Raw genomic sequence first — 71690 nt, 5'->3', positions numbered from 1 at the left:
AAAGGGAGAGGTTTCCAAGCTGAGCCATGCTGACTCAGGAATTCTGGGAGTTGAAGTCCATGAGTCATAAAAGAGCCGAGGTTGCCTACTCCTGACCTATACCATCTCAGACAGGTGATTGTCTAGTCCAGGGGTCGGCAACCTCGGCTCTTTTATGACTCGTGGACTTCAACTCCCAGAATTCCTGAGCCAGCTATGCTGGCTCAGGAATTCTGGGAGTTGAAGTCCACGAGTCATAACAGAGCCGAGGTTGCCGACCCCTGGTCTAGTCCATAGCATAGCTGACTCAGGAATTCTGGGAGTTGAAGTCCATGAGTCATAAAAGAGCTGAGGTTGCCTACCCCTGATCTAAGGGAACACCTGCTGCCGGCATCAACTTCCCATCGTCCTGTGCGCTCCCATAGGGAGGGCCTCCTTAGGGTGCCGCCGGTCAGGGAATGCCGGCGGGTGATCCCCAGAGGGAGGGCATTCTCTGTGGGCGCGCCTGCCCTTTGGAATGATTTACCTGTGGAACTCCGGACTGCCCCCGACCTGCGCTCGTTTCGCCGGGACCTGAAAACCTGGCTTTTCGATCTATCCGGCCTGGACTGAGGGGGTTTTTAGTTTTAAGTTTTAACATTGTTTTATTGTTGGGCTATTATTAATTTAATTCTTTTTTAATTCTATTTTTATCTTCATTTATATTGTCTTTTAAATATTGCCCTGTAAACCACCCTGAGTCCTTCGGGAATAGGGCGGTATAGAAAACTAAATAAATAAATAAATAAATAAATAAATAATAAATAAGAAGTTGATCAGGAGGAAAGGTGTACAGAACACTGAGAAGTGAAGGAGTAACTATCTAAGTATGATGGTTGTTTTTGTTTTCATTTTCTTTTTTAGAAAGTCTCTATGGACAAGGCATTTATTTTTCTGTGGCTGCTGGCCGTGCTGTGTACTATGCCAAACCAGATCCCCAAGGGCTCCGGTACATGTTTCAAGCTCGAGTTCTTACAGGGGAATATGGTTGCGGGAAAGAAAATATGGTATTGCCTCCAGTGAAACAAGAGGGAAACGGCCGCTATGATAGTTTGGTGGACGTCCTTTCCAAGCCGAATATTTTCGTGGTGTTTTTTGACGATCACGCTTACCCTGAGTACTTGATCACCTTCTGAGGCATGACATCTTCACAGCAGTTCTGAGGGACCGGAAACGACCTCAATGGAACACAAGTGGAAGCACAGAGATTTTCTGATGGGGACAAAGAAGAAATAATTTCTTTCAGGGTGTATATAGTGTATCGCTGGAGGGGAGATTGTCAGAGAATTATGAAAACGTGCAATTCAATTTCATTTGGAGGTCTTATCCTCTGGAAATGGTTTGTGGAACATCCTCATGTCAGGACAAGGAGGCTGTGTGAACATACGAATGAATTGTACCATTCCTAACTTATCCTCCTAAACCCACCCAAGTTTATACGTGTGACACAGCTCTACCTACTTTGCAATTCTCAGCCTCTCTGAGATTAAGTATAAATTTTGAATGAAATAAATATTAAGGGTAGTTCTGGTCATCAAAAGGTAACCTGGGCTTGTTACATTCAGTCTATCTTTCCAAAATCACTCACATAACAGAAAAAATGGAGGGGACATCATTACAGAATGACAATTTAGTTTCCAAATCTTTCCCCGCACGGTCAAATATCCATTTTTCCAGCTATTGCTCATTTCTGCTTCCAGTACATCGGCTTTTCTAAAACCCATGTGTAAACAATAAACCTTGTGCAGTATAATTACTGTTTTGTTTTTTCTGTCCACAAGAGTAATGTAAAGTTATAGATGGTTTTGAGAGAGAGTTGGGGTATACCGTGTTTGCAAGAAGAAATAATTTTGGGGCAGTTCTGCTTTAATCCTTGGCATATTATCAGTCAGTTAGGCCAAAAGTATAGTGTGTGATGTAAAACATTGTCTTCTGTGGGACTTCAGTACTGCAGAATCCTAGGATATAATTCTTTAGGTGGATGGATAGACATCAGGACCACAAAGGTAAAGATTTCTCGTCTGGTCGTGTCAGACTCTGGGAGTGAGGCTCATCTCTGTTTCTTACCTGAGGGAGCCAGCATTGTCTGAAGACAAATTCCATGTTCATGTGGCCAGCATGACTATAGGCCGAGATGCATGGAACGCTGCTACCTTCCCACTGAAGTGGTACCTATTTATCTACTTGCATTTTCATGCTTTCAAATTGAATACGGTGCAAACGATAGACCAAAATATATTTGAATGTGCCATTGGATTATAAATCTTCACTGGCAAAACAACAACAACAACAACAATAATGATTTGGAAGGGACCTTGAAAGTCATCTAGTCTAACCCTCTGCTCAGGCAGGAAACCCTATACCATTTCAGACAAATGGCTGTCCAGTTTCTTATTAAAAACGTCCAGTGTTGGAGCATTCACAACTTCTGGAGGCAGGTTGTTCAACTGATTAATTGTTCTAACTGTCAGGAAATTTCTCCTTAGTTCTAGGTTGCTTCTCTCCTTGATTAGTTTCCATCCATTGCTTCTTGTCCTGCCTTCAGGCACTTTGGAGAATAGCTTGACTCTCTCTTCTTTGTGGCAATCCCTGAGATATTGGAACACTGCTATCATGTCACTCCTAGTGCTTCTCTTCATTAAACTAGACATACCCAATTCCGCAACAGTTCCTTATATGTTTTAGCCTCCAGTCCCCTAATCATATTTGTTGCTCTTTTACATCGTGGTGACCAAAACTGGATGCGGTATTCCAAGTGTGACTTTACCAAGGCATTGTAAAATGGTATTAATACTTCACGTGATCTTGATTCTATCCCTCTGTTAATGCAGCCTAGCACTGTGTTGCTTTTTTGGCAGCTGCAGCACACTGCTGGCTCATATTTAAGTGATTGTCCACCAGAAGTCTGAGATCCCTCTCACAGTTACTACTATTGAGCAAGGTACCACCTATACTATACCTGTACATTTGGTTTTTCTTGCCTAAATGGAGAACCTTACTTTTTCAACATTGAATTTCATTTTGTTAAATAATGCCCAATGCTCAAGTCTTTCAAGATCCTTCTGTATCTTAAACCTATCTTGTGGAATGTTGGCTTGCCAGCTTGGTGTCGTCTGCAAATTTGATGAGTTCCCCATCTATCCCCTCATCCAAATCGTTGATGAAGATGTTGAAGAGCACTGGGCCCAGAACAGAGCCCTAGGGCACCCCACTACATGCTTCCCTCCTGTTCTGAACCAGCCAACTACCGGCCTTGTAATAAGGCAAACCCCTGTTCAAGCAGTAGAGACTGGAGAGCGTCTGAGGTTGCAAAGCGTCTGCCAAGTTTAATTCACAAGCAAAACAACAGAACAAGAAACACAGGAACTTGAATCCTCAAGCGGAAGGGTTGCTTTCAGCAACCAGCCCCTCCCCAAACACTCCTTTTATTTAGAGTTCAGGGCGTGGTCTCCCTGTGCCTCCTCCCGAGGAGTCCCACAGCCTTTCTTTGTTTGTTCCTGCTCGACTGCCTCCTGCGTCGGGCGTCCTTGAACAGGGCCAGCTGTGGGTCATCATCCTCCGCACTATCGGGCTCACGCAGCTGAGAAGAGGGCCCCGGCTGAGGGCTCTGCGAAGCCTCCAAGCCATCATCAGCCGGTTCGTCTTCCACACCCTCCTCCTCCCCCTCATCTGAGTCATCCGATACATCTGAACCGGCTGCCGGACCCACCGGCTGGCCCTGAGTCATAACACCTCCAATGAGATGCAGTTCCATTGAGGACCACATGCTGAGTATGGCCATTCAGCCAGCTACGAATCCATCTGGTGGCGACGCTGTCTAACCCACATTTTTCTATCTTATCAAGTAGTAGATTGTGATCTACTTTATCAAATGCCAAGTAAATTATATCCACAGTACTCCTCTGGTCCACTAATTTTGTCACCTGGTCAAAGAATGCAATAAGATTTGTCTGGCGTGATGTTTTTGACAAACCCATGTTGGCTTTTGGTAATGAGTTTGTTTGCCTCTAGGTGTTCACTGATTCGTTGCTTGATTATCTTTTCCAGAATCTCCCCAGGTATTAAGATCAGATTGGTAGGTCTAGTTTCCTGGATCCATTTTTTTTCTCTTTTTTGAAGATGGGAACTACATCAGCTCTTTTCCACTCCTCTAGTAGTTACCCAGTGCCCCAGGATCTTTGAAAAATATAGTTCAGTGGTTCTGAGATCACGTCTGCCAGTTCCTTGAGAACCTTGGGGTGTAATCCATCTGGTCCTGGTAATTCGAACCCATCTAGGATGGACAGGTGCTCACTTACCATTTTCGTGCCTATCTTAAATTGTGTTTCTAATCTGCTTTTTATGGTACTGTTTTTGATAGGTTGGACTGTTTTTTCCCTTAACAACCGTGTTACTAACTTAACAAATGCAATGATTCATTTAGTAACGGAGGCAAGGAAAATAAAATAGGGCAAAACTCACTTAACAAACATTTCACTTAGCAACAGAAATTTTGAGCTCAATTGTGGTCGTAAGTGGAGGACTACCTATATTACATGAGTGTCATTAAATGAAGAACATTTATAAAAATTATGGTTTGTTTACATTATGTATTTTTAGTAATTTTTTTCGAAACATTGAATTTTCTTTTAATATCCAAGCCACAAACATTTTCTTATAAATTAGAATAAAAATTATAAAATATTTTTTTAAATAAAAATTTATAAAAATTATGCTTGCTTACATTATGTATTTCTGTTGGTATAGAAAATACCTTAACCATTTGCAATGTAAAATATGCAAATGGTTAAGATCTTTTCTATACCAAAAGAAACGATCCATTTAGCAGGAATTCTGTGGGAAGCGAGTGCTGTTTCTTGGAGAATGAAAATAACACTCCCCTTTGGCATTACTTCAAAGCATTCCAACTTTACAATGCGATTTGTGAGTAGAGAACGTAAAATCGTCTGATTTTTTTCCCTTAGTATTTTCAGTTGGCTCTCAGGACTGGATCCAAAATGAAATAAGGTACAAAAACCAAGGGCATCTGCTCATCCTCAGATTGAAATAATAATAATAATAATAATAATAATAATAATAATAATAATAATAATAATAATAATAATAATAATAATAATAATAATAATAATAATAATAATAATAATTTGGAAGGGACCTTGGAGGTCATCTAGTCCAACCCCCTGCTCAGGCAGGAAACCCTATACCAGGGGTCAGGAACCTGAAACAGTGAAAGAGCCACTCGGAACCGGTTCCCTCACAAAAGGAAAAACTGGGAGCCGCAAAAAAATGTGTGCGCATGTGCGTACATGCGCACATGTGCAGAACAGGGTTTGACTGAAGAGTGGAGCCAAGGCGAGATATGCACCTACCCTGCATATTTGAATTGATTGGTTGAACTTTTTTAGTCCCACTTTGTTTTGTTTTTTGGACTGCACATGGCAGAGGACTGGGAGCCGCAGGAGACGGCTGAAAGAGCCACATGCGGCTCCGGAGCCGCAGGTTGCAGACCTGTGCCCTATACCATTTCAGGCAAATGGCTATCCAGTCTCTTCTTAAAAACTTCACAGCTTCTGGAGGCAGGTTGTTCCACTGGTTAATTGTTCTAACTGTCAGGAATTTTCTCCTTAGTTCTAGGTTGCTTCTGTCCTTGACTAGTTTCCATCCATTGCTTCTTGTCCTGCTTTCAGGTGCTTTGGAGAATAGCTTGACTTTCTCTTCTTTGTGGCAGCCCCTGAGATATTGGAACACTGCTATCACGTCACCTCTCACCCTTCTCTTCATTAAACTAGACATACCCAATTCCAGCAACCGTTCCCTATATGTTTTAGCCTCCAGTCCCCCAATCATCTTTGTTGCTCTTCTCTGTACCCTTTCTAGAGTCTAATATTCAGACTGAATATTATCTCTCTAAAATTATTCTAGAAAGAGAAGAATTGTGGCTTGGATATTAAAAGAAAATTTAATGTTTCAAAAAATTTGCCAAAAACATATCATGTAAAGAAATGGCACTCATGTAATACAGCTAGTCCTCGACTTACAACCACAATTGTGCTCAAAATTCATATTGCTGAGACATTTGTTAACTGAGTTTTGCCCCATTTTACAACCTCTCACTGCAGTTGTTAAGTGAATCACTACAGTTGTTAAATTAGTAACATGGCTGTTAAGTGAATCAGTTTTCCCCATTGACGTTGCTTGTCAGGTCGCAAAAGGTGATCACATGACCCCAGGACACTGCAACCATCATAAATATGAGTCAGTTGCTGAGCACCTGAATTTTGATCATATGACCCTGGGATGCTGCAATGCTTGTAACTGAATAATGGTCATAAGTTATTTTTTCCCAGTGCTGTTTTGACTTTGAACAGTCGCTAAATGAACTGTTGTAAATCAAGGACTATAGAGTTCACAATGCCAACACAAGATTTTGCCAAATCAAACTAAAAGAATTAGAATAACCATATTATGCATAACTCTGTAGTATAAGTACAGATGTAATTTAGGTGCTGTTTATTATTTATCCAGTTTTTATCCTCTGCTGAGGTTGTGCATCTGTGCATGAAGAGACTAACATGCAATATGAATGATTTTTTCCCCTTGGATTTAATTTATACTTCCCTACAAAACCCTCAGTTTAATCCCTAATTGTAGTTGTTCTCTTATTTAGTATTAGGGTAATCAATTTGATGCTTTGAAATTCCACAAAACAGAAACAAACTATTATGCCAAGTCTTTCTAGCTTTCCTATGACATATTGCATATTAAAAGGGTGGCAAAAGAACATCCAAAGAAGTAGAATTATTTGTAAATAAGTTTTAGTAACTCTCTTGCAACACACAACATTCACTATCTAGGCATTCATGCATTCACTCCAGTCACTTTCAGAATCATTCTCTCAACTCATTATCTGAACCATAAAAAAACTCCCAAACAACTTTGGGTTATTGAAGCTAATTTTTGTTTGCCTTCTGCACTATTTCTTTAACCTAATCTCAGCTATGGATTATATCTCTGATTCTGAAACCTTTTATAAGCATCATCTGCTCTCTCAGTGTACTGGAATGCTGTATTTTGAAATCTGCCCAAATTCCAGAGTGATGAAGTAAAACATCTTGATATAATGTGGAATCTTTTAAATCAGACATCCAAGCCTTCACATACGTGTGCTCTAAGTGCCACTTCTGACAATGGCTGTTATTAGACCAAGGCATACTTGATAATGTTTTGCACACTTGCAGACTCATTGCCTAATATTATATCAGTGATTTAAATACAAACAGCTATTGGAAGTGATATAGCAAAACAAATATACAAAATCAATTGAAAAGCCTGCAAAGTGCTATACTGACGATGAGATACTATATACAAAGGATTCAAATCATATTTAGAAGTTTATGAAATATTAAAGGATGCATTTAATCTCATAAAAATTGAAATATTTATTATTTGTTTCTACCCTGATTGTTCTCCAAGAGGCAACAGTACCATCGCTTAAGTATCTTTCTCTGCATAATAACCCTTTGAGATAGCTTGAGTCAACAAATAGACCCAAAATATATAACTCTATCATTATTGGATTAGTGGACAATCACTTAAATATGAGCCAGCAGTGTGCTGCAGCTGCCAAAAAAGCCAACACAGTTCTAGGCTGCATTAACAGAGAGATAAAATCAAGATTACGTGGTGTTAATAACACTTTATAATGCCTTGGTAAGGCTAATCAAGGAGAGAAGCAACCTAGAACTAAGGAGAAATTTCCTGACAGTTAGAACAATTCATTAGTGGAACCACTTGCCTCCAGAAATTGTGAATGCTCCAACACTGAAAGTTTTTAATAAGAAACTGGACAACCATTTATCTGAAATGGTTTAGGGGGTTGGACTAGAAGACCTCCAAGGTCCCTTCCACATTCTATTCTATTCTATTCTATTCTATTCTATTCTATTCTATTCTATTCTATTCTATTCTATTCTATTCTATTCTATTCTATTCTATTCTATTCTATTCTATTCTATTCTATTCTTCAAATCAAATAGAGTTTCTTCTCCTTTCAGTACCATCACCACCACCTGGTTATTTCTGAAACATACAGGTAGTTTTCAGTTCACAATCATTAGTTTAGTGATTGTTTGAACTTACAACGGGCCTGAATAAAGTGACTTGTGATCAGTCCTTACCCTTATGACCATTGTGGCTTCCCTACTGGACATGATCAAAATTCAGGCTCTTGTCAAAGGGCATATATTTACATCAGCTGTAGGGTCCTGGGGTCATGTAATCACCACATGTGACCTTCCCAGCCTGCTTCCAGCAAGCGAGGTCAACGGGGAAGCTGGATTCAATTAACAATTATGTGATTCACTTAACAACTGTGCCAAAAATGTCATAAAATTGGGTGTGACTCACTTAAGCAACTGCTTTGCTTAGCAATGGAAATTCTGGACCCAATTGTGGTCATAAGTCAAAGTAGTCCTTGACTTGAGACCATAATTAAGCCCACAATTTCTGTTTCTAAACAAGACAGCTGTTAAGTGAGTTTTGCTCCATTTTGCAACCTTTCTTGCTAAAGTGAATCACTGCAGTTGTTAAGTTAGTAACCCAGTTGCTAAGTGAATCTGGTGTCCCCATTGATTTTGCGTGTCAGAAGGTTGCAAAAAATGATTGCATGACTCTGGGACAATCATCAAAAGTATGAGCCAGATGCCAAGCAGCCAAATTTTGACCCTATGACCACAGGGAAGCTGCAAAGGTCATAAGTGTGAAAAATGACCATAAATCGCTTTCTTTCAGTGCTGTTATAACTTTGTACGGTCACTAAACAAAAGATTGTAGGTCAAGGACTACCTGTATCTATATTGAGTCTATTATTGCACATCTGCAACACAGCTAACAAACTATAGATGGCTTCTCTATAGTTGTTTTTTTTAAAAAAAACTCTGTTGGATCAAGCATTATCTGATATCAACAAACAAGAGAAAATAAACAAAATCTATGCTTGTCTGGGTTGTTCATCTCTATTCTATTTACCAAACACAGAGAAGTAGTTGTGCTATTATGCTTTTTCATGATTAATAATCTATAAAATTTATAACCAGGACCATAATCTGTCAGGTTTATAGTTGCAGACCAAATTTCCCTATTCTTTAAGGCCCATGAAGCAAAAATCATTGAGAGGGCCAATGATTGGCTCTCAGGGTGGAGGGAGAGGCGGGGCTTGAGCACTGCCACTTCCTGCTCTCCTTTTCCCGCCTTTTCCCACATATTGCTGCTCTTTTCTAGGAAGACACCCCCTCCAATGCTCCAGTCTCCATGGCAACCTAATTCGGCCTGCAGAAACACATACAAAAAACCGACTGCCTGGCCATCAAATGTGGCTCCTCTCTGGCCTGCAAGGATAGGGCCATTTTGCAAGATGGCTGCGGGTTAAAAAGGGCTTCTGGTGTGGGCAGTCCTCTGCCTTAAGCACCGCTGGGCCAGTCTGGAGGATCTCAGGGGGAACCTTGTCCATTTCTGGCAGAGCTGTGCCTTTTTGATTGCTCTTGCAGAAATTTGCCATCCTTCTTGCCCTCCTAATTAAGAAAGAAGGCCTGGGTAGCCCTCACTTCTTTTCCCCACTTCAAGACTGCTCATAAAAAATTATAAGGAGCTAGTCTAAACCCTGCACTTTTCAGGCATTAAGCGGGTAAAATAAAACAGAGGCTTTTGAAACTTTGGGTTTTTTAAAACAACCCTTAAAAATGAGGGTTGACGTGGGGGAAAATATGGAGAGGGGTATATGTGTTGGGTTTCTGAAGGGAAGGCTGGATTTACATCTATGAAAAGGGACATATGCTTCAACTTGGCACATAAGAATGGTGCACTTTATAGAGGGAATCCTGGCTTGGTTGGTCTTTGGGTTGCTACACAAATGACAAACATGTCAAGCATTTTCAAGTGTTTTTAAAGCAAAGTGCATTGTTCAGATGACGAAAAGGAGAAATGACTGTTAATACCTATGGAGATTCTCAATCATCCAGATCATGGTTATCTCAAAGATGCTTTTTTTTTTTTTTGCAAAAGGCAACTGAAGCTTCATGGTTCTTTTCTTTCTCTGAAAACATAGAACATAGAATAATAGAGTTGAAAGGGACCTCGGAGGTCGAATAGAACAGAATGGAACAAAAGAGAATAGAGCTGGAAGGGACATTGGAGGTCTTCTAGTCCAGCCCCCTGCTCAAGCAGGAGAACCTATACCAGGTGTAGGCAACCTCGGCTCTTTTATGACTCATGGACTTCAACTCCCAGAATTCCTGTCAGCATATGCTGACTCAGGAATTCTGGGAGTTGAAGTCCATGAGTCATAAAAGAGCCGAGGTTGCCTACCCCTGACCTATACCATCTCAGACAAGTGACTGTCTGGCCTCTTCTTAAAAATCTCCAGTGATGAACTTCAGAAGCCTTCAGAAGCCCACAACTTCTGAAGGCAAGCTGTTCCACTGGTTAATTGTCCTGTTAGGAAGTTTTTTTCTTAATTCCAGGTTGCTTCTCTGTTTGGTCAGTTTCCAACCATTGTTTCTTGTCCTGCCCTCTGGTGCTTTGGAGAATAATTTGACCACTTCATCTTTCTGGCAGCCCCTCAAATACTGGAATACTGCTATCGTGTCATCCTGTTTCTTCATTTCTTTAGACTAGCCAAACCCAAGTCACGCAGCCATTCTTCATATGTTTTAGTCTGCAGGCCTTTGATCATTTTAATTGCTTTTCTCTGAACTGTTTTTTCAAAGTCTCAACATCTTTTGTATAGTATGGTGACCAAACCTGGTTGCAGTATTCCAGGTGTGGTCTTACTAGGGTTTTATTTTTCTAGTTCAACCCCCTGCTTGAGCAGGACACCTGATATCATTTCAGACGAATGGTTGTCCAGTCTCTTTTTGAAAGCCTTCAGTGATGGAGCACTCACAACTTCAGAAGGCAAGCTATTCCATTGGTTGATTACTCTCACCATTAGGAAAATTCTCCTTATTTCTAGGTTGCTTCTCTCCTTGGTCAGTTTCCAACCATTGTTTCTTGTCTTGCCTATTGGTACTTTGGAAAATAGTTTGACCACTTTGTCTTCGTAGGAGTCCCTCAAATATTGCAAAAGTGCTATCATGTTCCCCTCATCCGAGAAGCTTCTTCAATTCTTAGAAATGCTTTCAAATAGGGGAAAAAAATCCTAAGCAAATCCAGCTGCCTTTTGGGGAAAAAGCACTGTTAATAATATAATTTGATTTTTTTAAGCTGACCTGTAAATAAGTCATTATAATTTTCTATAATCACTCAGATCTCCCCGTTCTATGTCTGGGAGTTTAGAGAAAATGCATAAAGCCATGGTTTATGATATTGATTACCCCAGGGCGTTATTTACTTAGGCATAGCAGCAATCACTGGTTTTGAGGGCTTTTAAGAAGGATAGGGCAAAATAATAAATGAGGGGCTCAATTTTTCTAAGGTGGTAAGCTGTGACAATCGAATGGATCTTCCATGTTCAGAAGCAATATGCTACTAGTGCCTGAAAATAACTGTAGTGAGGATACTGCTTCTGTTTTGCTGCTTGTGTAGCCTTGAAGGAATTATCCAGGGTGACAGACTTTAGCCCTTTAATTAATAATGTGCTGGAGGATGGTGGTGATGGAGGTAGTGAGTTGGGGAATTAAAGAGATGAAATTGGCACCTTAAAACTCTGCAAAGTTTGAGACATGCATTTTGCCCCTCACTCCAAATACTGAAAGACCCCATAACAAAGAGAGGTGGAGGTGGGGGACACAAGGTTCATATCTACTAGGCCATACTTTGAAACATCTGGATTCCAAAATATCTTGTAAGGTCCCAGTCCCTTACTTAAACGTGAGATACCATATCAATCTAATTAGATAACCCAGGTGGAGACTTCTTGATCAAGCAGCACTTTATTTGATCAAATTAAGCAGCTGGGTGGCCTACAATCTGGAACACTGGCAGAGTTACGTCCAGAAGTGCCATACATTAGAAAGTTGGTAGCATTGCTTTATAAACTATGTTAGCCAATGAAAATCAAACAACAGAGCCATTACATCATAAAGAAGGCATCAATCATTCCTGTACACTCCCTTCAGTATATCCCATCCATGTTCCCACACTTGCATGAAATTTCTCTGGTGCAAAAGCTGATTACAAAAAGCAAGAAAGCAACAGTTAGACTAAACAATTTCCCTTTGTTCCAGAACCCTTAAATCTCTTTGTTATTCCCACTTTCACCAAATTCATGTCTTTCAGATGTATTGGACCAGCTCTTATGGCCAAACTGGTTCGGAATGACAAAAAAGTACTTCAACCGAATTTGGAAGGCAACAATTTGAGGCAGGTTGTTTTCGCTTCATTTATTTTCTTTGATCCATCATATCAGTTTATTAGTTTCAATTGTAATTCCTTGGTTGTTTTGACGTTGCAAATTCATTTAGTATATTTCTTATACTGCCAGAAGGCATGCTGGGAACTGTAGTTCAGGAGCATCACGTGTTCTACACACTTATTGTACTGTACTAGCAAATGTGTTTGCATTTGAAGGGGAAAAAGTGATTTTAAGTCCTTCTGAATACCAGCTCTGAGTCTGATCAAATGACCATATTTTTTTCTAAATTCAGGTCTGTGCTGAGACTAAACAGTACAAAAGATCTAAAAATGTTGACAGTAATATATTTTTTTTGCCCTATAACTGTGATACCGTACAGTGAATGCTACATAACACTTCCACAGGAATCCTTTGTAATACATTTGGCTTGGCTGCAGTAATATGTCTGTCTGTGAGGATATGCTTCTTTGCAATTATCGCAAATGTCGAGTCAAGCTTTCAGGCTATGCGTGGGTCACGGCCTGCTCACATATCTTCTGTGACCAACATGGCAGTGGAGAGTTCAGCCGATCACCAGCAGTTTGTCCAGCATGCACCAGTGCCCTCTCTGGCAAGTTGGATATTGTTCGGACAGAGCTCAGTCCTTCGGAGGAATATAAAGCCATGGTATTAGCTGGATTGCGTCCAGAAATTATTCTGGATATCAGCTCCAGGGCTTTGGCTTTCTGGACATACCAGGTAAATTATATCCAGTAATGGCAGTTAGAGTTAGAAAGAATTCTTTAGTTAAAAACTAGCTAGGTACCTTGCTCCTATGCATATTTAGTCTGAATATTTTTTATCATTCTTATTGCTTTAAAATGTTTTCAGTACCGTATTTTCCGGCGTATAAGACGACTAGGCGTATAAGACGACCCCCCAACTTTTGAGATCATTTTCAAGATTTTTCGTCTTATACGCCGGAAAATCAGCGAGCCCGGGAAGGCACGCCCTCCCCTCTCACTGTGGAGGAAGCAGGGCAGGCTGACGTCTGGCGGGAGCCCACAGGGCAGTCCTGCGCATGCGCGCACTCCCCGGCTGCTCCTTAGCAGCTGGGGAGTGCGCGCGTGTGCAGGACTGCCCTGCCGGCTCCCGCCCGACGCTCTTCCCTCTTGAGGCAGCATCGCTCCCCAGCTCCTAAGGAGTCCTCGGGGATGCTGCCTCAAGAGGGAAGAGCGTCGGACGGGAGCCGGCAGGGAAGTCCTGCGTGCGCGCGCATGTGCAGGACTTCCCTGCCGGCTCCCGTTCGACGCTCTTCCCTCTCGGACTGGAGCCGGCAGGGAAGTCCTGCACACGCGCGCACACGCAGGACTTCTCTGCCGGCTCCCGTCCGATGCTCTTCCCTCTTGAGGCAGCTGCTGCCTCAAGAGGGAAGAGCGTCGGACGGGAGCCGGCTCTTCCCTCTTGAGGCAGCATCCCCGAGGACTCCTTAGGAGCTGGGGAGCGATGCTGCCTCAAGAGGGAAGAGCGTCGGACGGGAGCCGGCAGGGCAGTCCTGCACACGCGCGCACTCCCCAGCTGCTAAGGAGCAGCCGGGGAGTGTGCGCGTGCGCAGGACTGCCCTGCCAGCTCCCGCCAGACGCTGATTTACCGGCGTATAAGACGACTGGGCGTATAAGACGACCCCCCAACTTTTGAGGTGATTTTCATGGGTTAAAAAGTCGTCTTATACACTGGAAAATATGGTAGTTTTAATTAGACACACACTTTTTTTAAACTGTAAGCCACTCAGAGTCATTGAGATAGGCTGCTATAGAAATGGAATAGATAGCTAGATAGATAGATACAGTAGATCAGGGGTGTCAAACTCAATTTCATTGAGGGCCTCATCAGCATTGCGGTTGCCCTCAGCGGGCCAGGTGGGTATGGCCAGGGTGGGCGTGGCCTACTGGGTAGGCGTGGCTAGAGTGCATATGGCCTACTGGGTGGCCATACATCATTTGCATCAAGGGTGCCTATGGGGGCCTGGGCAGGAGTGGGACAGATCTGAGGGTCTCTGGCAGAAGGAGGGTCTCTGGGCCAGGGCCAAGGCAGTGGGGGCCGTTCCCTCATTGTTTCCAAGATGGCTTCGCAGGCCACATGAAACCACTTCACGGGCCGGATCTGGCCCCCAGGCTTTGTGTTTGACATGTCTGCAGTAGATAGATAGATAGATAGATAGATAGATAGATAGATAGATAGATAGATAGATAATCTCCACAGACACATAGAAATAGTGTATTGAGTGACAAAAGTAATTTCATTCAAATCTTCCCAAGACTTACTCCTTGCTACCTATTCTTTATATCCATGTAGGTCCATCAAGAGCGTCTGTATCAAGAATATACTTACAGCAAAGCAGAGGGCCACCTGAAGCAAATGGAGAAAGTCTACACTCAGCAACTCCAGAGCAAAGATATGGAGCTGACATCTATGAAGAGTGAAGTCTCTTCCTTAAAGAAAGTATTGGAGGAATACAAAAAGAAATTCACTGAGCTGTCAGAGAAACTCATGGAGCGTAATCGTCAGTACCAAAAACTGCAGGGCTTGTATGACAGCCTGAGATTACGGAATATTGCTGTGGCCAATCAGGAGGCAGGCCAAGAGCCTGCCATGATGCCTCAGCCTGCTGTCTTTGGTTTCCCTCTGGGTAAGAATGGTGACTTTTAGTATGATACTTCACAAGCACTTCATTGACAGGGTGAATAATGCTTGGATGGAATCTATACACACAGAGCATTATTAAAATGACATAGGGCTGATAAGGACACTGGGCGTTAGACAACTACATGAATGTGGCAACTATGTTATGCTCCCGTTAATAACTTACTGAGCATAACTAGCTTTCCTAGCAATTTAAAGATGTATTATCTCAACATAGTGGTTAACCAGACCTTTTAATTATCCCATTTCACAGGTAAAATAGCATCTGCTTTTTCTGACTGTGAAGTTTTTTTTCAGATTACTTGCATGCATTGCATCGTACCAAACATAGCATGCATCAGTAGACTGCAATGCACAACTTAAAGAAAAGCAGTGTGTTGTCCTGTCTTGGGGTTTGGCAATTGCAACATAAAATGTAAAAATGAATCCCATCCATTTTTAGCTATTATTTTGAATCTAGGTAAAGGTAAAGGTTCCCCCGCACATGCGTGCTAGTTGTTTCCGACTCTAGGGGCCGGTGCTCATCTCCGTTTCAAAGCCGAAGAGCCAGCGCTTGTCCGAGGATGTCTCCGTGGTTATGTGGCCGGCATGACTAGACACCAAAGGCGCCCGGAACGCTGTTACCTTCCCACCGCAGTGGTCCCTATTTTTCTACTTGCATTTTTACGTGCTTTCGAACTGCTAGGTTGGCAGAAGCTGGGACGAGTAACAGGTGCTCACTCCGTTACGTGGCACTCGGGATTCGACCTGCCAAACTGCCGACCTTCTGATCGACAGGCTCAGCATCCTAACCCACTGAGCCACCGCATCCCTATTTTGAATCTAAGCTATCTTTAAACAATCTGAATATTAAGTGCTTTCTGAATAAATATGGTGCCAATCAATATTTGCATGTTTTCTCTTCTGGAGCAAAGAGAGTTTAAATTGGAAAACTGCAAAGAAAGATTTCAGCAACTTCTCCCTAGCATCAGAGTTCTGATTCCCACCTCCTGTGTCTATAATATGGTTTACTTTAAAAATAGAGATTATGATTATGGATCTTCCACCTAAATATAATCTGTCCCTTATTATATGCATGTATCAGTGTTTGGCATCAATGTAGCTAATAAGGCCATTTTTACAGGAGAGGAAATTTAAGCCCTTCTCTAATAAACATGTTTCTCACTCACACGTTCTAGGTAATGCTGCCAGACTGTCTGGGAACTTCACACCTATCCAGGGCCGACATGGTGAGGGGGACTTCCATTTCAAACCTTTCTTTGCCTCCACTCCACCCATGGGTGAGTCTGCCAACGGCTTCTTTTCCTTTGCCTCTCCTGACCGTGATTTGGAACACCACGCAGGAGGCAACAGAGCTTATAAAATTAAGAGAATGTAAATCCTAATGTGCATTTCAGTTTAAGTGCAGGACCTTCTGAAAACCCAGTTCAATATTTACAGGCCCGAGGTTTAAAACTAAACAAAATCTCAACACAAGAAACCAACTTTTCGTTATGTCAGTGAATGTCAAATATTTCCCAAGCCATGTCATATGTTAAAGCAAGAGAGGGACATTTGCAAAGTCAATATTTTTTTGAATGGTTAGATAGTATACTGGTTTACTGTAGTTTACATGTGCATGAGTTTGTTACAGTATTCAGCTTGTCATTTTTCCACTATATAGCAACCTCCTTGCAAACACAACAGTTGTGACACATTTGCAGTGATTTGATTATTGTGCATTATGACAGTTTAATTAGTGCTCAAACACTTAATAATTGCTTATTGTAACGAATGTGTTATAATGTTTTAAACCTCTGATGACTGTTTTCAACTCTCACATCTTAAAATAGCATGTTTTCTTTGATGGGTGTGTAAATATATTTGCAAGGATTTGTTTCTTTGTTTCATTGTTACTTGTAAATAAAAATATGTGGAGGGAAAAATATTACTTGTGTGTATATGTTTCCATTGGTATAAACATCTGTGGATGTCCTTTTTGTCTTTTGTCATTAAGCATTAAATGTTTTTCTGGTCATCAGAAGAAGTAGTCCTCCTCCTCTTCTATACCACTTGGATGTTGAGGGAGAATCATTTTATTAATTTTTTTTAAATGGACCTAAATTATGAGGGCTGTGTTGCTTCAAGCACTTCATCTATTTGATAAATCAGATCATTGGATCACAATCATCCATATGATTTTCTCTGTGTTGTAACATGTAGAATATACCAAATGGGCCTTAAATTAGTAATGATTATTAATTCCATTTATTTAATGGATTTATGGTCATTGCAAGCCTTGATCTCATGGTATTTCACTGTATCACTTTGTAATAAAATCACTCTGATGAAAGGAAGGTTAAGATGGGCAAAATGAGCATGAAAAGTATTTACTGTTTAAAATGAAATCTCACAAGCATGGGATGTACATATGGACATAGAGACATAAGAGAGTGAGGGAATTTATTTATATATTTGTATCCTGGTTTTATTATTTTACAAACCACTCAGAGTGGTGAACATATGTATTTATTTGTATTCTACCTTTGTTAATTTTACAAATAATTCAAGGTAGCAAACATATCCAACACACCTTCCTCCTCCTGTTTTTCCCACAACAACAGCTGTGTGTTGTGTGTTGCGCTGAGAGAAATTGAGTGGCCCAAAGTCTCACCCAGCCAGCGTTCATGAGTAAGACAGGACTAGAAATAACTGTTTCCTTGTGATTCACCCAAAGTCACCCAGCTCACTTTCATGCCTCAGGAGGGATTAGAACTCATGGTCTCCAGCTTTCTCACCTGGTGTCTTAGGAGCTGAATTAAAACATTTGAAAACATTTTCAAATCCTCTAATAGGATTTTATTCTTCATGATACAAACTCACAACATCCTACTGCAGCATGCCACTCCATTCCTTGACCTATTTATTTCTGACTTCTGAAAGCAGTTATTCTGAGGGTACCAATCATAATCAAACCCCAATTTTTACTTCTATGTTTGGAGGAAAAAAAAGGCCCATTGTCTAAATTGTTATGGAATTTTTGCTTTCTTTCTTACTGTTTTTGATGCTTCCATAAAATATAGAAAAGCAATATATAGCTTTTTTGGGCTCGGGGCACATCTAGAATTTTGAGAGGAAATGATGGATAAATGGATGCCAGGGGAGAATTGGTGGTTGTTGTTTTTTTTTTTTTTAAATGGACATACATCATGGAAAGCATGATAACAGAGTTGGAAGGGACCTTGGAGGTCTTCTAGTCCAACCCCCTGCTCAGGCAGGAACCCCTGGCCTGTACCATTTCAGACAAATGGTTGTCCAATCTCTGCATAAAATCCTCCTGGGATGGAATTTTTTCCCCAAAGAATTCTTGAAGTCCACTCAAACTGCCAAGATTGAGAAACACTGATCTAAGCAGGAGCCTTAGTTGGAAATACTCTCCAGAAGTTGTGGGTGCTAGAGGTTTTTAAGAGGAGATTGAACAACCATTTGTCTGACATGGTATAGGGCAGTGATGGCGAACCTTTTAAGAGACCGAGTGCCCAAACTGCAACCCAAAACCCACTTATCGCAAAGTGCCAGGGCCACATCAGCATTGTGGTGCCTTCAAGGGAGGGGCAGGGAAGCGCCTCTGAATGCTGCCGCTGGCATACAAAAGCCGGGGGGGCACGCACGCGCAAAAATGGGCTACCGTGCTGCAAGGCGCAAAAATGGCTGCCGCGGGGTGCAGATACAAGGCGCGGGACCAAGCAAGAATGGGGCAGGGCTAGTATCACGCAGGCACTTGCCCCACCCCATTTGCAGCGTGTGCGTGCTTGCGGTCCCGTGCGTGCAGGTACGTATGTAAAATGCTCCCCCCTCCCTTTTCTTCCAGTCCACCAATCGACAATGGTTGGTGACCTCTGCTCTATCACTTCTACTCAAGTTTGCTAGTGGTCCGCTCCGCCTCCTTTGTGCTGGGCGGGGCTCCTGTGGCGGTGGTGGCCTGATGGACCTGCTGCTGGCAGCGGTGGCACGTGTGCCAACAGAGAGGGCTCTGAGTGCCGCCTCTGGCACGCGTGCCATAGGTTCGCCACCATTGGTATAGGGCAGGGGTAGGCAACCTTGGCTTTTTTATGACTCGTGGACTTCAACTCCCAGAATTCCTGAGCCAGCCATGCTGGCTCAGGAATTCTGGGAGTTGAAGTCCACGAGTCATAAAAGAGCCAAGGTTGCCTACCCCTGGTAAAGGGTTTCCTGCCTGAGCAGGGGGTTGGACTAGAAGACCTCCAAGGTCCCTTCCAACTCTGTTATTCTTCTTATGAAAATAGAAAAACCCCAAAGTTACTGTTGCCCTGCAAGGCAGCAGCCCCAAAAGCTAATACAACAATCCTTGGCTGTATAAACAGAGGCATAGAATCAAAATCACATGAAGTATTAGTACCTCTTTATAAAGCCTTAGTAAAGACCACACCTGGAATGCTGCATCCAGTTTTGGTCACCACATTACAAAAAAGATGCTGAGACTTTGGAAAAAGTACAGAGAAGAGCAACTAAGATGATTGATTATAAAGGCCTGGAGGCTAAAACATATGAAGAAACAGTTGCAGGATTTGGGTTTGGCTTGTCTAGAGAAAAGGAGGACTAGAGGGGGACATGATAACAGTTTTCTGGTATTTGAGGGTGTGTGTGTGTCACCTTATTTTCCAAAGCACCAGAAGACAAGACAAGAAGCAATGGATGGAAACCAATCCAGGAGAGGAGCAATCGGAAATTAAGGAGAAACCTCCTAACAGCGAGGACAATTAACCAGTGGACCGGGTTGCCTTCAGATGTTGTGGACGCTCCATCACTGGAGAAGAGACTAGACCACAGGTCTGCAACCCGCGGCTCCGGAGCCGCATGCGGCTCTTTCAGCCATCTCCTGCGGCTCCCGGTCCTTTGCCATGTGCAGTCCCCCCCCCCAAAAAAAAAGTGGGACTAAAAAGGTTCAACCAATCAATTCAAATATGCAGGGTAGGTGCATATCTCGCCTTGGCTCCACTCTTCAGTCAAACCGTGTTCTGCGCATGCGTGCATGTACGTGCATGCGCACACATTTTTTTTGCAGCTCCCAGTTTTTCTTTTTGTGAGGGAACCGGTTCTGAGTGGCTCTTTCACTGTTTCAGGTTGCTGACCCCTGGACTAGACCAGCCACTTGTCTGAAATGATATAGGTCTCCTCAGTGCTTTTTTTGTAAAAGAAGAAAAAGGTGCCGGAACTCACACACGTCATACCATTTGCCTTGCCTACCCTACAAGGTTCCATCCAAAAAAGGTGCCGGAACTCCGTTCTGAGCGTTCTCTGAGGGAAAAAAAAGCCCTGGGTCTCCTGCTTGAGCAGCGGGCTGGACTAGATGACCTCCAAGGTCCCTTCCAAGCTCTGTTCTGATCCTGGTTCCGCTTCTTCCTCCCCCCCCCCCCGCTACGTCTGAACTGCTCCGAGTCCTCCCGGCCTTTAGAGGCCTCTACTTCCCTCCGTGCTGGCAAGAATGAGAGAGCGAGAGAAGAGGCGGAAAAGGACGGCGAGGCCGCAGCTAATCATGGCCGAGGACGACGAAGAAAACTCGCAAGGTCGGCAACGTCTGCAGGTAACGGCGCGCAACAGAGAGTTTTTTCTCCCCCTCTGCATTTGAAAGCCACGATTAAAATAATAATATTTTTTTTAAAAAAAAAAACACGCCTGCGCGTCCTCTTCTTGGGGAAGGGGATGGAGCAAAGTCCCCAGAGCTTTCCCGGATTTACGCAGGCAGGTAACTAGCTGAGCTGGTGGGCAGGAGGCCTTGTCCAAAGCTAGCCGCGTTTGAAGAAGTCGTGGACGAGCAAAAGCAGCTGGCAAAGCTTCTGCTTTATAGTTGGTTTCCGTTAGCCCAGGGCTAGGCAACCTCGGCTCTTTTGTGACTCGTGGACTTCAACTCCCAGAATTCCTGAGCCAGCATGGCTCAGCTTGGAAACCTCTCCCTTTTCCCTCAGCATGGCTGGCTCAGGAATTCTGGGACTTGAAGTCCACGAGTCGTAAAAGAGCCGAGGTTGCCTACCCCTGCGCTAGCTAGCCCGATATGCTCCTCTAGCAATTTTCACAGCTCGGTAATTTAGGCAATGCTGGGAGGGACGAAGTAGGCAGAGCAGGGGACGCTGCCTTCCTGCTTTGTTTGCAGAGAAAGGTATCCCTCTGTAGATCTCCCAAGGTTCTCTTGGATTCCAAAAATGTTAGAGTTATCAGAGAAATCCAGTCTTAATTGCTGCGTCCGGAGTGAGCCATCGTTACGCTCCGTGATCCGCAGGATCAAAGATTTCTGCATTAATCTCTGGCTATTCCACGAAGAGGTTAAATATGCTGGTTGGTTTTGTTATGTAAAAAGAGTGGTTCTGTGCTGTGGAATGTAGTTTAAATTAACGTTTCTCCTTTCTCATAGTTATGCTGGACTTTCAGACAGTACTAGTAAGGAACATTAAATGGAGGACTGATTGATTATATTTTGGATTTTCATATATATATATATATATATATATATATATATATATATATATATATGTAGATCTAGAGTCTCGGGTTTCTTCCCGCGTTCCTTTCATCTTCAGAAAGTTGTGGCGACGTTTCGACGGAATCCCATCCGTCATCATCAGGCCGGAGTTTTCCTCCTGCTGCTTCCGGGAGCAATGCGTGGTCTTCCGTGACCACGCATTGCTCCCGGAAGCAGCAGGAGGAAAACTCCGGCCTGATGATGACGGATGGGATTCCGTCGAAACGTCGCCACAACTTTCTGAAGATGAAAGGAACGCGGGAAGAAACCCGAGACTCTAGATCTACACATACAGACACCCGCGAGAATCTACGAAAACATATATATATATATATATATATATATATATATATATATATATATATATATATATATATATATATATATATAGGTAAAGGTAAAGGTTCCCCCGCACATGCGTGCTAGTCGTTTCCGACTCTAGGGGCCGGTGCTCATCTCCGTTTCAAAGCCGAAGAGCCAGCGCTTGTCCGAGGACGTCTTCCGTGGTCATGTGGCCGGCATGACTAAACGCCAAAGGCGCACGGAACGCTGTTACCTTCCCACCGTAGTGGTCCCTATTTTTCTACTTGCATTTTTTACGTGCTTTCGAACTGCTAGGTTGGCAGAAGCTGGGACGAGTAACAGGCGCTCACTCTGTTACGCGGCACTCGGGATTTGACCCGCCAAACTGCCGACCTTCTGATCGACAAGCTCAGCGTCCTAACCCACTGAGCCACCGCGTCCCTTATATATATATATATATATATATATATATATATATATATATATATATATATAATCTTTTATTAAGTCAAAGCATGGTATCAGCTGTGCTGCCAGGTTTGTATGGAATGGACACGATAAGTTTCAAATTGGGCAATTACATTTTACCTTAGATACTGAAAAATGCTTAATTTATGGTATGCAACCTGGGTGCATGTCGGTGTATTTTGTATTGGCAAGACATCGCTATTGAGAGATCTGACAGTATTTATCCATTTATGAATAGGAATTGGTTGACCACCTATATAATTTCCGAGATCATTATTTTGAGAACCACAGTGTGGAAGATGCTGGGAAAAAACGACAGGATGTTCAGGAAGAAATGGAGAAGACTCTTCAAAAAATGGAAGCCATAGGTGGTAATTCACACATAACTTGCATTTCTGTATCTCTATCTTAAGGCATCTGTTCTGTTTCATTACCAGGTCCTTCAAATATACCAGTACATATGATGCAGCCATAGAATTGAAGATATTTGAGTCTAGTACCATGAGAGAAAGGGAAGTTATAGGAATAGAAAACGCACAGCTGGGGCAGACAGAATTAAACATACCAGCAGTTTAGAGTCCTTGTGTTGCCACAAGAGTCCAGCTCTTCTTGAATTCTATTGATTCTTATCTAATGCCAATCTAGCACTTACAGTTAGTTGACCAGATTCTAGTGTCTGGGCCTCATTTTTTTTATGCTGCAATCTACACAAATGGTCCAGATTCTTTACATCTGACAGAAGTAGATCTGACAGATGATTATAGTATAATCCTCCCCTCCAAAACATCCAGTCCCATGTACCCAAATTTTCTTCATTTCAGCATTTTGATATTCTGATTCTTTATGACTTGGCTACTGGAAATCTTTGTTGTTTGTTTTAATTAATTATTTAAAAGATTTGGACAGTCACCCATCTTGAAAGAACTTTGGGTGGCTCACAAGGACCGTAAAATGGCAAAAAGCATAAAAGCCGTGGCACAAAAATTAAAAACCCTGCTGCTGCAATCAATCTTTCAAGGTTCCCTAACAAGCAGCCACGGACTCCACCCTTTGACCCAATCCCTTGGTAAAAAGTTCTAATTGCCATCTGGAAGGTTAAGAAGATGGGGGCCTGCTGGATTGTGGGATGGAGGATATTCCATAGAGACAGCCACAAAAATGGCATGCTTCCCAGGTTTCCTTGATGGCAAAATGAGGCCTGGAATTTGCTTACCCTATCTCAGGGGTAGGCAACCTTGGCTCTTTTATGACTCGTGGACTTCAACTCCCAGAATTCCTGAGCCAGCCATGCTGAGGAGAAATGGAGAGGTTGCCATGCTGGCTCAGGAATTCTGGGAGTTGAAGTCCACGAGTTATAAAAGAGCCAAGGTTGCCTACTCCTGCCCTATCCCATCAAGTGGGAGAGGCAAATACCCTTAGGGAAAGGCAGTCTCACATCGGTCCCATGTGATGTAGTGCTTTAAAAACAATGGCCAGCATTTTGAATTACACCTGGAAGGTACTTCTAGATGCACCCAACACTGCTGCTGTGTTCTGGACCAGTTGTAACTTCTGAGTGGCCTTCAAGGGCAGCCCCATGTAGATTGTATTTAGGTAGTCTAGATCCTATTTCCCATAATGAGCAACAGATGCTTCTGGGAAATCCTTTAACTAACTCACTAATTTTCTTACTTGCTTATTTCATTTGTATAGTAATGAATTGTGGTTTTGCTCAGCAAATGACTCTGGGCAGCTCACAGTTCATTAGTCAATGTGAGGACATGCTTAGTTTTCTGTTGATAATTAACTTTGATTTTAATTGGAAGAAAATCTTTCTGAGGGTCATTTAAGCAAAGAAATTTAAAACTTAAATCTGTCTTAGTGCTGTTGCTATTACGCATTCTAATCTTGTAAAAGACAGTTGAAAATTCACTTTTGTGAATTATCAACAACCTTACAGACAAATCATCTCAAGCATTTGCAGCACCCAAAAGTCCGTTAGGACTTCTACACTCAAATCAATTTGAATACTCCCTAAATGTAATAATTAAAAATACCAGAAATTAGAATTAAAAATGGAAAGTTTACAGCTATTCCTCATGTACCCACTGCTTTGTTCAGTGACAGCTTGAACTATGACAGGGCTGAAAAAAATAGGTTTACCACTGATCCTCGCAGTTCTCGCAGTGGCTCCATGATCATGTGACTGCAATTCGGGCACTTTGCAGCCGGTGTTCATTTATGATGGTTGCAGCATCCTGTAGTGATAGAATCGCCATTTGCGACTTTAAGAACCAGCTTCTAACAAGCAAAGTCAATGGGGAAGCCGTCAGGAAATTGCAATTCCTGGTCATGTGATGTCACATCATGTGATTCATATGATGTAATGAACATAGTGGAACTGATGTAACTCTGGTGCAGTTGAACATCATTTTTCTGAACTGATGCATCACTTAAAGATAGAGTTGCTGGTCCCAATTGTGTTTATTAAGTGAGGACTACCTGTATCGGTTGATACCCATGAAAGTTTATATCTGGAATTCAGATTTACCATTACCTACTAAGATAGCAGGGACGCGGTGGCTCAGTGGGTTAGGACGCTGAGCTTGTTGATCAGAAGGTCGGCAGTTTGGCGGGTCGAAACCTGAGTGCCGCGTAACAAAGTTGAGCGCCTGTTACTCGTCCCAGCTTCTGCCAATCTAGCACTTCGAAAGCACGCAAAAATGCAAGTAGAAAAATAGGGACCACTACGGTGGGAAGGTAACAGCGTTCCGTGCGCCTTTGGCGTCTTGCCATGCCAGCCACATGACCACGGAGACATCCTCGGACAAGCGCTGGCTCTTCGGCTTTGAAACAGAGATGAGCACCGGCCCCTAGAGTCGGAAACGACTAGCACGCATGTGTGGGGGAACCTTTACCTTTTTACTAAGATAGTATATTTCAATTGCTAGTTGTATGGTTTTTGTATCGAATTATATCGGTGAGAGACATGTGTAAATAATACGGCAAATGGAAGAGAAAAAAATGAACTGGCAAAAAGAAATGTATAATTACTTACAGCTCAATATTAGATGGACTTTTTTCTTTTTGGGGGACAATAATATATGGATGGAATTTCTCTTTTTTCCCCCCTTCCACTTTTATTAGGCTTATCAGAAGGGCGAGCGTACGCACTGATGCTTAAAGGGAAAGCTTTGAATGTATCGGCAGACTATGATGCCCAGTCTGAAGAATTGCTTTCCAAAGCGGTCAAGCTGGACCCAGAATTGGTGGAGGCATGGAATCAATTAGGCGAGGTTTACTGGAAAAAGGGAGATATCTCTGCTGCCCATACCTGCTTCTCTGGAGCGCTCAGCCATGTAAGCTTCCCCTAAGTTCTCTGCTATCAAATAGTTCTTTTGTTTGAAGGATTGTTCGGGAACCTGGATTCCAAAATGGTGGCGCAGTGCAGTACTGCAGGCTGACTCTGCCTACAGCCAGGAGTTCGATCCCAAGCGACTCAAGGTTGACTCAGCCTTCCATCCTTCTGAGTTCGGTAAAATGAGGACCCAGATTGTTGGGGGGCCATATGCTGACTCTTTTAACTGCTTAGAGAGGGCTGTAAAGCAATATGAAGTGGTATATAAGTCTTAAGTGCTATTGCTATTTCTGATGGTATTGTGTAGATCAAGTAAATCCCTTTCAGAGAAAAGATAGTCCTTGACTTACGACCACAGTGTGTGTGTGTGTGTGTGTGTGTGTGTGTGTGTGTGTGTATGTGTAAAATAGACCAAGTCAATCTGATACACTACAGGTAATCCTTAACTTACAACCACAATGGAGCCCAAAATTTCCATTGGTAAGCAAGACCGTTGTTAAGTGAGCTTTGCCCCATTTTAGAACTTTGCTTGCCACCATTGTTAAGTGAATCGCCGAAATTTTTAAGTTAATAACAAGGCTGTTAAGTGAATCTGGCTTCCCCATTGACTTTTACTTGTCAGAAGGTCACAAAAGGTGATCACAGAACCCCGGGAACCAGTTGCCAAGCGTCCATGCATCATGTGACCATGGGGAGATTGCGATGGTCGTTAAATTTGAAAAACTGTCATAAGTCACTTTTTTTGGTGCTGTTGTAACTTTGGAACAGTTGATTGCAAGTCGAGGAGTACCCATTAATTTGGAGAAGCCTGTTTGCGCAGTCCTCGATTTGCAAATGGAAGTTCCATTGCTCAGCATGGTGATTGTTAGCACCAGAGTCCTGGTGGACAATCACTTAAATATGAGCCAGCAGTGTGCTGCAGCTGCCACAAAAGCCAACACAGTTCTAGGCTACATTAACAAAGGGATAGAATCAGGATCACGTGAAGTGTTAATATTATTTTATAACACCTTGGTAAGGCCACACTTGGAGTACTGCATCCAGTTTTAGTTATCACAATATGAAAACTGGTGAAACTCTAGAAAAAGTGCAGAGAAGAGCAACAAAGATGATTGGGGGACTGGAAGCTAAAACATATAAGGTCCCTTCCAACTTTATTATTATTATATAAAACTTGTATTCATTAAACATGAAAGTCAACTGAACACTCAAATTGACTGGCACTAATGGTTGACATGGGTTGCTGCCAGCATCCTAGGTATCAACCAGGTATCTCCTTAAAATGTAAGATGTTCCGAGTAGCACAGATTTTGTAGCTTTGCTGGAGTTATTGCAGGAAGCTGCAATTTCTTGATGTATTTTGCAAAGTTTTTGGACATAGTTCCCAGTGCCCCGATGACAATGGGTATCATTGTTACACGTTTCATCCATAATTGCGCAGTTTCGATGGCCAGGTCGCGGTATTTCGTAATTTTTTTCAGTTCTTTTTCTTCGACTCTGGCATCTCCTGGTACAGCAATATCAATCAACTGTACGCTTCGGTTCTCTATGACTGCGATATCTGGCGTGTTGTGTTCCAAATGACGATCTGTCTGTATTCGGAAGTCCCACAAGAACTTCACCCTCTCATTCACTACAACTTTTTCCACCCTATGTTCCCATGACTTTTCGGACACAGGCAAGTCGTATTTTTTACACAATGCCCAGTGGATGAGTTTAGCAACTCTGTCATGTCTAGCTTTGTAATCAGTTTGTGCGATTTTGCTGCACTCACATATTAAATGTGAAACAGTTTCAAGTTTGTCGTTGCAAAGTTGGCAATTTGGATGAGGATGATGATGATGATGATGATGATGATGATTATTATTATTATTACTGTTATTATTATTATTGTTATTATATATTATATATTATACTGTATATTATATATTATACTGTATATTATATATTGTATATTATATATTATATATTATATATTATATATTATATATTATATATTATATATTATATATTATATATTATACATTATGGTCTTCCTTGCCATGGATGTTAAAACAAATCACATTAGCTGTTAAGTGAATCATTGGGTTGTTAAGCAAATCCAGCTCCCCCTCCCCATTGACTTGCTTGTTGGAAGCCGGTTGGGAAGGTCGGAAATGGCAACCACCTGACCCCAGGATGCTACAACTATCATAATTACATGCTGGTGGCCAAGTGCTTGAATTTTGATCACGTGACAGTCGGGATGCAGTGGTTGTTAGTGAGAGCACCAATCATAAGCCTTTTTTTTTACGTCACTGTAATTTCGAACAACTGCTAAATGAATGGCAAATAATATAATAATAGCAATAGTAGTAACATCATCATCATCAAAAAGTTGGAAGGGACCTTGGAGGTCATCTAGTCCAACCCCCTTCTCAGGCAGGAAACCCTATACCATTTCAGACAAATGGCTGTCCCGTCTCTTCTTTAAAACCTCCAGTGACTGTTTTCAGTTCTCACATCTTAATCCAGTGGTGCTCTTTCACAAGGCAACTGGACTTTCTTGTTTTTCTTTGAAGACATTTCGCTTCTCATACAAGAAAGACCACATTTTGGACAGAGGGGACTGCTGGTTTGAAAAAGGGGTCAAAGAAGCCATCTGTGTCAACACCGAACAGCCTTCTCTCAACAGAGGGAGAGGGATAGGACATCATCTATCTCCAGTCTACAAGACAGTCCTTTCAGCAGTTCCAAGAAGGCTCCACATCTATTTGCACTGCACAGGTGACCCTGAGGACACAGATAAACCTCCAAGGGGCCTCACTGACTCTCTAAAAGAATGCAAACGACCAGCTGTCTGTAAGGAGTATAAATCCTTCCATTCCCCACCATCCAGTCAGAGCTGAAGAAGCTTCTTGGATGAGAAGTGAAATGCCTTTAGAGAAAAACAAGAAAGTCCAGTTGCCTTGTGAAAAAAGCACCTTTGGGATAACTATGACCTGGATGACTTGAGAATCTCCATAGACTCTCACATCTTTAAGGTAGCATGTTTTCTTTGATGGGTATGTAAATATATTTGCAAGGATGTGTTCCTTTGGTTCATTGCTGCTCGTAACTAAAAATATACGGAGGGAAAAATATTACCTGTGTGCATACATTTCCAAACCATTGCTAAACGAATGGACAATAGAGAACTGCCTGTATTTTGAGCTTAATAAAACTTCTAGTTTTATACAGAAATCTTGTCCTGCAGTGTTGCTATCTCAGCCAAACACGCCTTTCTTTTCTACCCTCTTAGCGTAAGAACAAAGTCTCCTTGCAGAACCTCTCCATGGTGTTACGGCAGCTGCGCACCAGTTCTCCTGATGAACATGCACAAAACGTGATGGACAGTGTGCGGCAAGCCAAACTGGCGGTACAGATGGATGTCCGTGACGGACGCTCTTGGTGTGAGTTTTACAACACAGTCTTTTTAGCCTAGGCAGGGAAAGGGCAGAGAAGAGAATGGGATATGCAATTGGCTAATTTATGTTTTCTGCATTCCACAGATGTGCTGGGCAATGCCTATCTCTCCTTGTTCTTCAATACGGGGCAGAAGCCCAAGATCTCCCAGCAAGCACTGAGTGCCTATGCCCAAGCAGTAGGTGCTGGAGGGGACCCGAGACAAAGCTGTGGTATGGGGGAGGAAGGGATGGTTGTTCAAGTTAAGCCTCTGTAGTAAATTCTAGCGCAGTGATCCCCAATTCCGGCTTTGTGGACCGGCGGGGGGAGAGAGGGAATGGTTATGCACGAGCGGCAGGCGAAAACGCACATACGCACAGCTACATTTGTGCGAGTGGCAGGCACACGTGCTCACCCACTGCTCGCTCAAGGGGAGATGTGCTTGCGCGCTCACTTGCCTGCTGCTTTTGCCTCCTGGTTCTGAACAGGCTGGGGCCCAGAAGTGGGCCCCAGCCTGGCTATTGAGGAACCCCATTCTAGAGGGCCAGGTGAGAAGAGTACATTTTGTGCAGTAGTCAGTGTGGTTATTGGAAGACTTGAGCTCATATTTTGATTTAGATCCAGAATACGCTACAGGTAGTCCTTGACTTGACGACCATAATTCAGCCTGGAATTACAGTTGTTAATCATATTGGTGACCACACCTGATTTTGAAATTTTTTTGTGGTGGCAGTTAAACTGAATCCATGATCTTTAAATGAGAGCTGGCCGGATGCGTCATGCCGAAACTGTGCCCACCCCATTGCCGGCTATGGGAAAAAGTCCCGCTATGTCGCGCGATGTCACGATGACATGCCTGTTCTAGTCCAACCCTCTGCTCAGGCAGGAAACCCTATACCATTTCAGACAAATGGCTGTCCAGTCTCTTCTTAAAAACCTCCAGTGTTCGAACACCTACAACTTCTGGAGGCAATTCATTCCACTGATTAATTGTTCTAACTGTCAGCAAATTTCTCCTTAGTTCTAGGTTGCTTCTCTTTTTGATTATTTTCTGGAGTGTAGACCACAGTTCCTTAACAATGTATTTCTAATGTGATTCTCGCTTGATAATGACATTCTTCTTATGAATTCATGCACCCCGAAAGATTTTATAAAAGGTCCATTTGCTAGCTAGAGGAGGGTACAGCAGGATTAATAGTGTATGGGAAAAGTTGTCTGCCATACCTTTGAATGGTCACTAAGCAACCAGTTAGAAGTCAAGGACTACTTGTAGTTTGGTTTCGGGAAAAAAGGCATTCTCTTGAATTCACTGGAAAGCTTCAAATTTTAACTGTGGCAGAAATGCATCCTATTGGTCACATCAGTTCCTTAGCTCTGCCTTAAACAGAATTCTGTGGGTTCCTTCTTGTTATATATAAAATGTCTGTTGATACCTACTCATACAGTAGTCCTTGGTTGTAAGGGTAAAGGTAAAGGTTCCCCCGCACATGCATACTAGTCATTTCCAACTCTAGGGGCCGGTGCTCATCTCCGTTTCAAAGCCAAAGAGCCAGCGCTTGTCCGAGGACGTCTCCGTGGTCATGTGGCCGGCATGACTAGATGCCAGAGGCGCACAGAACGCTGTTACCTTCCCTATTAGTGGTGGTCCCTATTTTTCTACTTGTATTTTTATGTGCTTTCGAACTGCTAGGTTGGCAGAAGCTGGGACGAGTAACAGGCGCTCACTCTCTTACGCGGCACTTGGGATTTGACCCACCAAACTGCCGACCTTCTGATCGACAAGCTCAGTGTCCTAACCCACTGAGCCACCACGTCCCTTGGTTGAGATAGGTGTAAATAAGAATGAATGTTTGTTTTGCAATAACAATAATAGATTTGGAAGGAACCTTGGAGATCTTCTAATCCAACCCTTTGCTCAAGCAGGAGACCATACCGTTTCAGTCAAATGGTTGTCCAATCTCTTCTTTAAAAGCCTCCAGTATTGGAACACCCATAACTTCAGAAGACAAGCTGTTCCACTGATTAATTGCTCTAACTGTCAGGGAATTTAGTTCTAGGTTGCTTCTTTCCTTGATTAGTTTCCATCCATTGCTTCTTGTTCTGCCTTCAGGTGCTTAGGAGAATAGGTTGACCCCCTCTTGTTTTGAGGGAGTGAGGGAGGAAGAATATTCCATGTGAATGAATTTGTTCTTTATCTAGCTGCAGTGTTGATTGTGCATGCTTTCCTTCTGATTTTTTTTTTTTTGCAATAGGAAAAGGTGGACCCCACTGCTACTTGTAACCCAGATTTGCATCTCAATCGAGCCACGGTAAGGAAATGGAATAAAGAAGGCAACACAAAGTTGGCTTATGTAGGAATGATCCACCAAGAAAAGCTTTATTAGAATCACAGTTGGTGATTCCTAAGTGTAATGTGATCCAAGGCTGTGGGCTAAGTTGTTGACTGGAAAATCATATTTTTTTAACTTTGGAGAGTTGGGGCTATGTTTTAATTGCTCAGTATCAGGACATAGCAGCATTTGTTGATCTGGTTTGGCCTTGGGAGCCTAAACAGCATTAATTTAATTTAATAATTTAATTTAATAATTTGATTTCTATACCGCCCTTCTCCCGAAGGACTCAGGGCGGTGAACAGGGCAATACACAATAAAAATCAGATACAAAAATTAAAAAACCATTAAAAACCAATTAAACATCATGCCCATAAAATCAATACATATTAAGTTAAAAACTAATTTTAAAAAAACCCAACCCCACCCCGTCAGACCAGGCCAGCTTGTTCGAAAAAAAATGTTTTAAGATCGCGCCGGAAGGAGCGAAGGTCGGGGGCCGTCCGGAGCTCAACCGGTAAGCTGTTCCAAAGGTCTGGCGCGCCCACAGAGAACGCTCTCCCCCTGGGGGTCGCCAATCGGCATTCTTTGATCGGCGGCACCCTGAGGAGGCCCTCTCTGTGGGAGCGCACTGGACGGAGGGACGTTGACGCCGGTCGCAGGTGTTGCCGTAGGTAATCCGGACCCATGCCATGAACGGCTTTGTACGTCATAACTAACACCTTGAACCTCACCCGGAGAGCAACCGGTAGCCAATGCAGCTCGCGGAGCAGAGGTGTAACATGGGAGTATCGGGAAACTCCCAAGACAACTCGCGCGGCTGCATTCTGCACCAGCTGGAGTCTCCGGGTGGACCTCAAGGGCAGCCCCATGTAGAGAGCATTACAGTAGTCTAGACGAGAGGTCACGAGCGCATGAGTGACTGTGCGCAAGGCATCCCGGTCTAGATAGGGCCGCAACTGGCGCACCAGGCGAACCTGGGCAAAGGCCCCCCTAGTCACAGCTCCAATATGCTCTTCCAAAGAGAGCTGTGAATCTAGAAGGACCCCCAAGTTGCGAGCCCTATCTACGGGGGGTAATAGCTCACCCCCCATGGCCAATGATGGGATAATCGGAATTTCCCGGGATGCCGGCACGAACAGCCACTCAGTCTTGTCAGGGTTGAGTCGAAGCCTGTTCCTCCCCATCCAGACCCGGACCGCCTCCAGGCAACGGGACATCACGTCGAGGGCATCGCTGGGGTGGTTTGGGGTGGAAATAAAAAGTTGGGTATCATCAGCATATTGGTGATACCCAACTCCAAAACCACGAATGATCTCACCCAGCGGCTTCATATAGATGTTGAACAGGAGAGGCGAGAGAACCGATCCCTGAGGAACTCCACAAATGAGAGGTCTCAGGGTCGATCTCTGCCCCCCTGCCAACACCGACTGCGAACGTCCCAGGAGGTAAGAGGAGAACCACTGGAGAACCGTGCCTCCCACTCCTAACCCCCTGAGACGTCGCAGCAGGATACCATGGTCGATGGTATCAAAAGCCGCTGAGAGGTCTAAAAGGACTAGGACAGAGGAACAACCCCTGTCCCGAGCCCGCCAGAGATCATTCACCAGCGCGACCAATGCCGTCTCCGTGCTGTACCCGGGCCTGAAACCCGATTGGTACGGGTCTAGGTAGTCAGCTTCCTCCAAGAACAAAGGGAGCTGATGCGCCACCACGCTCTCAACAACCTTCGCCAAAAACCGAAGGTTGGAGACCGGACGATAGTTGTTTAAAATTGCTGGGTCCAAGGCCGGCTTCTTGAGGAGGGGTCTCACCACCGCCTCCTTCAAGGCGGCGGGAAAACTACCCTGACTCAAAGAAGCAGTAATCACTGCCTGGAGCCAGCCTCGTGTCCCATCCCGGGCTGCATAAGTCAGCCAGGAGGGGCACGGGTCCAACAAACACGTGGTGGAGCTCAGCTTCCCCATGATCTTGTCCACTTCTTCAGGGGTCACAGGATCGAACTCTTCCCAGATTAAATCGACAAGACCGCCCGTATCCTCTTCGACAGACTCTGCCCAGTCGGAGTCCAAACCGGTCCGGATCCGAGCGATTTTGTCCGACAGAAATCGACTAAACTCCTCGGCTCGACCCTGCAAGGGTTCCTCCCTCACCTCCTGATTAAGGAGAGAGCGAGTCACCCTAAACAGGGCGGCCGGGCGATTCTCTGCGGACGCAATGAGGGTGGCAAAGTGGTTAGACCTAGCCACCCTCAATGCTGCGAGATAAGTTCTCGTAAACGACCTTAGTCGTAACCGGTCGGATTCGGATCGGCTGGACCTCCAACAGCTCTCTAGGCCCCGTCTCCGACGCTTCATCTCGCGGAGCTCCATGGAGAACCATGGGGCCCATTGGGATCTGCGTCGGGTCAAGGGCCGCATGGGTACAACTTGGTCGAGTGCCTCTGTGGCTGCCTTTTCCCAGGCTTCCACCAGGGCATCGACCGAGCTGTGAGCAAAGGAGGCAGGTGGGGGCCCAAGCGCCGTTTGGAACCGCTCAGGGTCCATAAGGCGCCTAGGGCGGAACCATCTTGTTGGCTCAGCAACCCCACGACAGGGAGTGGCAAAACGGAAGACCATCCGCAGGAGATGATGATCGGTCCATGACAGGGGTAAATTAATTGGGGAACCCCCCCCAAGATCATCTAACCACCGTCCAGATAGAAAAACTAGATCGAGCGTGTGACCCCCTCCGTGAGTTGGGCCCAGAATAATCTGCTTCAGGTCCATGGCCGTCATGGAAGCCATGAACTCCCGAGCTAACTCAGATGATCCCCCCAGGGATGGTAGGTTGAAGTCACCCAAAACTATAAGTTTGGGGAACTCAACCACCAACCCTGAGAGGATATCGAGAAGCTCAGGCAGGGCTGCTGCCACGTGTCTAGGTGAAATATACACCAACAGCAAGCCCAACTGAGCTCTGGGACCACATCTCAGGAGGAGGGACTCACACCCGGCTATCTGGACTATGGTGGCCTCCCGCGGACATAAGGTCTCCCTCACAACAACTGCCACTCCACCGCCCCTACCTTGAGCCCTAGGCTGGTGCAGCACCCGGAAACCTGATGGGCTAAGATCAACCAGGGGGACCCCGCCCTCTGGGCCCAACCAGGTCTCCGTAATGCAAGCCAGGTCCGCATGCTCCTCCTCAATCAGATCGTGAATGAGAGGTGCTTTATTCATTACAGACCTGGCATTAAAATACACGAGCCTGAGCTCAGGTGGCTGCTCATCCTCGCTCCCGGTACCACGTGCTGAAATCAGAGGGTCGGAGCGCATCACCGCTTGAAGACAGCGGGGACGCACCCCCGGGTATTGATGTGGCCCTCTGTTCCTACACCTGCGGCCATTCCCAACCGCCGTGGGAATAGATAATCCCACACCCTGCTCCGGGGCCCCGTAAACCCCCAGCCCGGCCCCTACCACGGCGCGATCAGTCCCTGACCTGGTCTGAGAAACGGTTGGTGGAACCCCCCTAGTTTCCAACCGAGCCGATGAGCCCACCCCCCTCCCTAACCCCTCAAAACATTTAGCTAAAAAACACACCAGGGGCCTCTTATTAAATTTGGAAGAGAGGCTCCTGTCCCTGCCCAGCCATCTCTCGGGGTCCCAATAATTGGGTCCGTCATCAGGAGGCACGATGGAAAAGCAGGCGGGTCGCACCCAGGAGAGGGGGGCACCCCTGAGCGCCAATAAGGCTGTGCTGGAGTAAGATAAAACCATTAGTCCGGGGGAGTCCAGTCAGGCAGTCCATCAGTCAAAAGTTGGGAAGCTGAAAGTCAAAAGTGTCCAATTCACCAGCTCCCTGCCACTGAGCTGGGTACCAGTCAGATGACTCCAGGATAGAACAGGCACCTCCCTCTCACGAAGGGCCCAGATCTACGATGGGATGGACAATTGCCAACTCAAAAGGGCATACCTCCCTAGATCTCTCACCTCTAGGGAGGCAGCAGATGGTAATTGGTTGGTATCGATGATAACATATACGAGCCGCCCTCTCACAGAGGCTCGTCCAAGACCTTCTTGCTTCAGTGGGGACCATAGAGAGAGAAAAAGAAGAGCAGCAGTTATCAGGATTAACCTGAGGATAACCATAGTTAAGTTGGAGAGCAGAGTTCCTCTCAAGGCGGGAAACGCAAAGCGGGGAGAGCAGGAGACGCAGGATAGAAGATCGATGGACCCCGATGCAGGGGGCTGAAAGCCGGAGGCAAAAAGGGGTAGTTAGGGGTAGTTAGTATTTAACAGAGTTGGAAGGGACCTTGGAGGTCTTCTTGTCCAACTCCCTGTTCAGGCAGGAAACTGTTCTATACCATTTCAGAGAAATAGTTATCCAATGTCTTCTTAAAAATGTGGAATTCGGATAAAGCATCATCAGCAAATCCCAGGGTTGGAGGCAGATGGAAAAAAAACATTTTGGAAAAGGCAGCATCAAACACATGATGCTCCACGAGTGTCCCCAAGGATCTCCATGAATGTGTCTAGGAAACTCCTTGGGGCAGAGACTCTTGTTGACAGAGAGATGGGGGGCTGAATAGTGAGTAACAAAAAACACGCACTCAGCTCTTCAAGGACATAGAGAACCTGCTTAAGTTTATTCTCCCCAATTCTTCAAACAGATCTGTACACCTTCTAGTGGGGGAAAAAAGGCTACACTACTAAATGAAAGATCACTGGGCCACTAAGGAATACCTGGTGTGCCAATCAACTGTTGAGTGGTTAGTGGACAGGCAGTGGTCCCAGAGCTGGTGGCAGCAGTGAGGCGTGGAGACACTTGGAATTGTGTCTTTTGGGAAGGCAGCACATTAGTTTTGTGGAAAAAACAACAACAGTGGGTCACAAAGGCTGCTTGATGGACTGCCTGTGGCCCTTGAGCCAAGTGCTTGCCTTGAGCATTTAGGGACGGGTTGAAAAGATTGGAGTCACAGAAGTCAAAACCAAGATTTCACAAGTACCAGGTGGTCCTTGACTTACGACCATAATCGAGCCCAGATTTTCTGTTGCTAAGCATGAGTTCCTCCCCCCCCATTTTACGACCTTTCTTGCCACAGTTGTTAAGCGAATCATTGCAATTGTTAAGTTATTAATGTGGTTGTTAAGTGAATCTGGTCTCCCCATTGCCTTTGCTAGTCGGAAGGTCGCAAAAGGGGATCACATGACCCCGGGACACTGCAACATGCCAGTTGCCAAGCTTCCGAATTTTGATCACACGTCTGTGGGTGATGTAAGTGTAAAAAGCTATCACAAATCACTTTTTTCACTGACAAAGCTGCCACTAAACGAATAGTTGTAAGTGGAGGACTACCTGTGTATATTTTTTCATTCGTGTATTAGGATGCTAAGCTTTTTTTTGGATCCTAGAGACAGGCATCCATCTGAGTCCGAATTGTCTTGCAGTGTTGTTTTTGTATACTTTTTGCCCAGCTTTCTAAGTATGAAGAAAACTACATGGAAGCCCTAGAGGGTTTTGCACACGCCGCAGCCCTTGACCCGGCTTGGCCAGAACCTCAACAACGGAAGCAGCAACTCATGGACTTCCTTGAAAGACTAAGTGGACTCCTTGAAAACAAGGTATTATGGTGGTGGGATTTGTCTTTTTTTTGTCCCACCCCCGTCCTGCCCATGTTAGGTAAGGTCATGTCTGCAAACAAGTCTTGTTTCTGCTGTTTTCCTCTCATAGGGCAAGGTGAAAGGCAAAAAGCTGCAAAGCATGTTGGGAAGCCTACGGACCTCCCATCTGGGCCCTTGTGGTGATGGACATTATCAAGGGCCTTCAGGTCAGAAGGTAGAACTACAGAGACAATCTCTCAGTGCCTTGCAGCCTGGTGTTAACACTGGTACTGTGATCTTGGGGAAGGTGCTATTCAGCCTGACTACTGAGGAAAAAGTGCCTTTGTGAGTAGAACACTCTATTTTCAATCTTTCCTGCCCTGCTATCACCGATTTCTGGTGCTGGCTTTCACAGCCTGCGTCTGTTAGGCAGTGTTGGACTTCAGGGTTTAGTGGCCTTAGTGCAGAGCAGGGGTAGGCAACCTTGGCTCTTTTATGACTCTTGGACTTCAGCTCCCAGAATTCCTGAGCCAGCTATGGTGACTCAGGAATTCTGGGAGCTGAGGTTCATGAGTCATAAAAGAGCCAAGGTTGCCTACCCCGGGTGTAGAGCAACTATGGCAATATTACGACCTGTGGACTTCAACTCCCAGAGTTCCTGGCTCAGGAATTCTGGGAGTTGAAGTCCATTGGTTGTGAAATTGCTATAGGTGCCTAACCCCTGAGCTGGAGAACTGTGGCTGGCATCCAAGGAGGCCAAGTTAACACAGACCAGAGGCAACATCATTTTCCTTCTGAAGATGGCAGCCACAGCTTCTAGCGATTCAGAGGGTTTTAAAGATTGATATAGAAGTTGAGACCAGAGAGGATTTGGGTGTGTGTGTGTGTGTGTGTGGAATTGATGGACAAAGAGTTGCAAAAAAGTTGTGGAATTTTGTTTATACGACAACTATAGCAAGATTATTGTATGCGCAAAGATGGAAAGATATGGACCACCGGCGACGGATGAACAGTTTGCAAGGATGACAGAATTTGCTGAGATGGCTGAATTGACTTCTTCTTCGATCAGAGAAAAGACAAAATATACATTTATTGATATAAACTTATGATTTATGGCAGAAGTGGGCAACTATGGCCTCTTTATGACCTATGTGTTAAGGTTCCAACTGATGATCCCAACGAAGTAAGCACAGCTGAAACTTTCAAATCTCTAATGAAAACTTTATGGAGCACACCATTTCGGCACAGATGAATGGAAAACCGGTTCTGAATAATTGGCACCAAAAATCAGTATATTAAAGTATAGAAACTCCCCTCCCTCCTAATAGGTCACATTGTCAGACAGTTGTGAGAAAAAGTCTTCAGTTCTTCGTAAACAGCTTTTGAGAGACCTTGATTCTCACAACCTGGCAGCTTGAACCTGCAGCCCATATTCCATTCCTCCCTCTTCCCCACTGAGTCTGTAGGCCAGCTAAGAAGCAATAATGGACGAAGCAGCATAAGCAATCTTCGCAGCTTGACACTATGGACTTCAACTCCCAGAATTCCTGAGCTAGCCAGGCTGGCTCAGGAATTCTGGGAATTGAAGTCCACAGGTTGTAAAGGGGCCATAGCTGCCCACCCTTGATTTATGATTTAGTAACTGCCTCTTGAATTCACAGCATGTAGTCCATGCTAGATCTTTATCGAATATGTTTGGCTTAAATTGCACAACAGGGGCAATAATTGACTTATTTCAATTTTTCCACTTTCTGTTCCCCAATAGCACCTTCGGATTGGTAGACTCACTTGAAGGCCCTTGTTTTGCTGTCACTGTTTACAACATGGTACAAAGCTGGGGGGTCCTAATTGGGGACTCGGTGGCCATCCCTGAACCACATCTTCGGCACCATCACATCCAACACCAGAACAAAGTGAGTCTACTCTCCCTATTCCCCCTTTGTCTCTCCTAGGTCATGCCGTGAATCAAGTTCAAACTTAATCAGAGCCTTCCACAAATAATCTTAACGTTTATAACGGGCAACCTGGAATTACAGACCGCCCTCAATTTATGTCCACATTCAGGACCAGAATTTCTGATGCTGAACAAGATCATTGTTGAGTCATGCCTGATTTTATGACCTTTTTACCCTGGTTGTTAAACGAATCACTGCAATTAAGTGAGTTCAGGCAGTTGTTAAATGAATCCAGCTTCTTCCATCGACTTTGCTTGTTGGAAACTGACTGGGGAGATTACACATGGCGATCATGTGATCCTTCAACTGTCCTAAATACATGCTGGGTTGCCAAGCCCTTGAATTTTGATCACGTTACCATGGGGATTGCTGCAAGGTTTGTGAAAGCAAGGACCGATCTCTAGTCACTTTTGTTCTGTGCTATTGTAACTTTGAATACACACTAAAAGAAGGGTTGTAAGGTGTGGGCTAGCTGTACTTAAATGGAGAAATATTGGAAATATTCCTTTGAAAACAAAATGAGAGCTTTTATTTTCTTCATACATTTGTACGTGTTTCATGTCTTTTTTTTTGCCATGTATATGTATAAATTCAAACTAGATTGATGTTTGTCTGTGTCATATATGTCTGTATATGGGTATTTGCATAACGGTGGTTTTTTTGAGAGAGAGAGCTGAATGCAACAAAATTTCATTTTAATGTATGGTGATTAGGGTGCATTTAAAGTGAGAATGAAGTTTTTATTCTAGTCTAGTCTATTCTAAAGTATCTGTGTAAGCCAGCTATGATTGTTCTTTTGTCCTTGTTTACATTATTGTTCTATTATTTTACAAGTGGTCCTCGAGTTAACAACAGTTCATTTACTGACCGTTCAAAGTTACAGTGGCACTGGAAAAAGTGACTTATGACCGTCTTTCACACTTACGACTGTTGCAGCGTCCCCAGGGTCACGTGACCAGAATTCAGATGCTTTGGCAACTGACTCATACTTACGGCGGCTGCAATGTCCTGGGGTCACGTGATCTCCTCCTGCAATCTTCTGACAAGCAAAATCAATGGCGAATCCAGATTCACTTAACAACCATGTTACTAAGATTAGATTAGGTAAAGGTAAAGGTTCCCTCACACAAGCGTGCTAGTCGTTTCCGACTCTAGGGGCTGGTGCTCATCTCCGTTTCAAAGCCGAAGAGCCAGCGCTTGTCCGAGGACGTCTCCGTGGTCATGTGGCCGGCATGACTAGACGCCAAAGGCGCACGGAACGCTGTTACCTTCCCACCAGAGTGGTCTCTATTTTTCTACTTGCATTTTTACGTGCTTTCGAACTGCTAGGTTGGCAGAAGCTGGGACGAATAACAGGCGCTTACTCTGTTACGCGGCACTCGGGATTTGATCCACCAAACTGCCGACCTTCTGATTGACAAGCTCAGTGTCCTAACCCACTGAGCCACCGCGTCCCTTAAGATTAGATTAGATAAACCCTTATTGTCATTTTATTGTCACTTTAACAATTTCAGTGATTCCCTTAACAACTGCGGCAAGAAAAGCAGTAAAATGCGGCCAAATTCACTGAACCGCCGTCTCGCTTAGCAACGGAAACTCTGGGCTCAGTTGTGGTCGTAAGTCAAGGACTTACCTGTACTCCAATTCTATTTTCAAGCCTCCTCATTTTTAATTCCTTTCCTTTCAATATTTCAGCCGCCTCTCCACAAGAGAGAGCATCTCACATTACCTAAAGTTCTTCGTTCTCATCCTTTTTTTCCCCTTTCTTGTTCTTCTTTTTCCTGCTTTTTAGAGTTTTTCTTTTTCTGGCATCCGCGTCGAGACCCCTCTGGTTCTGGTGGTGAACGGCAAAGTGCAAGGATCGCAAAACCAGGCCGCTGCGACCGTTGCCTATCAAGCACAAAGTGAATGAGGAGAGACGAAGGGCAAAATTTCCGGGGATGCTGAAGAGTTTTAGGCTACATCAGTTCCCTCTCTGCCTACTTTTTCAATAGTTTAGAGAGATTGGACCATCCAGCCGTTAAGTGAAGGAGCGAGAGAAAAAGAGAATTGTTTGTTCAACCTGGTGCTTAATTCTCATCTCTTTTTGTCCCCGTCCCCCCCCCCCCCCGGTTTCTTTTCCACCGATAGCTGTTTTGCTTTCAGTTGTGCTAAAATGAGTGTCTACAGAAAATCAGGGGGCTGCTTCTCTCTAGTTTTCTCCCCTTTTCCTGATCCCTTCTTTCATCTTCGCTCTCAGCTTCGCCTCCATCGCATTTAAGTTTGGGCAGTCGGTCAGTTTAGATTTTTTTTTTTAAATCCCATTCGTCTGAATCAAACTCTGCTCTTTTTGCAGCGTAATTAATGAAGTCAGTGGGACTTAGGGTAGCCTGGCTATCCTAAATCCCACCGTCTTCTGGGTCAGTGTGATCAAGGCTACATCCAACTCGTTATTTCTGTGTAAACGGAAGAGATGCTTCCTGTATTTATTTGATATTATTTTGTGATGGTGTTTTGTTTTTTTTGTTTTTTGTAATTTTTGTATACTTTTTCCACCGGACTCCTGATCATTTCCCTTCCGAACCAATAAAACGAGTCCTTTGCCATAATGTTGTGTAAAGTTTATGTTTATGGAGAATGGTAAAACAACTGTTTTAATTAGAATTAAGCAAATCTTCTGTGTTGATCTCATACTGCTTAGAATGGAATGCAATGGAATAGAAATAGAAATAGAAATAAGAACAGAACGGAACAGAACAGAATAGAAATGGGAACGGACTAGGAATGGGATTAGGAATAGGAATAGGAATGAAATAGAACAGAATAGAATAAAATAGAATGGAACAGAATAGGAGTGGAATGGAATAGAATGGAATGGAATGGAATGGGAACGGAAGAGAATAGAATAGAATGTAGAATAGAATGGAATGTAGAATAGAATGGAACAGAACAGAATAGAAAAATAGGAATGGAATAGAACAGAACAGAATAAAATAGAATGGAATGGCATAGAACAGAATAGAATAAAATAGAATGGAATGGAACGGAACAGAACAGAACAGAATAGAACAGAACAGAATAGAATTTTTTATCGGCCAAGTGTGATTGGACACACAAAGAATTTGTCTCCAGTGCATAAGCTGACAGTGTTCGTATAAACAGCAAGTAATATGTCATAGATCATAATAACAATAGATAAATCATAAGAAACCAATAGGAGAAGATAGGAAAGATGAGAGGATGAGAAAAGATGGGAAATGAGATGGTGCTGTGAGAATTAAGTGTTCAGCAGAGTGATGGCGGGTGGGGGGGGGACTGTCTTTGTATGTAGTAGTTGTGGCGTGCAATGCCCTCTAGTGGCATAATGGTTGCAGTTAAAGAAGGCTGCTTGTGTAAAGCCATGCAGAGATTATTATAATTGACAGAAGTGTTCATTTTGGTAGCATGACCAATTAGTTGCCAAAGAACAGGCAAGAAATGTAATCTTGTGGAGTGAATCTGTCTTCTCCTTATGGCAAGTAATTTTAGTCAGCACCTGCTGGCCCTATCAAGTTGGGATCAAGAAATTGTTTAAACATCGACCCATGGTTACCCTTATAAATAAAATTTAAAAAAACCTAATCAAATTGTAAAACGTAGGCAGCTTGTACACTGTGAAATTTAAATTTGATTTCTTTCATGGTCTGTAACAAGAATCCAGCAGTTTTACATGTATAATATGCATATGAAAAGAATACTAATAATGGTGTTGGCATCCTCAAATGGAACTGTAACTTGTGCTGACGTAAATGGATGCACTTTCCTTGGCAAATAATTACCTGGGTTTTTATTCTTTTTTATTTTTTTTCAGTCTAATACAGTGTTTCTTAACTGGCAATTTACAGATGTGTGTACTTTCAACTGCCCCAGGAATTGATGAAGGATTAGGTTCATTAGATCCTATAATAAAATTCCATTCAACTTCATCTGTCGTTTCTAGAAGGGTATTGTAATAGCTTATACACACAGGAAAATTTCACATACAGGTAGTCCTCGACTTAACAACCATTCATTTAGTGACTGTTCAAAGTTACAGTGGCACTGAAAAGTGACTTATGAACATTTTTAACACAACTGTTGCAGCATCCCCATGGTCACTTGATCAAAATTCAGAGGCTTGGCAACTGGCATGTGCTTATGACTGTTGCAGTGTCGTGGAGTCATAATCACCATTTGTAAGCTGCCCAGCCGGCTTCCAACAAGCAAAGTCAATGGGGGAAGCCAGATTTGCTTAACAACTGAACAATTCAATTAACAACTTCAGCGATTCACTTAACAACTGTGGCAAGAAACATTGAAAAATAGACAAAACTCACTTAACAACTGTCTTGCTTAGCAATGGAAATTTGGGGCTCCATTGTGGTTATACGTTGAAATATTACCTGTAGGGTATTTTACCTGTAGTGTAAAATAGACCAAGTCTATTTTGATATAAAAAGTGAGTTAAAATACCATACTAACTGATATACATATATACATGCATACATATAATTTACTATGTGAATTCAGTAACTGCTTGTTTAATAAATCATGAGATGGGTGGCATATCCATTTAATAACTAAATCATGGTTAACCAAACCATGGTTTAGCATAACATGTTAATTCAGCGTCTCTGCTGCTTATTTTGAGGTAAAATCCAGCATAATAGCAGTTTCTTAACTAGCATGTATGCGAATAGATTCCTCAACTGTTCAGCAGAAGATCAGAATAACATTTCTATAACCTTCAACCTTTCTGCTGCTTAATTTGAGGTAAAATCCAGCCTAATAGCAGTTCCTTAACTAGCATGTATGCGAATAGGTTCCTCAACTGTGTTCAACAGAAGATCAGAATAACATTTCTATAACCTTTCTTCAACCTTTCTTATGTTGTTTAATTGCTTGGCTTGGTACTGTAGAAAAAAGATAAATTGCTATACAAAGCTGGCAGATTTAATTGGCTCCTGAAGGAGATCCCAAAGGCATAAGTTCAAATCTGCATCTGCCTAATGATGCCAAAATGTTTTTGTCTTTAATTAGTTTAACTCTTGTTACCCTTTCTGTCCCTTGAGAAAGTGGCAGCTTTTGGACTAATGTATCAAGCAGATGCTTGATGCAAATGCCAGGGGAAAGTAGTGGAGACTTGAAGTTCTTACCTACTTTTTTATGTTAGGAAGAAGAAGACAGGATGACTTGCTTGTGGTGGTTTGCCAAGGAGAATCTCAGTTCTTGTACATGGGTGAGGGAGGCAAAGCCTTGATGACTTTAGGTGATAAGACAAAATGGTGACATCTGACTTCCGGTTTGCCATTGCAGCCGCTGGAAGGCGAGCTCTGTCTTTTGTGTTTGATTTTGCACCACTGGGGGACCCTGGAAAAGGTCGAAAGGGGTGACCAGTAAGGAGGGGATCCCCACTTGATCGCGGGAGGGCAAAGGGGTGACCAGCAAGGAGGGGATCCCCGCTTGATCGTGGGACGGCGGTAGCCCTTCCGCTCCATCTAGGGCAGCCCTCTAAACCGGCGGACAAAAGAAATATGGCTCATCAGTAGGCTGTAGACAGCCGAAGTCAGTCTTACCACCAGGCACTCCAAAGCAGCGCAGATGAGACTGGGTGAGATCTGAACCTCTCTTTAATCCCAAGTATTTTTTTTCTCCTGCAAAAGCTGTCCAAAGTATCTTCCCCCCTGTGAGGAGAGAGGGAAGGGAACTTTTATCCCACCCTCTAAGAAAAGCGATGACTGACTATCCAGGGGAGTTAAAACACTGAAAGAATAACCTTAATCTAACTGGATTTATATGGTTCTAGAATTTGGGGACCAAAAGATTTTTTATTCTTATTGAAGACCTTGGTTTTTATTTACAAAAAAGAAATAAAATTGGAAAAAGGATTATAAAAATTTTGGACTTAAAAAAAATCTTAAATGGCATTAGTGACATCTTGTGGCTAGGTTTGATATTACAACCTGTTATTGTCTAAAGCAGGGGTCGGCAACCTAAAAAGGGAAAAGAGCCACTGGGAACCGGTTCCATCACAAATTAAAAAAAGTGGGAGCCGCGTGCGTGTGTCCATGCACGCGCATGCGCAAAAAATGTTTTGCGCATGCGCGGACGCACGCGGTTGCCATTTTTTTAAAAAAAGTGAGAAGGAACCGGTTCCCGGTTGCCCGACGGCGACGGCCCGTCTGCAAAGCTGCCGCTTTCAGCAGCTTTGCAAACGGGCCGCGGCAGCTTCCTCAAAGAGCAGCGCCCCTGCCCATTCTGAGAGGTGCACGCGCACCTCTCCGAACGACCGGAGGTGCGCGCGCACCTCCCCAAACCTTTGGAGAGGTGCGCGCGTACCTCCGCGCGAACGGGCAGAGGTGCTGCTCTTTGAGGAAGCTTTAGCGGCCCGTCTCCGAAGCTGCCGAAAGCGGCAGCTTCGGAGACGGGCCGCTAAAGCTTCCTCAAAGAGCGGCACCTCTGCCCGTTCGCGCGGAGGTACACGCGCACCTCTCCAAAGGTTTGGGGAGGTGCGCGCGCACCTCCGGTCGTTCGGAGAGGTGCGCGCGCACCTCTCAGAATGGGCAGGGGCGCTGCTCTTTGAGGAAGCTGTAGCGGCCCGTCTGCAAAGCTGCCGAAAGCGGCAGCTTCGGAGACGGGCCGCTAAAGCTTCCTCAAAGAGCGGCACCTCTGCCCGTTCGCGCGGAGGTACACGCGCACCTCTCCAAAGGTTTGGGGAGGTGCGCGCGCACCTCCGCCCATTCGGGGAGGTGCGCGCGCACCTCTCCAAACGGGCGGTGCCACTCTCCATTTGGAGAGGTGCGCGCGCACCACTGCCCGTTCAAAGAGGTGCGCGCGCACCGGGTGGCTGGGAGCCGCAGGAGACGGCTCAAAGAGCCGCATGCGGCTCCGGAGCCGCGGGTTGCCGACCCGTGGTCTAAAGGAAACTTGGCTGGAAGCCCAGACTACAGATAAGACTTTTTTAACCTTGACAAATATCAGCTGTGAGAAGCTCAGCTGTGTTCTATACTCAGTTGTTAACTTATTTTCACTCTCTGACTTTAAAGCTCTTAATTTAACACACTACTAAGAGAATATGGATAAAGATCAGGAACAGATTCTTCTTATGTTAAAAGCAATACATGAAACCATTCTTTCAGCTTGTGATGAAATAGGATGCTACAGAAAAGAACAAGATGTCAGTCTAGATATACAAACTCAAATTTTGACTACAACTCAAAAATCAACCACACAAAACACAACAAAGAAGTGCAACAATTAAAAACTATGACAGAGGATTCAACTGACCAGCAAATACAGTCAATAGAAAATCCAGAAAAGGGACTGCCAACATTGAAAATGGAATATAAACCAGAAGAAACTTGAGAAGCAAGAAGAAGAATGGACCGAAGGGAAGATAAACATATCAGGACAATTATGGGGATCTGGAATAAAATGGCGACTGGATGGTCTCTTTTATTTCAAATAATATATATAATAACAGAGGGAGATCTATATGATGACCTAAAAGCACTGAAGTAGAGGGCGATATGGCAAAGGAAAAAAGCTAGAATAAGGCTGAAGAAAATTGGGGTTTTGATTTATCAGCGAGGATTTTATATTACTAATTAAAATAGAATATATTTAAATAGACAAGATGTGTATTTTGAATACCAGATTTTCTAATGAATTGAGATTAAAAAAAAACTGGTTATTTAAAACTTGGAAGTATAAAAACTAAAACTTGAATTTGAATATTGATGGGAAATTAAAAATTGGGGAAAACAAATAGGATATTGATTGTTTATAAAGATTGAATGTAAAAGTAATTAAGATATGTAATAAGCTAAAAATATTAATGTAATATGTTTTTATTTAATTGAGATAATAACTGTATTAGCTTAAATATGACATAGTAGATATCAAGAAAAAAGAGGAAATATTTGATGTTGAAATAGGGGAAACTTTGGTCATTAAATTTAAGACTTTTGGACACTAATTGAAAATAAATGTTATATTGTATTATTAATTAGATGATGTAAGATGGTGGGAAATAGAATATACTCAAATAGATAACGTGTATTTTGAATATTAGACTTCGTTAAGAATTGTGATAAAGGAAACTTTGGTTACCAAAAATTTGGAAATTATAAATATTAAATGTTAAATTTAAATATTGAGGGCAAACTGAAAATTGGGAAAAACTAACTACAGGATATTGACTGTTTATAAAGATTGTATGTTAAAGTAACTAAGATATGTATAAGCAAAAAATTTATTGATAAATGTAACAATGCTATCTTTACTTAATGGATATAATAAGAATTGTATTAGTTCAGGGGTAGGCAACCTTGGCTCTTTTATGACTCATGGACTTCAACTCCCAGAATTCAGCTGACTCAGGAATTCTGGGAGTTGAAGTCCATGAGTCATAAAAGAGCCAAGGTTGCCTACCCATGTATTAGTTTAAATATGAGATAGTAGATATTAAGGGAAAAAGAGAGCAAATATTTGATGTGATGGTTTGAAACTTGTACTAAAGAGGATGGTGACATCTGCTAAAGCGAGATTGCTCCTTTTTCTGGCCAGAAACTAAAACATACAGTATATGAACCAAAGAAAAGAGAGCCAAGCTATTCTCCAAAGCACCTGAAGTCAGGACAAGAAGCAATGAATGGAAACTAATCAAGGAGAGAAGCAACCTAGAACTAAGGAGGAATTTCCTGACAGTTAGAACAATTAACCAGTGGAACAACCTGCCTCCAGAAGTGGTGAATGCTCCAACGCTGGAAGTTTTTAAGAAGAGATTGGATAATCATTTGTTTGAAATGGTATAGGGCAGTGATGGCGAAACTTTTAGAGACCGAGTGCCCAAAAACAGCCCCCATCCCACCCACCCCCGCCCTGCCCCCAACCCCCCCACCCCCCCATCCACCCACAGGGCCACCCACCACCTACACAGCTGACCACAGCTGATCACCCAGGTGTCCCAGCAGCGCCATGGCAGCCACACCCTTGCCTGTGCCCCACAGAGCGATGGGGCACAAAGGTGGGGTCTTGTCCTCACTGCCCAGCTGCCATGTCCTTGGCTATGCTGCTCCGCATGGGCTGCATCCGGGGGGAGGTGACTCTCCACCAGGGGGCTGCTGGTGAGGAGGGGGCTGTGAGGGGAGGCGGGGCTGAGTGCCCCCTCTGGCACGCGTGCCATAGGTTTGCCACCACTGGTATAGGGTTTCCTGCCTGATCAGGGGGTTGGACTAGAAGACCTCCAGGGTCCTTTACAACTGTTAGTCTGATAAAATACAATTTACATTTGAACATTCCTGTATATTTTTTTTTGATAATTTTCTCCTTGAGTCATTTAAAAATTACAGTTCAGAGGCAATTCTTCAAGATGTTTTTGGAATTTTACATAAGGTTGAACATCTGCATTGAGAGCCATTGTTTATGTTTACTGAAAAACACATTTAGTTCTGTTTACATGTTAAACCAAAAACCATGACCCTACAAATCATCGAGTTTAAGTACACCCAACACAATGTACCAAAGCAAAGAAAAGCATGTTATAGTTTAGCGCCAAATATGTAGTAGTAGTGTGCTAAACAATAGCTCAAACATAATTGATATTTCTGTTCTTTAAGCATCATACCTCTGTACATCCCATAGTAGTATTTTAACTGAGAGCATACTTTCACTGTACTCTAGCCCTTGTAAAAGGCTTGGCTTATTTTTGTACTTGAAAACCAATTGATTGACTTTCAAGTTTAATAGTCCCTAGAAAAACTCTGTTCTCTTGACTAAGGTCTAGACTAGCCATCCATGAATTATAGCCATAGATGATAGATAGATAGATAGATAGATAGATAGATAGATAGATAGATAGATAGATAGATAGATAGATAGATAGATAGATAGATAGATAAAGACCACATCTGGAATACTACAACCAATTTTGGTCACCATACTACAATACAAAAAAGATGTTGAGACCTTGGAAACAGTTCAGAGAACAGCAGCTAAAATGATCAAAGGTTTGGAGACTAAAACATATGAAGAACGGTTGCAGGACTTGGGTTTGGGTAGTCTAAAGAAAAGAAACAGGGGTGACATGATAGCATTCCAGCATTTGAGTGGCTGCCACAGAGAAGAGGGTGTCAAACTATTCTGCAAAGCACTAGAGGGCAAGACAAGAAACAATGGTTGGAAACTGATCAAAGAGAAGCAACCTGGAATTAACATTGACAACAATTAATCAGTGGAACAGCTTGCCTTCAGAAATCATGGGCACTCCATCACTGGAGATTTTTAAGAAGAGACTAGACAGTCACTTGTCTGAAATTGTATAGGTTCTCCTGCTTGAGCAGGGGGCTGGACTAGAAGACCTCCAAGGTCCCTTCCAGCTCTATTCTATTCTATTCTATTCTATTCTATTCTGTTCTGTTCTGTTCTGTTCTGTTCTGTTCTGTTCTGTTCTGCTCTGCTCTGCTCTGCTCTACTCTACTCTACTCTACTCTACTCTACTCTACTCTATTCAGATAGATAGATAGATAGATAGATAGATAGATAGATAGATAGATAGATGATAGAGATGATAGACACACAGATAGATGAGAGATTGGAGATAGAGATATGTGATGATGGATGGATGGATAGACAGACAGACAGACAGATATGATAGACACACAGATAGATGAGAGATAGGAGGTAGAGATATGTGGCAGATATAAATGATGGATGGAGAGATAAATAGATATAGAGATAGGCAGAAAAACAGAGGTAGATGATGGAAGTATATGATAGATATAGATAGGTGTGTGTCTATGTGCATGTCTCTGTGTGTATGTGTGTGCATCCGTGTGTGCGTACATGAGAGAGAGAGAGAGAGAGAGAGAGAGAGAGAGAGAGAGAGAGAGAGAGAGAGAGAGAGAGAGAGAGAGAGAGAGAGAGAGAGAGAGAGTAATAGTAATAGGAAAACTTGTGTGGCAAAGTTAAGCACCAGCCTTAAGCATAATACATGCCTCTAGGCCCCACAGAGACCCTGTGGTTGCAAACAAGTGCTTTTTTAAAAAAAGAAAAGACCCATTTATCCAGAGGAGAGAAAAATACAAGGATAAATTGAAGTAATAGCATATTCTTTTTTTTATTGAAAAGTTTTACAATACATTTTTTAACAAAGCAAAACCCCTCCCCACCCCCTCCCCTCTCCCCAACCCTCCCCAACACCTCCCTCCCCTCCCCCTCCCCCTCCCCCCTCCCCGACTTCCCAAAGCTCAATACAGGGTATAAAAATACAAACAATCATAGTCTACCTTACGCAAACAACAATAAACTATTAAATCTATCGCACTTTAACTCTTATAAAATAACTACAAGCAATATAAATATCACATCAATACTTATTCAAATGCTAGGTGAAACTTTTTAGTCCCATATTTATTCTGGATATAATCAATCCATCTTCTCCACTCCACAATATATCTCTGTTGCTAGTAATAGCATATTCTGAAGTGCTGGATTTGGAAACAAGTTTGCCCTCTGTTGAATAGTTTTGGGGATTATCCAAGACCATCGTGGCAACTAATCTGTGACACTGGATCTGCCACAAAATCCCAAATGTGTCCACCTAAACAGGATGATTGACGGCTTCTGTTCTTAACATTTGTGTGTGTCTCTCTCTCTTTCCTCAATTGAGGATGTGCTCGTCCTTAATTCCTTTTTCAGCTGTTTAAAGTATTTTCTCGTTTTACATAAATCTCCCTTTTCTTTTCAGCAACCTGCCCAAAGCCTCTTTCACCTGGTCATTCCTCAGGCAGTAAATCAAGGGATTTAGAAATGGGGTAATGGTGGTGTAGAAGATGGTTTCTAATTTGGTGACATGTGCTTGACTTTCTCCCCCAGGAGTTAAGTAAACCCCTGCCACTGACCCATAGAAAAGTGTGACCACTACTAGGTGGAACACGATAGTGGAGAAAGTCTTCCTTCGGCTCCCTTGCCTAGATTTTTGCATCAGTGTGAGAATCACCATGCTGTAAGAAAGCACAACAAAGATGAGGTTGACTGCAAACACGGTATTCATAAACATTTGGCAGATAAAAGGAGCTTTCCCTAAGGGTGGACATGCCAAGGATAGAATTGGTCCAGGGTCACATAATAAGTGATCGATGATGTTTGAGCCACAAAAGGACAACTTGGACATTAATATCACAGGGACAATGTACCACAGAAAACCAAGGATCCAACAAGTAGCCACCAGGGCTGAGCAAATACTTTGGGACATTACTTGCCGATAACGCAATGGATGGCAGATAGCTAAGTAGCGATCGAAAGCCATAGCAGATAGGAAGAAGCATTCTGTGCTGCCCAGGGAGAAGAAGATGTAGAATTGAAGGAAGCAGGCCTGGAAAGAGATGTTCCCCTTTGAAGTTACCAAGTCATAAAGCATACGAGGCATGGTTGTGCTCACGTAAGCCATCTCCAGCCAGGAGAAGTTACTCAGGAAGATGTACATGGGAAGCTGAGCCAAGTGGGAATCTAGGAACACCAGGGTGACAATGATAATGTTCTCTGTCAAAGTCAGGATGTAGAGAACAACAAAAATAACGATGAGCAGGTGATGTATTTGTTGCTGACCTCCAAAGCCCACCAAAACAAACTCTTGAACTTTGCTCTTATTGACCAACTCCATCTGGAAGGCAAGAAAAGGATCCTCATTACATACCAGAAACAAGTTCCATCTTCTCATCTTTCTGTTTCCATCGAAATGAGAAGCTGAGCAACCATGCCTTGTGACATCTGAATGGGGAGCCACCTGAACTGTCTTGAAGAATTCTAAGTCAATGTAGCTAGTCTTCCCTCCTCAGCCTTTGTGGGAATCAGCAAAGTTGGTAATGGCATTAGGAGCTGTGTCCCTGGTACTCTATGCGTGAATGTCTAGGGGACAAATTATTCTGTCCCCTAGAGATTTTCCAAACTGTGTTTATAAAATAGTGGATCTTTTTTACAATTGTATCTCCTTCCCTTGTTTACCATATAGTGAGACCCACATTTTCTTGAATAAGCCAAGATCATTTGGTTCTACTGATTTTCATTCAAAGGTACCTCATCCAGTTTGACCACCAGTTGACTTTACATTGATAGTACTTGCCGGTATCTTATGCCTATGCAAAATGTTGATAACATCTAGCTGAAAGATCACCCCAAATATAGCATCAATATTTGGAGGAACAGATGATAATGCATTAGATGTTTAGTTATGGTAACAAGCAGGAATGTAAGGTATTAGCCAAAGACAAAATGATCCAGAGTCAAAAATTATGCTTGAAGGCTGACTTTAAATATTTGGACTGGAACCATCAAATGAAACTCAAAGCAACATCCCTTTGGAGATCATTAATTCCTTCCAATTTAGGGAACTATTCCCAAAGGTGAATTTTAATGGTTTTGCTTTTGCTTTTTCTTAATATAGGGCAAACAAACCAATATAGTATTATGCAGGAGCTATTTGTGAAGACCTAAAAGTCTTTTTTAAAAAAAACCCTCACCTTCCTCCAAATATTTTGGTCACCTTCCATCATATAAAAATACTTTCTGTCTATGGAAATTTAGAGTTTGAGAGAGAAAGCGAACTAGATCCATTTCCTTGCCATTTTTGTTTTTTTCCCTACAGAATCATGCAAAGGATTTTTATTTCATTTCTTTCTTACCATGGATGTAAGAGATTTTGTGGGGTCAGATTAAAATCCCTAATCCAGATACATCTTCCTAGAGAAAGAGTTTAAAGGTAAAGGTAAAGGTTCCCCCGCACATGCGTGCTAGTCGTTTCCAACTCTAGGGGCCGGTGCTCATCTCCGTTTCAAAGCCGAAGAGCCAGCGCTTGTCCGAGGATGTCTCCATGATCATGTGGCCGGCATGACTAGATGCCAAAGGCACACGGAACGCTGTTACCTTCCCACCATAGTGGTCCCTATTTTTCTACTTGCATTTTTACGTGCTTTCGAACTGCTAGGTTGGCAAAAGCTGGGATGAGTAACAGGAGCTCACTCTGTTCTGCGGCACTCGGGATTCGACCCACCAAACTGCCGACCTTCTGATCGACAGGCTCAGCATCCTAAGCCACTGAGCCACCACGTCCCAGAGAAAGAGTTTAGGCTTAGCTATATAGAATCAAACTGAGCAAATATCCTATTACAAGAACACTTGCCCAGGAAAGCTATATTGTCACCTTAGCCATAGAACATTCAGAAGGCCAAAGAATGCTGATAGACTGGGAAAAGATACTGGAAGATGAGTAGAGCTCTGAGAAAACAAAAGAAAAAAGTAATTCCCTAGAAAGAAACTACAGGTGGTGGTCCTGGTTTAACTATCACTTCTTTGGGAACCATTCAAAGTTAAAACAGCACTGAAAAAGCAGAACTTACAAGTGGCATAAAGTTGCAGGATCCAATCTGAGTCGGCCACCAGAGGCTTAGTCTTCCAAGATTTTGGACTCATGCTGGAGCCCTCAGGGGTTCCCTGAGAAGTTCCTCAGGAAACTTCTCTCAAGCAGAGTGCGTGCTTTGAGCTATTCTCTGTGCAGTGTTTATGTGGGGCCTAGTTGTGTGTGGCTTTTTAGTTGTTGATGGGGGTGTTGATGGCCGGTTGCTAAGTCATTGACTGTGGTTTCCTTGTGTTGCCAAGTCCTCAGCTCCTAAGTACCAGATAAGCTGGTGGTAAATCAGCCCTCCTGTGGATTGAACCCTGGGAAATGGATCCCTCATCAGTCGTCACCTAAATACTATGCATAGAATAGCCCAAGGCACACATTTTGGTGAGAGAGAAGTTCCCTGAGGAAGGGCACCAGCATGTTCACCTGGTGCGCCAGTTGTGCCCCTTTTTGGACTGAGATGCCCTATACACGGTCACCCATGCCCTTGTCACTTCTCGCCTGGATTACTGCAATGCTCTCTACATGGGGCTGCCCTTGAGGTGCACCCGGAGGCTTCAACTGGTGCAAAATGCGGCCGTGCGGGTGCTTATGGGAGTATCTCGGTACTCCCATGTTACACCACTCCTGTGCGAGCTGCATTGGCTTCCGGTTGCCCTCCAGGTGCGATTCAAGGTGCTGGTAATTACCTTTAAAGCCCTACATGGCTTAGGCCCGGGGTACTTGCGAGACCAACTGCTGCCAATGTCAACCTCCTATCGCTCGGTTCGCTCCCACAGAGTCGGCCTCCTCAGGGTGCCGTCGGCCAGGCAATGCCAGCTGGCGACCCCCAGGGGGAGAGCCTTCTCTGTGGGCACGCCGACCCTCTGGAATGAACTGCCTCCGGACCTGCAGATGGCCCCTGACCTTCGATCCTTCTGCCGTGACCTGAAGACATGGTTGTTCCAACAAGCGGGCCTGGACTGATCATGGTTTTTAAATTTGGTTTTCATTGGTTTAAATTGTCCTTTATTTCCTTATTTATTGTTTAATTCTTTTGTAATCTTTGTATTCTATGTTTTTTAATTTTTTATTGTTGTGAGCCGCCCTGAGTCCTTAGGGAGAAGGGCGGCATATAAATTTAATAAATAATAGTAATAATAATAATAATAATAATAATAATAATAATAATAATAATAATAATAATAATAATAATAATAATAATAATAAGGCTGAAAGCTTGGAAGACTAAATCTCTGGTCCTGGTGACCAACTCTTACTGGATCCTGCAGCATTATCCTGGGACATATATATTTGCCTTCCTTCATGGCACAAAGTTCCAGCTTTGCCAGCACTCCAGCGATCAGGTGTTCACGATCTGGGTGCTTGACAACTAGCTCATATTTATGATGGGTGCAGTATCCATGGCCATGTGATCATTGTTTATGACCTTCTTTGCTGGCTACCAAAAGTCAATGGGGAAGCCAGCAGGAAGTCACTTGCAAGTTACTTGGATAAGTTGCTTGCACCCTCCACTGTTCACCAGCAATCACCTCCAGCTCTAACATGCTTATGCCATGCCTCATGGGCCACTCATACAACATCCTCTGCCCAGCGGTACCTAAACCTGGCCCTCCTGCACTCTATGCCTTACTATACCTGCTTGCCAACCTGGCGCTTAACAACTGATGATCCTCACTTAATGATGGCTGTGGGGAGTACTGGGATTGCCATCACTAAGCGACATGGTCACATGACATTGTGCTTTACCGCTTAGTGACAGAAATTCCAGTCCCAATTACTCTTGTTAACTGAGGACTACCTGCCTGTTTGTTCTTTCAAAGCCATATTATCTTTGTAGTCAAGGCTCAGCTGTATTTTACATTGAACTTCTGTTGTGTATTGCAAGATCCTTGAATACATCTATCATATTCTTAATACAATGGTATCAACTTGCCACCTTGTTTTATGTTTCATTTGTTTTGTAAAGAGATGAGAGCAGATGGTTTGCCAACAGCCACAATTATAGGAGATGACCAGGAAGAGCTGGAGGGCAGGGTCAAACATGTCATCAGTTTAGAGTTGTTCCACTCCCTCAAGGGACCTAAATCCATCCCCCCTCTTGAATTCCATTGACTCTTATCTAGCACCATTAGCAGGGAAAGATTCTTGTGTATAGATAATGTGTAATAAATCTGAAGTGCTTTAACTGAACTCCTGTTCCAGATTACCTGTGCCTGACAGCAATATTAAATTGAGCTGAAACATCTGTAGATGATTAAACACACGAGACAAACATATAATATCACTACTTGGATCCGTTCATAAACACCATCATCTCTCTCCATAAAATGTAACCTCAGAATATAACGTATTCTTAGTCTAAATGTCACAATATCAAGCTCTTAAAAAGAGACAGCCATGTTTTGCAAGCACCTGTTAGCAAAGGTAAAGCTGCCCTTAAATGCACTCTTAACCAGATCTCATTTCTCAGCCCTCTGCCAATTGGCCCATACCTTCTGCTTCTTGGACTAGCTGCCACCTCATCATTTCCTATTTGGCATCCTCCCCACTGATCTCAGGATATGTGTCCGAGAGAAGGCTCCCACTTCTGGTGTTACTTTCTTACTTAGTAAATAAATAAACAAATCTCTCTCCCTGCTTGTTGTTGTTAGTTGCAAAATCGTGTCCAACCCATCGTGACCCCATGGACAACGTTCCTCCAGGTCTTCCTGTCCTCTACCATCTTCTGGAGTCCATTTAAGCTCACGCCTACTGCTTCAGTGACTCCATCCAGCCACCTCATTCTCTGTCATCCTCTTCTTCTATTGCCCTCAACCTTTCCCAGCATTAGGCTCTTCTCCAGTGAGTCCTTCCTTCTCATTAGGTGGCCAAAGTATTTGAGTTTTAGCTTCAGGATCTGGCCTTCTAAAGAGCAGTCAGGGTTGATCTCCTCTAGGACTGACCGGTTTGATCACCTTGCAGTCCAAGGGATTTTCTTTTCAGCAGTTATGTATAAATCTACATTAACCTCTTGCTATATGGTTGCAACTTTAGTTACATTTTATCTCTAATCTATTTTTTTCCTAAACATCATAATCATAATTTCATATTTTTTTTCAGTTTCATGCAAAAAGTCAATAAAGAGTTTCCAATCTACACTGAACTTAGACGTAAAACAGAGAGACAGCAGAGAGACAGTAAAACAGAGAGATAGCAAAGACACGAGTCCTCTCAGCAATTGCATCATCTTCATCACTCAGACCACCATTGTGGCTAAAACTGAATCTTTCCACATTTGTAAATATAACAATAGCATTATAAATTTCATGTACAAAAACAAAGTTTCATGGGTTTTTCCCCTCTCCTTATCCATCAGTCCCAAAAGAAAAATCTCTGCTTTTAATTATATATTCATCCTTAAAATGTTCTGTATTATTAAATGCAATGCATTTTTTCTAGCTTTCTTCCATGTCCACCAAACATGAATAAATGTCCTTTCATGGTAAAATGATCTCAGAGAAGCCATGCTACAATCCCCTTCCACAAACTGCAGAGCCTAATGCTGGGAAAGACTGAGGGCAAGAGAAGAAGGGGACGACAGAGAATGAGGTGGCTGGATGGAGTCACTGAAGCAGTAGGCGTGAGCTTAAATGGACTCCACAAGATGGTAGAGGACAGGAAGGCCTGGAGGAACGTTGTCCATAGGGTCACGATGGGTCGGACACGACTTCGCAACTAACAACAACAACAACAAAAGCAACTACACTGTTGTTTAGCAAACAAGCTATCTAGACCTTACCATAAAGTATCAACATGATGTAAGGATGAGCCAAAAACGTATTTGGGGACTTATAGTGAGTGAAAATTAATTGGATCATGTGACTACTATGCTGACATTGCAATGCAGGATCAAAATACGAACATGTTAACTTCATTGTTCCTAGAGTGAAGAGTGGCTTCAAACTATTGCATTCCAATAGTTTGAAGTCATGGAATACAATTGTTAGATGATTAGTGCCAGCCATTGGCAGTTCCCCAAAAGGGTCATCAGATGGAGGCAAAGAGACTTCTTTGCTTCCACTGATGAGCCAAGGGTCCCAGACCCACAGCCCCATTGGCGAGAGAGTTTTATGGTCAAGGAGGGGCCAAGACCCCCCATAAATACCTCTGCACGAGGGGCTGTTCTTTGTTCTGATTCTAGTTTCTACTTCTTGTTCTGCTTCTACTCCTAGTTAGTTTAGTCATGTAATCCTAGCTTGTTTTGTTTTATTTTATTTTTCTCTCACATGCAGGCATGAATGCTTTCATGCCAAGTATTTCTTTCTCTTTGATCTATCATGAATAAAACTAATATGATTACATCTCTGCGTGATGCCTTTGCTTGGAAGCTCCTTTAACGATTCATTGTGAGAACACCTCACAAGTTGGTAGCAGAGAGGATGGTTTAAAGGAAAGCTTCCAAGCTTGCAGAAGATTTGAAACTGAAATGGATGGCCGGAGATCCCAGATCGTGACCAGGAGTCATCAATCAAAGATGCCTACATCCAAGACTTCAGTCCCTGAAGCAACCTCAGCTGCAGATGAAAACGCGGATGGCCTTCATTCCATCAGAGGATCCAGCAGAGCGTCCAGGACCCCTTCACATGCCTCTCTACAACTGAACGCCACAGAGGAGAGCATACAAGGTTTGCAGACTGTCCAAGATTGCTCAGATGCTGCAGAGTCGGACCTGGCTGAGACCAAACGCCGCGTGAGTAAACTGACTGCACAGGAACGTGAAGAGCTGCTTAAAGAGATCCTTGCAATGCAGGAGGAGGGAGGGGCAGCCCAGGGAACAGCTCAGAAAGCCTTATAACCCCTGGTGAGCCTCTCCCTAGAGACCACGAGGCCCCCAAATATGGCGCCCGCCTCCCTTAGTGACCCCGGGACCCCAGGGCTTTTGGCGCGAACCTGCCCTCCCAGCCGTGAGCTACAGCTTCCGGGGGCAAGCGGAAACAAGATGGCTCCGCCCACGTGGTCTGGCACAGGAAACAAGATGGCGGGCCCCACTAAATCTAACAAAGACTTGATTTCTTTAAGTCTGGATGGCCAGCAGTCCCTGGCATCCAGCCTGAATGACATGCAATTCCTGGCATCCGAGCAAGGCAGCATGCATATTCTTGATTTCTCCCCCCCACAAAGCCTAAAGTGCTATGATGGCGATGAGATCTGCCCAGCCGATACTAATACAAATACAAATGCAATTAAAACGGCCATCCAAGTCCTGACTACGGCCCTGGGGGCCAAGCAGACGTCGGGGGTGCCCACCCCCCCCAAGGCCTCCCATCCTCTCCCCAGGGCCCAACTGCCGGGGGGAATCCAGCCTGCAGCCTCCCAACAATCAACCCCCGCGGCCTCCCACCTTCTCTTCAGGTCTTCAGGACCAGCAATGGGCTCCTCAGGGCAATGATGAAAATCCATGTGCTTGCAGCAACAAGAAAGAGATGCCGGCCGGCAAATCTGGGCTCCGCCCCCCCAATGCCTCATGGGAAGAAGGGAGAAACCCTGAACAACGCCCTCCCCCGGGTCACATGGTTCCCGGGCACGCCCACCTGGAGTCAATAAGTAATCAAGAAAGGATTCCCTCCTTGACCACTAGAGGGACCCCTTTCACTGAAGGATTCACTGAAGAATTCACTTCAGGAGTAAGCATTTTTCCGCTTCCTTTTACATCATTGGACATATCAAAAAATTTTGAAAGTGGGTCTGATAAGGACTATATTCCTGCAGCAAATTTGCCAAATGATTTTAAAAAACTACAGCTGGATGGGGAGAATTATAGCAGTTGGAGTAAAGATATACAGCTATATCTCTTAAAGAATGGGATTCTACAAATGGTTCGAAAACCACCCCCTCCCCCATGGGGACGTCAAGAAGAGCTGCGACACTTGCAGGCTTATTCTGCTCTACTCAGTTCTCTGGACAATAACTTGTTCCCTAGCATTCCAGCTGGTCTCAGAGCTGCTGAGGTCTGGAAACTGTTATACAATTTATTCAACAGCGATACCATTGGTTCCATCACCAGATATACAACTGAGCTCTATACAACCAAACTGAAATTTGGTGCCAGCATGCCTGAACATCTTGCAAAATTAAAGGCACTCAGGGCAGAATTGATTTCCAGAGATTTTCCTGTGTCTGATGTGAGCATGCTCTCCATAATTTTTACTTCTCTAGACAGGAGTTGGAGCAATTTCATTGTTTCACTCGAAGCGGTCAAGAGGGAAGACATAAATCTGTCCTACCTCACAGGGAGACTGATCGAAGAAGATCGGAGAAGGAGAAATGCTGGAGAATACGCTAGAGTCACCACTCAGCAAGCCAGAAGGGGGCGCCACAACTCAGAGCAAATTAATGCTCTGCTTAAATGTTTCATCTGTGGCTCTGAGGAGCATCTCAAGAAAGACTGCCCCCATCAACATCAAGCCCCTAAACGTGGTCCCAATCAAGTAAGAGGCAAAGGGGGAGGAAGGGGGCGTGGCAGGGGCAAGGGAAATTCACTGCATACTTGTTCCCTCACCCCCACAACAAAGGCTGATAGCTCCACTGACTTATGGTTGCTGGACTCTGGAGCTTCTTCTCACATTACTAATATGAGTCAAGGTTTTAAAAGGTTAAAGAAAATTACCTCATCTGTCAAGGTTGCAAACGGTGATACTGCTTCAGTTGTTGGGGAGGGTTTTGTTTCTGTACCTGGACTTGGAAAAGTAGAAGGTGTCTTGCACGCGCCTTCCATAGCCAACAACCTTTTGAGCATCACCAAATTGTGTGACGATGACAAAGTGGAAGTCTTATTTCGCAAGGGGGGAGGTCATGTCACCCGGGACCAGAAGGTCATTGGAAATATTACCATAATAAATGGCTTACCATATTTTTCTCCCAAGCCACCACAGCCTGCCCCAAGGCTTTCCAAGGGCAGTGTGGGCAAGGAGCCTGAATCTCAGCAGGCACCTACAGTACCACTCAAGGCAACCAGAGCCAAGAGAGTGTCAATGGGGAAGCCAATTCACGATAAGTGCGCCCACTTATTGCACAGAAGGCTGGGTCATGCAAGCTTCCCTGTAGTTAAAAAGATGGGAGAATTTGCTGAGGGAGTCCAGCTCAAGGACTGTGACGTGTTTCTGGACTGTGCCATTTGCAAGAAAACAAAGAGGAAGGCTGCACCTATACCAAAGGTGTCATCCCGTAAGTCTCTATATCCATACCAACTAGTACATGTTGATTTGGTTGGGCCTTTTACACCTTCCCTAGGAAAGAAAAAGTATTTTCTCACTGCCGTTGATGATTTTTCACGTTACGGTCACGTGTATACCCTCACAGAAAAATCTGAAGCCTTTGACGCCATAAAGTCGCTGTACAACTTCGTAGAGACTCAGTACAAGACCAAGATCGCACAATTGCAGAGCGATCGCGGGGCTGAGTTCATGTCTCAGAAGTTCCAGGACTGGGTAAGGCGTAAGGGCATCCGCCATTTTCTAACTGCACCGTTCACCCCGTCGCAAAATGGTGTAGCTGAGAAAAGGAATGGAATCCTGCAAACCATGATGCGTAGTCTGATTGCAGACACGGGTGTCGCAGAATCATACTGGGGGGAAGCAATTCATTATGCCAATTACACTTTAAACCGCACCTGGAGCAGTGTTGTGAACCAGACCCCATATTTCCTGGTTCACAGTAGGAAACCAAATCTGGCACATTTGCGCGTGTTTGGTACCTATGCATGGGTGCACATTCCCAAGCAGCTGTGGAAGAAGGGGAGATCTGTTTCTCAGAGACTAAGGTTCTTGGGCTATGCTCCTGGCTCCAAGGCCTATCGTTTCCTGGGAGAAGGGGGCAGGCCTGTGACTTCCCAATCCGCCTCTTTCGAAGAGGACTCCAATTGGACCCAGATCCACTCAAATGATCTGAGCCCATATGCCAACCGACCCAGTAGAGGCACACCGACCGCGACATCACCAGAGGCGACCTCGTACCCTGCCACCGACGAAAGTGAGGAACAAGATGAAGATGCGTCCAGTCCCACGGAGGAAGACATGCCGTCTTCACCCCCAGTGACACCTCAGAGACCCGCGGAAGAAAAGAGCGGTGAGTGGCAGAAGGTATGGAGGTCAAAGCGGTCCAACAAAGGGGTCCCGCCAAAGAGAATTGACATTGGCCACATCGCGTCTGTCAACAGCGTTGTGGTCACCCCAAAATCCTTCTCTGACATCCAGGAGCTGCCCATCGAAGAGCAGGAGAAATGGCAGCTCGCGATGGAGAAGGAAATGCAGAGCTTAAAACAACTCAAGGTCTTCACCCCCCAGCAACCACCAAAGGAGAGGAAAATCATTGGCACAAGGTGGGTTTACAAGGCCAAACCACTTGCCAATGGCCTCTACCTATACAAGGCCCGTTTGGTAGCCCAGGGCTTCGCTCAGCGTTATATGGAGGACTACTCGGAGACTTACTCTCCAACCGTCCGGGCAGAGAGCGTCAAGGCCGCCCTCGTGACTGCAGCCGCTCTGGGAGAAGAAGTCTTCCAATTCGACATCCAGACGGCTTACCTCCACGCCAACTTGGACCGGCAGATCTACGTAAGAGCCCCTCCTGGCTACCAGCAAGAAGGGGAAAATACATGGTTGCTTCACAAAGGGTTATATGGTCTTAAGCAGTCAGGGAAATTATGGTATGACTGTCTTAGAAAGAGTTTAGAACGAGTTGGTTTCTCAGAATCTCATGCAGATCAATGTGTTTTCACACGCAATTCCAAGGGAACCACAGAACGGGTGTTAGTTTATGTGGACGACCTATTATATGTAGGGCCTAACAAGGAAAGGTGTGATGAATTTGCCAAGGCCCTGGAAGAAAAGTTTACTCTGAAGTCTTTGGGGCGGGTTGACAAGTACTTGGGTGTGCATATTTTGGCCACTAAAGGGGGGTTCGCTCTATCACAAAAAGAAAAGATAGAGGAATTACTGGCCAAATGCAAAATGACAGAATCTAATCCTACACATAGCCCAATGCAAAGCGACTTTTACAACCACACCCATAAGGACGGTCCTGAGTTCACAGATAACACGCTTTACAGATCTGTGATTGGCTCCTTGCTATACATCAGCAATTGGAGCAGACCTGACATAGCTTTAGCTGTGAATCTATTGTCCAGGCATGTGGAACACCCAAAGGAATTCCACTGGACTGCTGTTAAAAGGGTGCTTAGATACCTAAAGGGCACAGCTGATGCCCTCCTTATGCTAGAACCAGAGAAGGGGAAGACGGCCCAGCTCTCCGCTTACTCAGACGCAGACTGGGCTGGAGACACCAAAACTAGACGGAGCACTTCTGGTTTCCTCATATTGCTAAATGGCTGCCCAATACATTGGCATGTTAGGCAGCAAAAATGTATTTCTTGCTCCACGGCCGAGGCTGAATATGCCAGCCTGTCAGACACGGCCAATGATTTGACTTGGTTCAATGAACTGATAACAAGCATCTGGGCATCTCCCCCTCTGCCCATCCAAATTCTAGAGGACAACACTGCCGCAATTGCAATCTCGGAGGCTTATGCAGTAGGCTCCAGATCTCGCCATATAGACATACGCTATAAAAATGTCAGGCAGCTTACCAAAAAGGGTTTTATACATGTTGAGCACTGTAACACAGCTGACCAGATAGCTGATCTGTTCACCAAACCTGTTCCCATTGACCGGCACAACCTTCTGTGTAAGCGTTTGTGTTTGGCCTTCTGAATGTTTTCATGCATGTCCATGACACCTGCTCACCCCTTACATACATTCACTGGTCCCTGTCATTGGCTGGCAAGAAGGGGAATTGTTAGATGATTAGTGCCAGCCATTGGCAGTTCCCCAAAAGGGTCATCAGATGGAGGCAAAGAGACTTCTTTGCTTCCACTGATGAACCAAGGGTCCCAGACCCACAGCCCCATTGGCGAGAGAGTTTTATGGTCAAGGAGGGGCCAAGACCCCCCATAAATACCTCTGCACGAGGGGCTGTTCTTTGTTCTGATTCTAGTTTCTACTTCTTGTTCTGCTTCTACTCCTAGTTAGTTTAGTCATGTCATCCTAGCTTGTTTTGTTTTATTTTATTTTTCTCTCACATGCAGGCATGAATGCTTTCATGCCAAGTATTTCTTTCTCTTTGATCTATCATGAATAAAACTAATATGATTACATCTCTGCGTGATGCCTTTGCTTGGAAGCTCCTTTAACGATTCATTGTGAGAACACCTCACAACTGTATCCAGTTTTGGTGACCAGGTTGCCAAAAAAAAAATATTGCGACTTCGGAAAAAGTGCAAAGGAGAGCAACTAAGATGATCAAAGGCTTGGAGACTAAAACATGAAGAACGATTGCAGGATTTGGGTTTGGCTAATCTAGAGAAAAGAAGGACTACAGAGGACATGATAGTAATATTTCACTATTTGAGAGGTTGTCACAAAGAGGAAGGGGTCAACTTATTTTCCAAAGTACCAGAGAGCAGGACAAGAAACAATGGAAACTAATCAAGGAAAGAAGCATCTTGGAATTAAGGAGAAACTTCTGAACAGTGAAGACAATTAGTTTGCCATCAGAAGTTGTGGATACTTCATCACTGGAGGTTTTTAAGAAGAGAGTAGCTAGCCATTTGTCTGAAATGGTGTAGGGTCTCCTGCTTGAGCAGGGGGTTGGATTAGAAGACCTCCAAGATCTCTTTAAACTCTATTTTGATTGATTGAGTGAGCACATTCATATAGAGGGGGAAAAAAAACCTCTTGTAAGAATTTCATATAGAGACAGTTCTGTTATGGTAGGTGATTTTCATTATAGGAAGAACGTTAAAGCAACTGATTTATCTGTGGAAATTGCTGGTAAAAACCAATCAATTAAGTAAATTCCAATTACCACATTGTTTGTACTTTTAAAACAATTGCAGAAGTTTTGCCATCCCCAAAATAATAATAGCAATTGTCCCCTGCCCAGAGAACTCTATTTAATAGGGTAAATCAGAAGTATATTTGCTTGTGTAGTCAATTTAACTTTCCGTGGGCTTATTGAGTAGAAGGTATAACGAGAGGACAATTGAAACAAATAATGACATTGGCAAAAACCTCAGTGAAAACAGAAAAACAACGCAAAAGGGAAAAAAACACACAGCATATCTTCATCCCCCTTTTCATCCTGGAAGTGTGTGCAGCCCTTTGAGGTACGTAGGACAGGTCATGAAACATGTATTGCAAGAACTATAGGAATGTTATTTTATTTTTGTAAGATCTTATAACTGAACATGAGAGCGGGCCAGAATTTCTCATTCTACATTCCTGTACAGAGATGGACTTGCAAGCAGCTGCTTCTACAAGATTAGGACCAAATATTTTAGAGCAGGTCAGTCTGCAGTCAACACAAATGCCTCAAGTTGTACCTTCAAACCAATTGGCGATTAATTCAAATTGGGAATTTGCTACTTCAAGATGTGGTGCTGGTACTACCTATGCTGGCTTCAGAAAAGGGTGGTCCAATTCATGGAAGTCATGGGAAACATTGGTTATTAGCCTGGATGAAAGTGGGATCCGAAGGGCATCTGCTGGAAGACTTGTGGGGTTTTTTGAAGTTGGTTGGCCACTGTGAGAAAAGACTTCACGACTAGATGGACCAGGATAGGCCACAAAAGGCTCTGCTCATGTTCTTAACTAGGAATAAAGGTAAAGGTTTCCCTGTCTAGTCATGTCTGACTCTAGGGGGTGGTGCTCATCTCTGTTTCTTGGCCAAGAAAACATTTCTTGGCCTGAAAACATTTCCGTGGTCATGTGGCCAGCATGACAAGTTAGCAAAGGTGCATGGAATACTGTTACTTTCCCACCAAAGGGGTACTTATTCATGTGCTCACATTTGCATGCTTTCGAGCTGCTAGATGGGCAGGAGCTGGAGTAAGCAATGGGAGCAAACCCCATCGTGAGGTGCTTGGGTCTCAAACCTGAGCTGCTGGTTTTCCAGCCAACCAGCTCAGCATCTTTAACCAGTGAGCCAACATACCCCCTTCTTAACTAGTACACAGGCCACAACCTCAGTGTTCTGTGTTCCCAATACCAAGAGGCAGTTAAGAACATGGCCATCACATTTCTGAATAGTGCTAAAAAGCAGCCCCACATAAAATACATTGCAGAAATCCAACCAGATAGCAATGAAGGTGTGACCTACTCTAAGTCTTCCTGCCATACTGTTGTCCTCTTGGGCTACAGTGGTCAGGGTTCTCAGCCAGAAGGACTCAGGCATCTGACCACAGCTGCTACTAAACAAATGAAAACATCCCAAGTTCACTTTCTCTTCTCAAGAGAGAGAAAACCCTCTTGAGACCTTAAATAATGGAAATACAATGTCAGATTTCTTTTATTGGCGAACTCTTCATAATGGAGACGTTGGGTGGATTGGCAGAGAAATCTTCCAAATCAGGTAAGGTTTATGGGTTGGCATTACTGTTTTTTTACTAACTAAACTTCTTATGTTCTAATCAATAAATCCAATTGTTCTGCCATCCTTGAATCATTAAAAAAAATGTAACTGTGGCTGGACTTCCAAATTAACACAACTCTGCATCCTACTAATTCTTCTTTTAGAGCTGAGGAAGGAATCTTATTCACCCTTGATCTAAAGGAAGTTGTAACCTTTCCTTAAGTTTAGGAGAAGGAATAGAGAGGAAAAGTAAATTTTAGTACATCAAACATTGCACTTGTTGAGCTGAAAAACTTGAAAAACTCATAGATCTAAAGCTACATACAGTGAAACAATAAGTTTGATTCCTCTGGAGAAGGTCTAGTTATATGGTCGCTGACTTGATGGCAGCCAATCGGTATGTTTAAATGAAAGACATTTGAACTTAGGAACCAATATATGTATGATGTTACGTGACTGTTTCTGCATATAAAATAAAGATTACTACCTCTTCTTTTTTCTTCTTCTCTAATTTTCTTGTGGCCCAGATCTGGACATATGAAATTGGCATGACAGATGTCATCCTGGGATGTCTCAGAACCTGTGGTAAGGAATTCTGATTTATAAATGTTAAGGACTATTTCAGGAAGAATCAATCCAGATTTTTGAAAAAATAATGTTGGACTGTTAGGTCCTGCTAGTGAAACTGGTGAGATGTGTGTCTGATGGACAAAAATTAGTGAGAAGCTGTGTTTTGATGGACATGATGGGTTGGGGGAAGTTAGCTTGGGTAGATTGTATAACATTGCAGTGACAGTTAGTAAATGAGTTTAGGAGTTGTCTAGAAAACATAGATGATGGGGCAACTGTATAGGATAAACTCCACCTTTAAATTCTTTATCACTCCAAAACCCACTTCCTTCTTTTTGCTTTCTAGAGATATATTCTCAAGTCTTTGGTGAACTCTCCAACTTTTATTTTTTACAAGGGTTACTGCCCTGTGAGTAGCTAACTGTCACAGAGACATTAATATTCATCCAATAATAGTCTGCTGGGTGGTGGTTAGATGAACAGCCTAGAAGGCATGTCAAAAGAAATTGCCTGTCTGAATTTAGAAGTGGAGAACATCAAGAGAGAGTTTTCAGTGAGTATAGCTTCCAGTCAGGGTTAGTCCATAACGATCTTGGGCTTCCTGTAGACATGGACTTCAGCTTCCAGAATTGTGCAGCTATCATTGCAATTACTGAGAATTCTGAAACTTGAAGTCTATATATCTGGAGACCACCCAGCTTGTGGAAGGGGATCATAGCATGCCTTCTCTGAGATCATTTTACCATGAAGGGACATTTATTCATGTTTGGTGGACATGGAAGAAAGCTAGAAAAAATGTATTGCATTTAATAATACAGAACATTTTAAGAATGAATATATAATTAAAAGCAGAGACTTTTCTTTTGGGACTGATGGATAAGGAGAGGGGGGAAAAACCATGAAACTTTGTTTTTGTTTTTGCAATTACTGAGAATTCTGAAACTTGAAGCCCATAACAACTATATAGGATAAACTCCACTTTTAAATTATCACTCCAAAATCCAGATCCCTCTTTTTGCTTTCTTAGAGATACATTCTCAAGTCTTTAAAGACTCTTTCAGAAACAATCAATCCTGATTCTTCAAACAGTGATATTGGACTATGTCTGATGGTGTGAAACTGGTGGGACACATTTCAATCTGTAAACTAATGGACAGTAATGGATCAGCGGAATGTTGGTAGAATGTTGTCTGATAACATTGCAGTGATAGTTAAGGAAATAAATTTGAGAACTCCCTAGAAAATGTGGGTGATGGGACAACTATAACAGGATAATGCCCAAAAAAGGTCGATTAGGACGATTCAGGAGCCAATTTCTATGAATCAGAAGGATCTGGCCATGTTTAGTCTGGAGAAATGATGTCTGAGGGACAATCTGATAATGCTCTTCAAGCATCCAAAAGATCCATATTTGTTCCCTGTTGTTTCACAGCACAGGATTCAGAGTGACAGATTTAACTCCCAGAGAAGCAGTTTGGATTAAATGTTAGACAAAAATAGTAATGGTAAGAGCAATTCAGTGGTGATAACCATCATTTTGAAAGAACATGAGCTCTCCTTCATTGGAGGTGCTCAAAGAATTCTCAACATCCATCTGCTGGGGTGCATAATTTGGATTCCTGGATTGAGCAGATATGAAGCTATATGTGAAGCTATGTGAAGCTATGATTCTGTAAACTAAGTTATTTGAGGTTAAATGGGTTTAGTTTTGATGAAATGGTCCTCAAAGTTTCCTTTTTACGAAGCATTTAGAATATGAGTCTAGAATAGACCGAGTAGATCACAGTTCTATTTTTTTTTTTGGAAAGGCTACTCAGTTTTGCACATCATAAGGCTGCTTTGCAGGGAAGTTATGAAAATAAAGGAAATGGGATCATCATTTATGACCCCACTGGCTTTCTTGATAAGAAGCAAAGAAGGTTGGGCAAGTGAAAAGTAAGTTAAAAAAAAGTAAAAATCACAAATGTCATTTTTTCCCCTTTCTAGAAAAACGGAGAGGTGAAGCAACGGGAGAAATCCTTCATTCTTAGTAATATTTATTTGTATTCTAAAAGGATGCTATTTATTGAAATTCCAGTCCCAAACCTAGCTATCTATCCCTTTACTTCAGATTTCGGGAGGTAAAACAGACCTATGTTGATAACTCTACAATCATTTAAAATCAAAACACCTCATATTGTGCCACTATATTTGACAATTATAATTTTTTTTTCTCTTAGGGTCCTTCTGACAGCTAAAGATGGTTTCTGTGTTGATAATTTACAGAAAGCATTGTTATAAAATATTTTTTCCTTCCAATTTTAAGTTCTTTCTCTTTATTTTCTCTTGACCTTTAAATTTCTTATCACTCCGACACTCAGTTCTCTCTTTCTGCTTTCTAAGATATGTTGCTGTTTTCTTCTATAAATTCTCCAACTTTTCTAGATCTATTGGGTGGTGGTTAGTGAATAACCTGGTAGGCAAGCTAAAAATTATTGCTTATCTGAATTTAGAAGTGGAAAACAGCAACAGAGAACTTTCAGGCCAGTGATCCTCTAGGCATGCTTAATCCGTAATAGTCTTGGATCCACCTCCAGATGTGGACTTCAGCTCCCAGAATTGAGCAGTTATTATGGCAGTTACTGAGAATCCTGATAGTTGAAGTCCACATATCTGAAAGCTATCCAAGTTGGGGAAAGGGATCATAGTATGGTTTCTTTCAGACATTGACTGTTTCCCCAATGTGTGATTCTCCTAGCAACCGTGGCACAACCCTTTGGATCAAGTCAACCATACCAGGGTGGTGATGGGCTTTGTTCTCCTGGGGTTCTCATCCCTTTCGCCCTCCTTCCAGCTGCTCCTATGCTCCCTACTTTCCATCTGCTATGCCTTCACCTTGGTGGGGAACCTCTGCATCGTGTGGGCTGTTCTCTTGGACTCTCGACTCAGCCGCCTGCCCATGTATATCCTCCTGGGAAACTTTTCGGGTCTAGAGATGTGCTACGTAACCACCACGGTACCCAGGATGCTCTTCGATTTGGCCTCTCCACTGCCGGGTGCAATCTCTTTCCATGGCTGTTTCCTCCAGTTCTATTTCTTCTTTTCTATGGGGACCACCGAAAGCTTCCTTCTTGCTGCAATGGCCTTAGACCGATACTTGGCCATCTGCCACCCATTGAGATACCCACTGCTGATGTCTCAAAGGTTCTGCTGCATCCTGGCTGCTTCCTGTTGGGCCTCTGGCTTTCTCTGGTTTCTAGCACCCATCATTTTGATCTCCCAGCTCCATTTCTGTGGCTCCAGCATCCTCGATCACTTTATCTGCGACCCAGGGCCGCTGTTGGCCTCTTCATGCACTCCAGCCCCAGGCACAGAACTGGCCTTCTACAGCCTCAGCTCCATCGCTATTTTTGGCCCCTTCCTCTTCATTGTTTGCTCCTATGCTACTCTCCTCTGGACAGTAATGAGACTGCCTTCAAGCACTGGCAGACGGAAGGCATTTTCCACATGTACCTCACATATGCTGGTGGTAAGCTTCTTCTATGGCTCCATCATGGTCACTTATGTGACCCCCGGAGCTTCAGGAGGAAGCAACAAAGTGGTGACCCTTTTCTATTCGGTGCTGACCCCCTTGCTCAATCCACTTATCTACAGCTTGAGGAACAAGGAGATGAAAGATGCTATAAAAAGGACACTGTTCCCGGAAAATTAGGGAATGTGATTCATGGATGGTTGGTCTGGACCTTGGTCAAGAGATCAGGGCCTTTTCCCTTCTAGGATCTTTTTGAATTTATAATGACATCATTGTTGTTGATTTTCATGTATAAAAATAAGTAAAACAATGAGGGACTGGACTACGATGAAAGTGTGCTTTTAGTTTAATTACTACTGTGTTTTCCCCAAAATATGATCCAACCGGAAAATAAGCCCTAGCATGTTTTTTCAGATTGCTTGTAATATGAGTCCCACTCCCAAAATAAGCTCCAGTTAAGATTGTCAGCCAGATGGATGCATTTAGTACTGTATTTCTCTGGAAATAACCTAATTTGAAAATAAGCCCTAATGCGTCTTTTGGAGCAAAAATGAATACGAGACTGGTCTTATTTTCAGTATAATGGGATATACAAAAACATGATGGTTAAAGAGTAGAAATGTCAGTTGTATTTGAGATATTTTTTGATACAGTACTGGAGAAGAGCCTAATGCTGGGAAAGATTGAGGGCAAGAGAAGAAGGGGATGACAGAGAATGAGGTGGCTGGATGGAGTCACTGAAGCAGTAGGCGTGAGCTTAAATGGACTCCAGAAGATGGTAGAGGACAGGAAGACCTGGAGGGACATTGTCCATGGGGTTGCGATGGGTCAGACATCACTTTGCAACTAACAATAACAACTGTATTTTAACCCTGGTTTCTTTTACTCATAATTTCAGATTCTCCATCTCAATCTGTTTGCTATCAGGTCGAAAGAAGATTTTACAATGTCTGCCAATAATATTGCTATTAATCAATTAGACTGAAGCCAGGCAACCAATGGGGGGCTATTCTATTTCAGACTGAGGGATTCTAGAAGTTGGAATGACTCGGATATGATCAGCAATCATCTTTTGGGGTCACGATGTGATCAAATTCCTACTTAGCACTAAACCATCATGTGTTTTTCTCTGCATTGGTATTGTGTGTATGTTACCCCTGTGATTTATGGATCATAGATTGTGGATTAACACGCTGTGTAAAAAGAAACCATTTTACAATAAACCATGGTTATAAACAATGGCTCCCAATTGAGATGCTTAGTGTTAAAGTGCATGAACTCTAATAATTGCTAATGGGGAAACTATAAAATATACAGATAATCAAATAAAAAAATAAAAAAATGTCCAGTTAAATTTATGTTTCGCCTCATGTATATCTGTATATATGAACCTTTTTTCATTAGGCGTAATTAAAATGTCTGAACATTCACTGCACGTTTATTTATTTATATCCCAGCTTTATTATTTTTTACAAATAACTCAAGGTGGTGAACATATCCAGCACATTTTTCTCCTATTTCCCCCACAACAACAACCCAGTGAAGTAAGTTGGGCTGAGAGAGAGGGAAAGTAACGCAGCTGGTTTTCATAGCTAAGGTGGGAATAGAACTCATAGTCCAGGGCATTAACCAGTAGACCAAACTAATTTTCTGTAGCTCTGGACAATCTGTTTACTGGCTTCATGCCTGAGGTATTTTTAGAACACTTTTTAATAACCTCTTCCCCACCAGCTTCAAAAAAAAATTATAAGGAGAGGTCTTAGTATGATGTTTGATGTTTATTTATTTGATTTCTAT

The 71690-nt window shown here is 43.3% G+C and overlaps 5 protein-coding genes across 6 annotated transcripts in view; 4 read left to right on the top strand and 1 right to left on the bottom strand.

Moving 5' to 3' along the window:
* Positions 1-1154, top strand: part of LOC308678636 (uncharacterized protein) — a gene marked incomplete at both ends in the record, with an annotated part of 14021 nt that extends 12867 nt beyond the window's left edge. The window contains one exon of the mRNA XM_081345864.1: positions 883-1154. Within this exon, the coding sequence (XP_081201990.1) occupies positions 883-1154 (272 nt within the window). The remainder of the gene's footprint in view (positions 1-882) is intronic.
* Positions 1155-12808: 11654 nt separating this feature from the next.
* LOC308677279 (E3 ubiquitin-protein ligase CCNB1IP1-like) lies at positions 12809-16427 on the top strand (the record flags this gene model as incomplete). The annotated part of the gene is made up of 3 exons (XM_081343537.1): positions 12809-13105; positions 14702-15035; positions 16228-16427. 3 exons carry the CDS (start codon positions 12809-12811, stop codon positions 16425-16427), a joined length of 831 nt encoding a protein of 276 aa, XP_081199663.1.
* A 4137-nt stretch (positions 16428-20564) lies between these two features.
* On the top strand, positions 20565-42975 carry LOC308677651 (tetratricopeptide repeat protein 5-like). Of its 2 annotated transcripts, none has more exons than XM_081344256.1 (10): positions 20565-20633; positions 22576-22705; positions 25464-25675; positions 28955-29105; positions 29205-29296; positions 31350-31406; positions 36887-37033; positions 37143-37357; positions 38778-38925; positions 40760-42975. In XM_081344256.1, exons 1-10 carry the CDS (start codon positions 20586-20588, stop codon positions 40877-40879), a joined length of 1320 nt encoding a protein of 439 aa, XP_081200382.1. In that variant the 5' UTR covers positions 20565-20585; the 3' UTR covers positions 40880-42975. The 2 variants fall into 2 exon arrangements, with proteins under 2 accessions (XP_081200382.1, XP_081200381.1); XM_081344255.1 differs by having other exon boundaries at positions 22576-22708.
* Positions 42976-50686: 7711 nt separating this feature from the next.
* LOC308678635 (olfactory receptor 11H6-like) lies at positions 50687-51628 on the bottom strand (the record flags this gene model as incomplete). The annotated part of the gene is made up of 1 exon (XM_081345863.1): positions 50687-51628. One exon carries the CDS (start codon positions 51626-51628, stop codon positions 50687-50689), a length of 942 nt encoding a protein of 313 aa, XP_081201989.1.
* Positions 51629-69134: 17506 nt separating this feature from the next.
* LOC308677675 (olfactory receptor 11H6-like) lies at positions 69135-70073 on the top strand (the record flags this gene model as incomplete). The annotated part of the gene is made up of 1 exon (XM_081344290.1): positions 69135-70073. The coding sequence occupies exon 1, from the start codon at positions 69168-69170 to the stop codon at positions 70071-70073; it is 906 nt and encodes a 301-aa protein (XP_081200416.1). The 5' UTR covers positions 69135-69167.
* Between the last annotated feature and the right edge of the window lie 1617 nt (positions 70074-71690).

The sequence above is a fragment of the Vipera berus genome, assembly GCF_964194415.1.
Source record: "Vipera berus genome assembly, chromosome: Z".
Taxonomy (NCBI): Eukaryota; Metazoa; Chordata; class Lepidosauria; order Squamata; family Viperidae; genus Vipera; species Vipera berus.
This window is presented reverse-complemented; position numbering and strand designations above follow the sequence as displayed.

What these genes read in the sequence shown, in the direction of transcription:
- LOC308677651 (XM_081344255.1), top strand. Translation starts at nt 20,586, where the DNA reads ATGGCCGAGGACGACGAAGAAAACTCGCAAGGTCGGCAACGTCTGCAG. An exon ending in TGAGTGCCTATGCCCAAGCA is followed by an intron (nt 29,297 to 31,349) that starts GTAGGTGCTGGA and finishes TTTTTGCAATAG; the next exon opens with GAAAAGGTGGACCCCACTGC. An exon ending in GTGGACTCCTTGAAAACAAG is followed by an intron (nt 37,034 to 37,142) that starts GTATTATGGTGG and finishes TTCCTCTCATAG; the next exon opens with GGCAAGGTGAAAGGCAAAAA.